Raw genomic sequence first — 50603 nt, 5'->3', positions numbered from 1 at the left:
CTAAGTTGAAGCTTAAATAGTCTCTCAATTGGATCAATTTACTGGAAAGAGCTAAAATCTGGGAAAAAAAAGAACTAGTCAGGAAGATATCATAATCCACCCAGCAAAGATCTCTTCAAACGACTGGCGAATGATAGGCATCGTCAAGCATCAACTTTCTAGGTTATAATTAGTAAGTTCATTAATTGCTTTTGAAGCATGTTGGTTTCCATGAAAGGATGAACGTGTCAGAAATCTTTTCAGCAAACTTTTGACATTTGTGTTGGAGCTTGCTAACTGGTCTGTTGATCAATCTATTTCCTTTCCATTGAAGGGCCAAACAATCCCTAATCCAGAACATGCCTCCAACAACCCATACAAACTTCTCCAGATGCACTGTAGAAAGCATACTGCCAGGTTGCATCACAGCTTGGTTTGGGATCGACTCTGTCCATGACTGCAAGAACCTGCAGAGAGTTCTGGATATAGCCCTGTCCATCACACGGACCAGACTGCTCTATCTGCATCTCTTTTTTATTTTTTTAAATTTTGAACAATAGGTGCAGTAGTAGGCCATTCGGCCCTTCGTATCAACACCAACATTCAGTGTGATCATGGCTCATGATTGTGATCATCCACAATCAGTACCCCGTTCCTGCCTTCTCCCCATATCCCTTGATTCCGTTAGCCCTAAGAGCTCTATCTAACTCTTGTTGAATGCAACCATTAAAATCACCTCCACTGCCTTCTGAGGCAGAGAATTCCATAAATTCACAACTCCATGTGAAAAAGTTTTTCCTCATCTCAGTTCTAAATGGCCCACCCCTTATTCTTAAACTGTGGCCCCTGGTTCTGGACTCCCCCACCATCGGGAACATGTTTAGTGCATCTAGCGTGTCCAATCCCTTAATAATTTTATATGTTTCTATAAGAACCCCTCTCATCCTAAATTCCAGTGAACACAAGCCCAGCCGCTCCATTCTTTCATCATATGACAGTCCCGCCATCCCGGGAATTAACCTCGTGAACCTACGCTGCACTCCCGCAATAGCAAGAATGTCCTTCCTCAAATTAGGGGAGCAAAACGGCACATCTTGGGAAAGCATACAAGGACTTTTCCTTCTCATGTCATATTTCTCTACCTGCTCCCATCGAGCAGAAGATACAGAAGCTCGAAAACGCGCACCACCAGACTCTTCCCCCCTGTTATCAGATGGTCCTGCTATAAACTGTCCCAATTTTCCAACCTATCTCATTGGGAACATTGAACTTTTTCTCTGAAACTATTACTCTACAGAAACTATATTCTGCACTCTGGTATTTTTCTCTTCACATTACCCGTTGTACCTGAGTTTGGCTTGATTATATTCATGTATAATATTATCTAATTAGATTGGAAAGCATGCAAACCAAAGATTTTCACTGTACCTTGGTAAATGTGACAATATAATAAATCTAAAGCTTTCTTCAATCACTCACATGACAACCCAGTCCATAAGATGTTATATTTAATCTCCATATATTATTAGGAATAACAATTGAAATAATTATGTTATCTTAATATAAAACGCACAAATAGCCAATTAACACATACATACATAGTTGCAGAATCATTTAATACATATTTTAATCAGATCTAGGATCAGTATCAAAGCTTCATTGGACGTGTACATTATGCAACGTTAACATTGAACAGTACAAAAGAGTAACAAGGCAGAGTGGAGATCTCTCCAAGTTATAGGCAGATCGGTTAGAAGTTCCTGAATTGAGTTAGACAGAACATTTTCCTTTATTCTTCTTTCTGGGCAGAATGAGGGGAATTCCCTTTCTTGATATCAACAGCAGCAGGTGAACTACAATCCCCATAATGCACCACGTGTTGGTCCATGTATTGAGTAACCATAGACATTTCTGCAGAGCATTCTCTTGTCACGGTTTGAGGTGCAATTTGGTTATATAAAAACATCAATGCTGCACAAACATTATATATGTATCACCAACATTATTTTAAGGAAAGCACGTTGCAATTTCATTTTTCACATACACAATTCGTGCAAATGTGTACACAAACTTGCCAGGCCTCAACAAAACTTTGTTGAGACATTCAACAAAGTAAGATTGATAATGTCAACTGAGTTCCTCCAGGAAGAATGGACTTAATCTCAGAATTGTCTGGATTAAACTATCGAATCTACTCCATGAAGTGGTATGGGACAGGATTTTGGCAACTTGGAGAATTCAACAATCTCTTTGTTAGTGGTTTTTAAAACAATCTCACCCAGTTGACAAATTAAGTTAGAACTAACATACAGCAGGAATTTGTTAAAAAGTACAAAATAGTTGCATTTATAAAAAGATAATATCCTTGGAAGATACTTGTACATACAGGAAATTTGGTTTCCCTCTGAATCAGACACTCTTAATTCTTTTTCCAAGTAATTAAATTAATTATTCCTTGGTAATTGCTCAGCCAGAGATTTATTTTCTAATTTTACTGCGCTAGAAGTCAAATGCCTTTGTGTGTTACTTCAAAGGAATTATTAACCTGTTTATTTTAAATGGGTTAATGACTGCATTAAAATAGTATGCAGAACAATTTAACATGAGAGGTTATTAACCTGTGCAACGTCAAGGAAAATGAAAGTCCTTGGGCATTTCATGAAACACTGAAAATAATACTGCATTACTAATACCTTATGTGATGCCAGCCTTGATTATAAAGCAAAATGCTTATCTTACACTCTTTGGTCACTTCTTCATCTCTAGTTTTTTTACACCCATAATCCCAGTTTAAGAACAGCTTCTTCCCAATAACCAGCAGATTCTTGAACACTGCAAACGACTAACTAAACTTTGAACGATGAACTGTTTTGGTTGCATTAAGGACTTTATAGCGGCGCCTGCTAGCGCACGCAGATATCGAACCCGGCGCTCGGAAGCGGCGGTCACGTGACTCGGGAGGAGCTGTTGTTTTCGCGCGTTTTTTCCCTTGCGCGCGTTAGTTCAGCGCTGACCACCGTTGTGGTCAGACGTGTCTGAAAAGCCTGTATGCTGGATAGCGAACCTTTGAATAAAGATCTGTTGGAAACTCCAGTAGTCGTTTCTCAGACCACTAAAACTTCACCCATTTTGCTCTGAAATTGAGGTTTTTAAATTATTTAATTTTTTGTTTTTGTTTATTATGATATCTATGAGTATTGTGTTTACAGGCCCATTATGCTGTTGCAAGTAAGAATTTAATTGTTCATTTCGGACATACGTTACAGGTCCACCACCAATTTTCCAGCAACTGGTGGTTCCGGCACATTTAATCTGAACAAAATGACAAGAGCACCCTTCAAATCCACCCCTTCAAATCCACCCCTTCAAATCCACCCCTTCAAATGTGAGTCTAGGCCAGGTGAGGCGACCGATCTCCACCTCATCGGGACTTCCGCAGCCGATCGGTGGATTGAATTTGCCCCCCGGGGCTCTGGAACTTCGGCCTGGCCAGAGCCGACAGATCCATTCCCATGGCCGACTTCCGAAGCCAGCTTTGCAGGTCGGGATCTGCACCCCCCCCCCCCCCCATCCCGTCTGAGGCCATGACCTCTGTTAGTCTGCCAAAAGGGATAATACGGCAAGACTGGAACCAAGAGTGCCGGAAAATCAGTGGTGAACCTCTAATTAAATACTGTAGGAAGGAACTGCAGATGCTGGTTTAAAGTGAAGATAGACACAAAATGCTGGAGTAACTCAGCGGGACAGGCAGCATCGCTGGATAGAAGGAATGGGTGGCATTTCGAGTCAAGATAATTCTTCAAACCTCTTGACTTGACTCTTGAGGTTATTAGTCTTATTAGGAAGAGGCCTAAAGCTGTGTGTGGTAACTGCTCGGAATGCTTGAAATCTATTTAAAGCCTGTATGGAATCGGACGGTTGCTCCTGAGATGCAGAACCGATGAATGCTATGGGTAATGGGTCTAAAGAAGACTAATTTCATGATCATAGAGAGATAGAGCACGGAAATAGGCCCTCAAGCCTTCTGAGACCACGGGCATCAACTTATGTTAATCCTACATTAACCCCATTTTTATTCTCCCAACATTTGCATCAACTCCCCTCATGTTTTAACTACACACCTGTATACTTGGGGCAATTTACCGTAGCTAATTAAACTACCAATCTGTATGATTTGGGGCCTCTGATGTGGAAGGAAACTGGAGCAGCAGGAAAATACCCAGTGTGCACACACCACGCAGGCAGTGCCCGAGCTCAGCATTGAACCTGGGACTCCAGGGCTGTGGGGCAGTGATTCTGTCAGCTACAATACTGTTTTTCTCCAGTCCTGCAGTTTCCTGAAGCCGGATGTCACATATTTGCCAACCATTCTACCAAAGTAATTCAACTTTATTCTGCACTCTGGATTTTCCCCTTTGCCCTCCTTACTGTACTTGAGTTTGACTTGATTATATTTACGTATAGTGTTATCTGATTTAGTTTAGCTTAAACATACAGCATGGGAGCAGGCCCTTCGGCCCACCATGCCCATGCCAACTAGTGAGCAACCGTTCATACTACCCAATTTTCTCATCCACTTCCTACACATTTGAGGCAGTTTACAGTTAACCTACAAACCCACACGTCATTGAGGTGTGGGAGGAAACCGGAGCACCTGGAAGAAACCCACGTGGTCACAGGGAGAACGTGCAAACTCCACACAGACAGCACCTGAGGTCAGGATTGAACCTGGGTTTCTGGCGCTGTGAGTCAGCAGCTCTTACGACTGCACCATTGCGCTGACCTATTGACTGGATAGCATGCAAAATAAAACTTTTCACTGTACCTCGATACACGCAACAATAATTAACCTAAACCAGATACTTCCATGGGTTTTCAACCATTCAAGTTTCAAGCGAATCCCTCTCATAATGAGCTTCATAATAATACAGACCCTTCTAGGATATATGATCTGCACTTGCACTCTTTTCACCGAAAAATGTCATTTAAGATGTAACTGTATCTAACAGAAGACACAGCCAATAATAAGCCAATGCGGTGCAGCTCTGATAACGAGTGCAGTCACGTTAACACTGATATTTGTACATGTGGAGATGTTTGTGAGCTTAATACTGGCCAAGGAACTGGTACTTTGGTGCTAAGAGGTAGGCGAAGAGTCTTGGACAATCTGGCAGTGACCTTCACTCATCGATTGCATGGCCCAGAGATTGTTGCAACGTCTGGTTATTGTTGCCGTGGTTTGTCCCACAGGTAATGTCCATCACAGGTCACCATCTGACCCCAAGGGATGTCTTCATCTCCAGGACTGCGGGCGGTACAGGTACCTCCAGATGGCGTAGTAATGGATCCCTGCTCCGATCGCCACAAAGAGGTGCCAGATTGCGTGCGCAAATGGAATCCGCCCGTCGCTCTTGAAGAACAACATTCCCAGGCAGTAGAAGAAACCACCCACCAGCAGTTCAAACAGTCCTTCAGTGTTAGGCTGACTCAAGAGAACAAAAAAAAAACCTTTATTTCAATAAACCATTTTGCTAACGGAACAGTATAGCACAGGAACAGGCCCTTCGGCCCACAATGTCCACGCTCAATGTGATGCCAAGTTAAACTAATCCCCTCTGTCTGCACGTGATCCATATTCTTCAAATCGCAACATATCCATGTGCCTATCCAAAAGCCTCTTAAATGCCTCTATCGTATTTGCCTCCACCGTCACCCCTGGCAGTATGTTCCAGGCACCCATCACTCACCCATGTGTAAAAAACTTGCCCCACACATCTCCTTTAAAACGTTGCCCCTGTCACCTTAAAGTTACACCCTCAGGACTTTGCATTTCCACTCTGGGAAATATATTCTAACTGTCTACAAAGATAAACACAAAGTGCTGGAGTAACTCAGCGGGTTAGGCAGTATCTCTGGAGAAAATGGATGGGTGACATTTTGGGTTGGAGCCCTTCTTCAGACATTTGTGCCGAGCATTGTTATAAACCAGCATCTGCAGTTCTTTGTTTCTAACTGTCTACAATATCTATACCTCTCATAATGTTATATACTTCTATCAGGTCTCCCCTCAGCCTCCGACGCACAGAGGGAGAAGAGGAGGGAAGAGACTGCAGCCCTAAGATTTTTGCCTCCATCACAGTGAGGAGGTGCTTGGAGGACTCACTGTGGTGGATGTTAATTTGTGTTTATTGTTGTTTATTATTGTATGTATGACTGCAGGCACGAAATTTCGTTCAGACCGTAAGGTCTGAATGACAATAAAGGAAATTCTAATTCTAATTCTAATTCAGAGATAACAATCAAAGTCTGTCCAACCTCTCCTTATATCTAATACTCACTAATCCAAGCAATTCCTTGTCAATGTTATAATTAAATTGCATGCACCTTTTTAGGAGAAGCAGATGGCCGAACTTGTAATTTATCAATTTGCACCTTGGCAACGGTCCCCTCACCAAACTTCAAAGAACATCAACAGTTTTCATGAACATGCGCAAAACAATTTGCAAAGTAGTTTTAAATTATAATTACTGTTGCAATTTCAAGAAATAATGCATCATTTTGGGCACGGCATGGTCCCATGAGTAGGAATCACTTAATAATTTGATCATTCATTTTAATTCGGAGCTAAATGAGAAATGGATAACATGTTTTAAAGACAAATATATATAGTATCAATAAATTCAATTTCTGACTGGTTCCTCTGGAGGCTTCGACACAACCATTCAATTTTTTTAAATTAAGAAACAATTGTGCCTCAATTAGACAATAGACAATAGACAATAGGTGCAGGAGTAGGCCATTTGGCTCTTCGAGCCAGCACCGCCATTCAATGTGATCATGGCTGATCATCCCCAATCAGTACCCCGTTCCTGCCTTCTCCCCATATCCCCTGACTCCGCTATTTTTAAGAGCCCTATCTAGCTCTCTCTTGAAAGCATCCAGAGAACCGGCCTCCACCGCCATCTGAGGCAGAGAATTCCACAGACTCACCACTCTCTGTGAGAAAAAGTGTTTCCTCACCTCCGTTCTAAATGGCTTACTCCTTATTCTTGAACTGTGGCGCCTGGTTCTGGACTCCCCCAACATCGGGAACATGTTTCCTGCCTCTAGCGTGTCCAAGCCGTCGCCTTTAGGCTTGTGGACTGAAGTCTCAGTTAAGAAGCCTGAGTAAATTGTCACGGTGGACACTCCAACACCATCTCTGCCATTTGGAGTATTCTGTACAATTCCACTACAGGAAGAATGTGGGCGTTTGGAGAGGGTGCAGAAGAGGTTTACCAGAATGCTGCCTGGATTAGTGGGTATAAGCTACAAGGAAAGGTTGAAGAAACTTGGATTATTTTCTCTAGACTGCTGGAGGTTGAAAGGAGATATGATAGATGTTGAGGCATAGATAACATAGAAACATAGAAAATAGGTGCAGGAGGAGGCCATTTGACCCTTCGAGCCAGCACCACCATTCATTGTGATCATGGCTGATCGTCCCCTATCAATAACCCGTGCCTGCCTTCTCCCCATATCGCTTGACTCCACTAGCCCCTAGAGCTCTATCTAACTCTCTCTTAAATCCATCCAGTGACTTGGCCTCCACTGCCCTCTGTGGCAGGGAATTCCATAAATTCACAACTCTCTGTTTTTTCTCACCTCAGTCTTAAATGACCTCCCCTTTATTCTAAGACTGTGGCACCTGGTTCTGGGCACACACAATATTAGGAACATTTTTCCTGCATCTAGCTTGTCTAGTCCTTTTATAATTTTATATGTTTCTATAAGATATCCCCTCGTCCTTCTAAACTCCAGTGAATACAAGCCCAATCTTTTCAATCTTTCCTCATATGACAGTCCCGCCATCCCAGGGATCAATCTCGCGAACCTATGCTGCACTGCCTCAATCACAAGGATGTCCCTCAAATTAGGAGACCAAAACTGTACACAATACTCCAGATGTGGTCTCACCAGAGCCCTATACAACTGCAGAAGAAGGTGGACAGTCAGACAGTCCAAGGGGGGGAAATGTCAAAGAGTAGTGGGCTTAGCTTTACGGTGAGAGGGGGAAAGTTTAATGGAGCCGAGCAGTGCGAGTTTCTTTACACATAGTGAGGAGGGTGTGTGGAACGCGGTGCCAGGGGTGGTGGTGGTGGAGGTGCCATGATAGTGGCATTTAAGAGTCTTTAAGATGGATATGCAAGGAATGGAGAGATATGGATCACGTGCTTGCAGATGAGGTTTGTTTATCTTGACATCATGTTACACATGGACATTGTGGGTCGAAGGACATTGTGGGCTTCACTGCATGAGAAGGATAAATAAATAGACAATGTATTGAAAATTCCGTCACACCGAATGGATCAGTTTTGGAACTTCTTACCATGGAGAGAATGACGAGTGCAGGAAAGATGCCCATCACCATGTAGCAGATCATTTCCACGATTTTGTACCTGCAAAGCGGCCAGAGAGACAGGGATGGGGTGGAGAGAATTTTGAGAATTAATATATTGGGTACATCAAGAGTGAACTTAGGTGCAAGGTAGTTGCTGTAACATCATTTAAACCACTTTTGAACAAGTACATGGATAGGGAAAGTTTAGAGGGATAAGGGCCAAATGTGGGATGGTGGGACTAGCATTATATCTTGGTCGGCATGGGGAAGTTGGGCTGAAGGGCCTGTTTCCATGCTGTATGACTCTATGATTATGATCACCTTCCTGCAACTTTTAATTCAGTATCTTGATTAAACAACATAAACTTTGTAAATGGACCAACTAAAGGAGGAAGAGGTCAAAGGGAAAGTGGGTCATAGTAGATTGAAGTGGACCAGAGAAAAATCAGATGAAGGCCAGAGTACCTCCAATTCAATGGGACTTTAGAACAGGCGATCTTTCTCATTCTCACTCTCCCAGTCAACTAAGGATAGAGCAAGCTCCAGAGATGCTGCCTGTCCCGCTGAGTTACTCTAGCATTGTGAGTCTATCCAAAGGCATTGATTACAGGCAATGCAAAAATCACAAAGCACAACATCCAATAATGAAGAAAATGAATGAACGTGAGAAAACAAGTTGTAATAATATTGGAATATAGGGGTGAAGAAAGTTGAAAGAGGATTTACTGATGGTGGAGTTTTATGTTTTGCTATTCATGAGGAAGCTGATGACGCACTGACATTTAGATGATTTGTTAGGTGGCAAGAGCATGTTTTATATCGAGGAATGTTAAATTCAGGCTGATTGTAACCACGGTCCATTAACCTCGGATGGGCAGCATTAAAATGGCTCCATCAAAATATGAAACAAAATAATTTGCACAAACAAATGGAAAATGTTTTTTTTATAACGTCTTGGAATTCGAATACAAATTGGACTGTGATCGATCGAGATTGTTATTGCTGAAAAGGAGTTAGCCTGAAGATTGTCCTCTCGCACAGTTCAAAGGGAGAGCAAGACCTCCACAATACAAAGGACATGTGCGGGGCAAGGTTTTTTTTGCACACAGTGCCTGGATTGTGCTGCTGGGGGTGGTGGTGGAGGCAGATACGATAGTGGACTTACAAGACTTTTGAGAGGCACATGATATGCAGAGAAAGGAGTGACATGGATTATGTGCAGGTAGATAGAATTGGTCTTGGCATCATGTTCAGCATAGACATTGTGGGCCGAAGGGCCTGTTCCTGTGCTGTACTGTTCTATGTTCTATATCAGTGGTTCCCAACCTTTTTTAGCTCATGGCCCCCTTGGGATCTTTTAATTTTTCTGTGCCCCCCCCCTGACATTATTAGCGGAACAAAAGTACTTCAATATTATAATACCTTCCATAAAAATATCAGTGTCTATTAATTGCACATATATTCTCTTTTATTCTATTCCACAAACATCAAAAATATTTTGTGGGTTCAATAAAACAACCATTTATGATCATACATTAAAAATATATTTCAACTACATAGATTTAAATTTATTAGAAGTGAAATTTAGGAGGCAACAGGGTGGTAGCTCTGGTGCCCCCTTCATTGAGCCGATGGCCCCCTAAATCCCCAAATTTTTCTGTGGCCCACCTGAAATTTGCCATGGTTATGGCCCCAGGTTGGGAATCACTGTTCTATATAATACACAATAGTGTGTGACCATTAATGATTGTGTTTGGTTGTAACTGTGATAGTCCACCTGGTCTTAACATTAGTGTCGCATTATCACAAATTGATAATAAACTAGTGCACCACTGATTGAACACAAACTCAAAATGACGCTCGGGTCGGGTGAGCGGGCGTATGGAAGGGCAGTGGGATATATCTCCCCTTCTTTCACTTCTTCGTTAGTTCTGGGGTTTTTCTTTTTTTTTTTTCGCGGCTTTCTCGAAATTCTTTCTTTTCTTTTTCTTTCCTTCTTTCTTTCCCTTTCTTCCTTTTTTCCGATTTAGTTATTAGTTTATAAAATGTTAAAAGTGAAGCAGTACGAAAATTGTATAATTGTTATGTCGATTACTTTCTCCTTGTACAATTGCTTCTAATAAAATCAATATTTACAAATAAAACGACTGCAGCACAGCCACTAGGTTGTGTGTGGAGAAAATCTATTTACATTTTGCATTCAATAACTTCAAGAGTTAGGAGTCAAGAACGTTTAATTATTATATGTACTGACAACGGAACAAGGAAATTCTTGCTTGCAGCAGCAATAACAGGCCTGGGGTTTCTCCAGTAGCTCCGGTTTCCTCCCACACTCCAACAATGTACAGGTTTGTAGGTTAATTGGCTACCCAGAGAAAACCCACGCAGGTCACGGGGAGAACGTACAAACTCTGTAAAGAAAGCACCCGTAGTCCGGATCAAACCCGGGTTTCTGGTGCTTGTGAGGCACCAACTCTACCGCTGCACCATCCTTTATGTTATTAAATCTAGGACAGTACGATCTACATATTAATGTTTTCTGATCAATGTTGTTTACTTTTTATTCTCCTAGTCATGTCATCACAAATGGAAGTATTTTTGAGGTAGTAGTATTTACCGAAGCTTAAAAAAATAAAATTTCCATCAAAATAATGATGTGAACTGAACATTCTTGGAACATGCAAGAGGTTCCAATTAGGAAGATGTACTGGGCTGTGTTAAATACTGTTCTCAGACTAGCCTCCAGGGGGCAGAGTAGGCTTAACATTCAGTAAAACAGAGTACTGGAGGAACTCAGCGGGTCAGGCAGCATCTGTGGAGGTAATGGATTGAAGGCTTTTCAGATCGGGACCCTTATTCAGACTGATTCTGAAGAGCCGTTAGTCTGTGGAATAGTCTCAACCTGTAACATCACCGGTCCATTCCTTCTGAACCTTCAGTATTTTGTAGTCGGCAGGGCAGTACTCTGCATATCGCCAACTTGGACAATTTTACATTTTATCAAGCCAATTAATCAAGCCAATTAAACTACAAACCTGCACGTCTTTCGAGTGTGGGAGGAAACCGAAGATCTCGTAGAAAACCCACGCAGATCACGCGGGGAACATACAAACTCCATACAGACAGCACCCGTAGTCGGGATCGAACCCAGGTCTCTGGCGCTGCATTTTTGCTGTAAGGCAGCAACTCTACCGCTGTGCCACCGTGACTGATTCCCTCCACAGATCAACGTCATAACATCATAAGATCATAAGTGATAGGAGCCATTCGGCCCATCAAGTCTACTCCGCCATTCAATCATGGCTGATCTATCTCTCCCTCCTAACCCCATTCTCCTGCCTTCTCCCCATAACCCCAGACACCCATACTAATCAAGAATCTATCTATCTCTGATTTAAATATATCCACCGACTTTGTCTCCACAACCTTCTGTGGCAAAGAACTCCACAGATTCACCACCATCAAGAGTCTAAAGAGAGAATCAAGAATTTGCTATTGCCATCTGTGGCAATATAGGAACAGTGAAATTATAACTTGCATCATCAGCATTACAAGCCTGTAAGCACAATACATTTAGGTAACATCTAATAAACAAAAAAGATGAAATTAATAACCTCAGTTCTAATATTCAATCCAACAGCATGAATATTGAATCGACAATAGACAATAGGTGCAGAAGTAGGCCATTCGGCCCTTCGAGCCAGCACTGCCAGGCAATGTGATCATGACTGATCATCCACAATCAGTACCCCTTCCTGCCTTTTCCCCATATCCCTTGAAGAGCCCTATCTAGCTCTCTCTTGAAAGTATCCAGAGAATGGGCCTCGTCCCATTTTTTGTCCCGTCCCCCCCCCCCCCCCCCCCTGCCCCCACCCCACCTCTACTTTCAGTGTGAAGGAGGGTTCTGACGTGAAACATCACCTATTCTTTTTCTCCAGAGATGCTGCCTGACCTGCCCCCCCCCCCCCTTCCATCTAAATCACCTCCTCTGGCTTCACATTTCATGTTGCTTCACCCATGACCTCACAACCTTTTGTCTTTTCATCCCTGGTCTTTGACCACTCGTCTGGCAATCTAATCCCCCCCCTCCCCCTCCCCCCCCCCCTCCCCCCGTCACCTATCACTTGTCTGGCTTTGTCACACCTCCCCCTCTCTTCCAGCTTTTTACCCCCTACTTATATATGACAAGCATCTCTAAGACGTTTGTGAGACTTTGACTTACCAGAAATTGGTAAAACCATTCCCTGCAAACTTCAGAAATACTTTACCCATCCATCTGCCAATGAAACCCACCCTCCGCCACCTCCAGTTTAAATTCTATTTGGAATATTTTGGAGGACCCAGAACCAAGAACCAAGCCCTCTCACCTGTATCCACCTATCACTTACCAGACTTTGTCCCGTTCCCCCCCCCAATCTTTTTTTCCCAGCTTTCTCCCCCCCCCACTACAATCTCTGAAAAAGGATCCTGACCCAAAACATTGCCTATCCATCCATGTCCTCCAGAGATGCTGCCTGACTCACAGAGTTACTCCAGCACTTTGTGTTTTGCTCAAGATTCTGCAGTTTCTTGTGACTCCAGATTTAACAGTCAGTGTGTGCTTCTGGGCGGTTTTTGAAAAACACTCTGTTCCTGGAAGTAGATAAATAATGTGATGTGTGGATAAGCGAGCTGGAGGTGGGGCACAACCCATATCTCGCCCTCTGTTCGCCTAGATTAGTGCCATGAAACTGCTATTGCCAGCTTTAACAAGATCCGTCAACACCATGGTGAGTACATCCCTCGCACTATTTTCTCTGCACCCTCTACTTCACATTCAGTTGGTCGAGTTACTCACCTTTCGTGAAACAGAAATACATAGAGTGTCCCTACACAGGCCATTATCCAAATGATCCAACGCATGTGAGATGCCCATGGACCCAGCTCCCGTAGATTCAGCCTGTTGAACGAAACAGTAGTAGAGTCATACAGCATGGAAACAGGCCGCTCGGCCCAACTAGACCGTGCTGGCCAAGATGCCCCATCTAAGCCAGTCCCATTTCCCTTCATTTAGCCCATATTCCCCCTAAACCTTCCTATCTATGTACCTGTCCAAATGCCTATTAAATGTCAGAAGTTATGGGGAGAAGGCAGGAGAATGGGGTTAGGAGGGAGAGGTAGATCACCCTCTGTGTGAAAAAGTTGCCATTCAGCTTCCTCAGACTTCTTTAGTTTGAAGAAGAAGGGTTCTGACCAGAAACGTCACCTATCCATTTTCTCCAGAGATGCTGCCTGACCCGCTGAGTTACTGCCAGCATTTCATGTCTACCTTCGATGTAAACCAGCATCTGCAACTGCTCCCTACACCTCCAGCTTACCCGTGGGTGTTTGCAAGAACAAGTGAACTAATGTCTCTTCCAAAGACATAATTCTCCCAGGAAAAATGAAGAATATACCCCTTGGTCTTAAAATAACCTGAAGCTGGCACTGAATACAGGTGTCAGAGGTTATGGGGAGAAGGCAGGAGAATGGGGTTAGGAGGGAGAGATGGATCAGCCATGATTGAATGGCAGAGTAGACTTGATGAGCTGAATGGCCTAATTCTATATCTATCCCTTATGACTACGTTGGAGTGAATGTGGTTAATGCACTCTCTGTCCCAATGGCCTTGCTGATGCCATAGTCATATCCCAGGAGGGATAAAGCTAGTTTTTTTCCAATTAGACTTCTTCATTTGTAAACTCATGAGGAGAAATTCATCCCTGAGCAATAAAATAAACCATCAGGCAAACCACAAATTTTCAGCAGCAAGGTATAGAGCAAACTTAAATCCCGCAGCCTGCTAAATTTAGCAATTTAATTCATAACTGCATTACCTAGGAGACCAAGCCTGGTATTAAAGCCGTCAGGGTAATTCATGAAAGTGGAAAAATAAGAAAGGATTATTACTGTAAATTTAAAGCAATTGCCAATGTGGTCTTGAACCCACACATAAATTAGCTGAATAAATAACACAAGATAGACACAAAGTGCTGGAGTAACTCAGCGGGTCAGGCAGCATCTCCGGAGAAAATGGATCGGCGACGTTTCGGGTTGGGATGTCTGAAGAAGGGTCCCAACCCGGAATGTCAACTATCCATTTTCTCCAGAGATGCTACCTGACCCGCTGAATTACTTCAGTACTTTGTGTCGATCTTCTGTATGTACCAGCATCCGCAATTCCTTTTTACACTTAATAACTGTTTTTGGTAGGTAATTCTCTTGGAAACTTATTAAAAGTCACATTTTGAGGATAAATGTTCCTTCTGAATAAATCACGCAAAAGTGAGAGAAAAAAAAAAAAGAAGACTCTCGACATAAAGCTGTATGCAAAGTAAGAAGGGTCTCGACCCAAAACGTCGCCTATTCCTTCTCTCCATAGATGCTGCCTCACCCGCTGAGTTTCTCCAGCATTTTTTGTAAACCAATTGTTCTCATCCGTTTTCACTGAGGAGAAGATCACGGAAGCTAAGGAATTAGATTGTGATGTCTGAGATCAGATATGAGTTACTGAAGAGAAGCAATTGAAGGATTTAATGTGTATCAAAATAGATAAATCCCCATGGCCTGAACAAGTACTTCCTGTGTGAAGTAACTGCTGTATTGTTCCAGGACCTTATGGTCTTCTGACGAGATGGAACTAATTGGGGGCGGCACACTGGTGCAGCAGGTGAAACAGCTGCCTCACAGCACCAGAGACCCAGGTTCGATTCTGACCTCGGGTGCTGTCTGTGGGGAGTTTGCACGTTCTCCCTGTGACTGCGTGGGTTTTCCTCGGGTGCAGACACACAATGCTGGAGTAACTCAGCGGGTGAGGCCACATCTCTGGAGAGGAGGAATGGGTGACGTTTCGGGTCGAGACCCTTCTTCAGACTGATGTCGGGACAAAGATAGATTGTAGGCGGAGACAGTAAGTGGTGGGAGAACTGGGAAGGGGGAGGGGGTGGAGAGAGAGGGAAAGCAAGTTAGAGAAGCCAATGTTCATACCGCTGGGGTGTAAACTACCCAAGCGAAATATGAGGTGCTGTTCCTCCAATTTGCGCTGGGCCTCACTCTGACAATGGAGGAGGCCCAGGACAGAAAGACCAGATTGGGAATGTGAAATTCCTCGGGTGTTCCATTTTCTCCCACATCCCCCAAAATGTGCGGGTTTGTAGATCAATAGACTTCTGTACATTTCCCCTCAGTGTGTAAGGAGCGAGTGGAGAATATTGGTTACCAGAACTAGTGTGAACGGGTGATTTGCTCAAGATTCTAGCATCCGTACTTTCATCCGCCTCTACGTTGATGCCATCTGTTTGTCTAATTATCGCCCTTATAGTCACAACCTTTAGTTCTTTGTTCACTCACCAGGGGGCATATGAGGCGGCGATGAAGAAATAGATCACCATTCTGTCGAACATGTGGAAGCAGTGCTCCGTTGTTCTGGAGAAAGAAAGAAGATAATTGTGCAGAATTCCTCTGTGTGTGCCGTCCACAAACAAAGTTTAGATAAGCATTGTTTTGCTTCACAAAAAATAAGTAGGACATCGTCCCTCTAAATGTAATCCTAGCTCAGCACAGAGGCGTTCCAATGCTTCCAATTAAAACGGGTGTAATCAGAACTGTCCCTACCGCTGAAAACCCCCTAAATGGGTCAGACTCTTTTGTATAATAATTACGCTGTCTTCTAAATTCAGCACACACACACACACAAAATGACAAGGCTAGATAGGGCTCTTAAAAATAGTGGAGTCAGGGGATATGGGGAGAAGGCAGGAACTGATTGGGGATGATCAGCCATGATCACATTGAATGGCAGTGCTGTCTCGAAGGGCCGAATGGCCTACTCCTGCACCTATTGTCTATTGTCTATTGACTATTGTCTAAAATGCTGGAGAAACTCAACAGGTCAGGCAGCGTCTCTGGAGAACATGGATAGGTGACGTTTCGGGTTTCCGATTCGAAATGCCGCCTATCCATGTTCTCCAGGGATGCTGCCTGAGCCGCTGAGTTACTCCAGCATTTTGTGCCTGTCTTTGGTATAAACCAGCGCCTGCAGTTCCTCGTTATTATACACCCACACAATGATGTTGCCAGGACTTGAGGGCCAGAGTGATAGAGAGAGGTTGAGCAGTCTAGGACTTTATTCCTTGGAGCACAGGAGGCTGAGGGGTGATCTTATCGAGGTGTATAAAATCATGAAGGGATTAGATAGGTAGGGTGACTGTACAGGGTCTTTTACCCAGAGTTGGGGAATCAAGAACCAGAGGTCTTCGGTTTAAGGTAAGAGGGGAAAGGTTTCATAGGGACCTGGGTTGGATCCTTTTCCACAGAGGGTGGAGGTTATTGGGACCAGCTGCCAGCGGAGGTAGTTGAGGCAGGTACTATAACGTTTAAGAGACATTTGGACAGGTACATGAATAGGAAAAATTCACAGGGTGGTGAATCTGTGGAATTCTTTGCCACAGAAGGCTGTGGAGGACAAGCCAGTGGAAATACTTAAGGCAGAGATAGATAGATTCTTGATTAGTACGGGTGTCAGAAGTTATGAGGAGAAAGCAGGAGAATAGGGTTAGGAGGGAGAGACAGATGAGCCATGATTGAATGGCAGAGTGGACTTGATGGGCCGAATGGCCCAATTCTACTCCTATCACTTATGATCTTATGAAAAGCTTGGAGAGACTTGGGCTAAACACGGGGCAGGTAGGACTGGTGCAGAGGGGCATGTTGGTCGGCGTGGGGAAGTCGGGCCAAAGGGCCTGTTTCCGTGCTGTATCACACTATTACACGCACATCCACACACAAACATGCATATGCATAAATTAACACACACACACCAGCGTACGCACACGCACACACACACACTCATCTCCACACACCCAAAACATACGTGCATACACAAACACACACACAAACCCTCACCACACACATCTAACACGTTCATGCACACACACACAAACATACACACACATACAAATATACACACAAACCAATTAGGTTGTCGAAAGAATGGTGAAAAAGAAAAATATTTGAATTACCCTTTTTTTAAAAGACACAATATAATGACATTACTGCCTGGTCCACTGCCAACTCAGTATTCACATGGAGGATATTACTCGTCCTATTTACATAAAGCCAGCCGTTGCCTAGCAACATTATTCTGGTCTATTTAGACGTTGTTGATGGTTTATGCTTCATATTTAATTAATCAACTGACAGGTGGCAGAATATCAACAAATTGAAAACCCAGTGTCTGGCACCGGCCAAAGAAACAATGTTCACTAATGTGTTAATGTCATTGTTAATGTGACCAAGATTCTGGCCCCTCTCTCCCACCACGATGCTCGGGACATGCTGGGTCTGGGAATGTGGAAGGAAGGAATTCCCCACTCTCCCCACTCTTCTGGATAACCCCAGAGGAACGTCCTCCCTTAATAACGTTCCATCGAGATAAATCTGAAGAACGGCCCCGACCCAAAACGTCACCCGTCCTTTTCCTGCAGATTCTCTCTGACCCACTGAGTTACTCCAGCACTTTGTGTCCATCTGAGACTCCAAGCCTATTCAACAGTGAACTGGAGGTAGCATTGTGAAGGACTGACTGGGGTGAATCCAGATTGGAAAAGAATGGAGCGATGAGAAGAGATTAGTTTATTTTGGCATCAGGTTTGGCACAGACATTGTGGGCCGAAGGATCTGTTCCTGTGTTGTACTGTTCTATGTCTTACGAAAGTATGATGTCCCTGTATACTAGGTCCATAGTTCCTCTGAAAGCGAAAAAGACACAAAGTGCTGGAGTAACTCAGTGGGTCAGGCAACATCTCTGGAGAACATGGATCGGAGAGGTTTCAGGGTCCGGACCCTTCCGAAATGGTGCCTAACCTTGTTCTTCAAAGATGCTGCCTGACCTGCTGAGTTACTCCAGCATTCTGTGACTTCTTGCCTCACTTCATGTCAGATGTTCACTGCAGGAAGGACAACAACTCCACGCCAGCCCACCCACCCGACTGACAAGATTGCAGACTTCTTCATACTGAAGAAACCAAGTGCAGATCACTTCACAGAACACTTCGATTCTAATGCCCCTGTCCCGCTTAGGAAACCTGAACGGAAACCTCTGGAGACTTTGCGCCGAACCCAAGGTTTCCGTGCGGTTCCCGGAGGTTGCAGGTGGTTCCCGGAGGTTGCAGGTGGTTCCCGGAGTTTGCAGGTAGTGGGAGCAGGTAGGGAACTGCACGGAAACCTTGGGTGGGGCGCAAAGTCTCCAGAGGTTTCCGTTCAGGTTTCCTAAGTGGGACAGGGGCATAAGTAACTCTTTAGCGCCACACCCATAGCACTCTGCTCTGTTTGTCCTTGGCCTCCTCGATGGTCGCATATAAAGCCCATGTAACTGCTTTTGATCTTATGACCTGCCACACGACCGTCCTCAAGATTAACGTTTAATTTCAACAATTTTAGATAACCAACCCGATGAGGGTGGCGGGAGCCTGGAACGCATTGGCAGAAGTGCTGGTTTAGTTTTAGTTTAGTTTAGAGATACAGCACGGAAACAGGCCCTTCGGCCCACCGTGTCCGCGCCGACCAGCGACCCCCCGCACACAAACACCTACTGGGGACAATTGTTTTACATTTATACCAAGCCAATTAACCTACAAACCTGCGCGTCTTTGGAGTGCGGGAGGAAACCGAAGATCTCGGAGAAAACCCACGCAGGTCACGGGGAGAATGTACAAACTCCGTACAGACAGCACCCGCAGTCAGGATCGAACCCGGGTCTCCGGCGCTGCATTCGCTGTAAGGCAGCAACTCTACCGCTGCGCCACCGTGACTGCCCTAAGTGGAGGCAGATACGATAGTGACGTCTAAGAGGCTTTTGGATGGACCCATGGATATGCGGGGAATGGAGGAATATGGATCACGTGCACGCGGATACGAGTTTGTCATGGCAACGCGCTTGGCACAATCATTGTGGGCCGAAGGGCCTGTTCCTGTGCTGTACCGTGCTATGTTCTGACTTGAAACTCTGTATCTGTCTCCACAGTTGTTGCCTGACCTGCTGAACACTTCCTATCTCTATGGCAGATTACCAGTACATTCAGAGCTTTGTGTGTTTCCGATAAGCACGTGATATCTCTATCATTGGTTATCTTTCTCCTGTTTAATCCTCCACGCTCCTCATCCAACTCCATCTGTTTAAATTCCCCAGGAAGGTTGCCCCACCTTGACCCCACCCGCCCCACGCACCCCCACTCACCACCCCCCTCCAATGTGCTGGTGTAGCTCAGAGGGTCAGGCAGCATCTCTGGAGAACATGGATAGGTAACGTTCAACCCAGACACAAAATGTCATCTATCCATACTTGGCTTTGTCCTGCCCCACCTCTCTTCCAGCTTTCACCTCTCCACTACAATAAGTCTGAAGAAGGATCCCGACCCGAAACGTCACCTATCCATTTTCTCCTGAGATGCTGCTGCCTGACCTGCTGACTTTGGGGTTTTTGTGCAAGATTCCAACATCTGCAGTTCTTGTAGCTATGCTGATACTGTGCCCGATTCTGCTGTCTGGTTGTAGATTGATCCTGTACCTTGGTTCCAACCTCCACTAATTATACACGCCCTCCTCGCACACTCCAAGCACTGGAACCCGGATCAAACCTACTGTGCGTCACTTACCGCAAATGGCTTTTCTTCCAGGAGATGGTGTGAAAGACAGTGGAGACGATAAAAAGACCACTCAGTCCCAACCCATAGATCCATGCTGTGATCGCCTCCCACTGATCATCGGAAAGGCCGTAGAGGATGGAACTGCCGAGTATACTGGGGATGATCCACAACTGAAAACAAAAAGCATGTGGACTTAGGACACCGCATTCTTGCCATAGAGAGAGTACAGAGAAGGTTCACCAGACTGATTCCTGGGATGTCAGGACTTTCATATGAAGAAAGACTGGATAGACTCGGTTTGTACTCGCTAGAATTTAGAAGATTGAGGGGGGATCTTATAGAAACTTACAAAATTCTTTAGGGGTTGGACAGGCTAGATGCAGGAAGATTGTTCCCGATGTTGGGGAAGTCCAGAACAAGGGGTCACAGTTTAAGGATAAGGGGGAAATCTTTTAGGACCGAGATGAGGAAAACTTTTTTCACACAGAGAGCGGTGAATCTCTGGAATTCTCAGCCGCAGAAGGTAGTTGAGGCCAGTTCATTGGCTGTATTTAAGAGGGAGTTAGATGTGGCCCTTGTGGCTAAAGGGATCAGGGGGTATGGAGAGAAGGCAGGTACAGGATACTGAGTTGGATGATCAGCCATGATCATATTGAATGGCGGTGCAGGCTCGAAGGGCCGAATGGCCTACTCCTGCACCTATTTTCTATGTTTCTATTGATAAATAACGCATGGCAACGATGGCCAAGGTGTTGTGTCGACTGCTGCCCGAGTCGACTGCCTGCCCCTCTTCCGGGCCATATCCGTGCCTGCATGTCCCTGGAGAGGGACTCTGGAGGCCTTCCGTGAACGCTGGTCACCACAGGTAGCTGAGTGCATTGTAGATACAGTTGGCAATATTTTAATCTGACAACTGCCAATGGCAGTCTTGATTTTGTTACTACAGGTACTCTGTATTTGTGTTTAGTTTAGTTTAGAGATACAGCGTGGAAACAGGCCCTTCGGCCCACCGGGTCCGCGCCGACCAGCGATCCCCGCACATTAACACCATCCGACACCCACCAGGGACAATTTTTACATTTACCAAGACAATTAACCTACAAACCTGTACGTTTTTGGGGTGCGGGAGGAAACCGAAGATCTCGGAGAAAACCCACGCAGGTCACGGGGAGAACGTACAAACACCGTACAGACAGCACCCACGGTCGGGATCGAACCCGGGACTCCGGCGCTGCATTCGCTGTACGGCAGCAACTCTACCGCTGCGCCACCGTGACCGCTTGTTTGAATAAAAGCTCTTTGTATTAAAATAACGGTGCTGTCAATATCATGTGTGTGTAGCCCTTAGTGCCAGCTTCACACCACATGAGGTGCTACTACCTATCGCACTACCGCTTGTCTTTTCACCTCCGTCTATTGTCTAACCATCTGCAATCAACCCCCCTCCCCCTCCCCCATCCCCCCTCCCCCTCCACACCTGTATCCACCTGTATCCACACCTGTATCCACCTATCACTTGCCAGGATAAACACAAAGTGCTGGAGTAACTCAGCGGGTCAGGCAGCATCTCTGGAGAAAAGGAATAGGTGACATTTCGGGTCGAGACCAGGCTTTGGCCTGCCCCCACCTCATTTGCAACCTTCCTCTCCCCATCCCGTGACCACAGTCTGAAGCAGCCTCCCGACCCACAGCGTCACCTCTCCATGTTCTCCGGGCGTGCTGCCTGACCCGCTGCGTTACTCAATAACCTGGTGCCCATTTTTTGTAAACCAGCATGTGCGATTCCTTGTTTGTACCGAAGATAGACACAAAAACCTGGAGTAACTCAGTGGGACAGGCAGCATCTCTGGAGAGAAGGAATGGGTGACGTTTCGAGTCGAGACCCTTCTTCACACCCGCTCCACTGTTGCCCGGCTGAGTGGAACTGTTCTTGACTGGTGCTTACTGAAACTGAAGCCTGAAAATCAGCAGCAGTTGATTCCCATTTCGGTACCTCTACCACCATCTGCATTGACTCAGTCTGTCCTTGCCCCCCCCCCCCCCCCCCCCCCCCACCCCCCCAGCCAGCTGATCCAAGCCAAAGCAACACCATGTGAAAAAATGTTCATGTACTGATGAAACCCAACCAGCAGCCACTTCTCTTGATTTCTCCAGAAAGCTCAAATTGTCAAACTGCTTGTTTTACATCCAGTAGTGGATGAGTAGCAATTTCATTTCTTCTGCAGAGATGACTGAAGCCATAATCATAATCATTGTTCCCCAGTTACTGACTCTGGCAACCGATACCTACTTACCTGATCTGCTTATATCCTTGGTGTCCTATTTATCTTGAAGACAAATTGTCAATCATATTTCCATGCTATTGATAATGCAATCTATTTCTCTCATCATAACTTCACGCTCGATGCAGGAAACATGTTCCCGATGTTGGGTGGAGTCCAGAACCAGGGGCCACAGTTTAAGAATAAGGGGTAAGCCATTTAGAACGGAGATGAGGAAACACTTTTTCACTCAGAGAGTTGTGAGTCTGTGGAATTCGCTGCCTCAGAGGGCGGTGGAGGTAGGTTCTCTGGATACTTTCAAGAGAGAGCTAGATAGGGCTCTTAAAGATAGCGGAGTCAGGGGATATGGGGAGAAGGCAGGAACGGGGTACAGATTGGGGATGATCAGCCATGATCACATTGAATGGCGGTGCTGGCTCGAAGGGCTGAACGGCCTACTCCTACATCTATTATCTATTAAGATGTACAAGATCATGAAGGGCATGGATAAAGTGAACAGTCACAGTCTTTTTCCCCTTTGATAGAGGAATCTAAAACAAAAGGACAGAGGCTTAAGGTTTAGTTTAGTTTATGGTTAGTTTGGTTCAGTTACATAGCGTGGAAACAGGTACTTCGGCCCACAGAGTCCGTGCTGAACAATGATCACCCTTCCACTAACACTGTCCTACACTCCAGGTACAATTTACAGAAGCCAATCACCCTACAAATCTGTACGTCTTTGGAGTGTGGGAGAAAACCGGAGCACCCGGAGAAAACCCACGCAGGTCACAGGGAGAATGTACAAACTCCGTACAGACAGCACCCGAGGTCAGGATCGAACCTGAGATCTCTGGCGCTTTAAGGCAGCAGCTCTGCCGCTGTGCCACCGTGCTATGAGAGAAGAAAGATTGAAATGGGACATAGAAACATAGAAACATAGAAAATAGGTGCAGGAGTAGGCCATTCGGCCCTTCGAGCCTGCACCGCCATTCAATATGATCATGGCTGATCATCCAACTCAGTATCCTGTACCTGCCTTCTCTCCATACCCCCTGATCCCTTTAGCCACAAGGGCCACATCTAACTCCCTCTTAAATATAGCCAATGAACTGGCCTCAACTACCTTCTGCGGGAGAGAATTCCAGAGATTCACCACTCTCTGTGTGAAAAAAGTTTTCCTCATCTCGGTCCGAAAAGATTTCCCCCTTATCCTTAAACTGTGACCCCTTGTTCTGGACTTCCCCAACATCGGGAACAATCTTCCTGCATCTAGCCTGTCCAACCCCTTAAGAATGTTGTACGTTTCTATAAGATCCCCCCTCAATCTTCTAAATTCTAGCGAGTACAAACCGAGTCTATCCAGTCTTTCTTCATATGAAAGTCCTGACATCCCAGGAATCAGTCTGGTGAACCTTCCCTGTACTCCCTCTATGGCAAGAATGTCTTTCCTCAGATTAGGAGACCAAAACTGTACGCAATATTCCAGGTGTGGTCTCACCAAGACCCTGTACAACTGCAGTAGAACCTCCCTGCTCCTATACTCAAATCCTTTTGCTATGAATGCTAACATACCATTCGCCTTCTTCACTGCCTGCTGCACCTGCATGCCTACTTTTAATGACTGGTGTACCATGACACCCAGGTCTCGTTGCATCTCCCCCTTTCCTAATCAGCCACCATTCAGATAATAATCTACTTTCCTGTTTTTGCCACCAAAGTGGATAACCTCACATTTATCCACATTATACTGCATCTGCCATGCATTTGCCCACTCACCCAGCCTATCCAAGTCACCTTGCAGCCTCCTAGCATCCTCCTCACAGCTAACACTGCCCCCCAGCTTCGTGTCATCCGCAAACTTGGACATGTTGCATTCAATTCCCTCATCCAAATCATTAATATATATCGTAAATAGCTGGGGTCCCAGAACTGAGCCTTGCGGTACCCCACTACTCACTGCCTGCCATTGTGAAAAGGACCCGTTTACTCCTACTCTTTGCTTCCTGTCTGCCAGCCAGTTCTCTATCCACATCAATACTGAACCCCCAATACCGTGTGCTTTAAGTTTGTATACTAATCTCTTATGTGGGACCTTGTCGAAAGCCTTCTGAAAGTCCAGATATAACACATCCACTGGTTCTCCCTTATCCACTCTACTAGTTACATCCTCGAAAAATTCTATAAGATTCGTCAGACATGATTCACCCTTCATAAATCCATGCTGACTTTGTCCAATGATTTCACCACTTTCCAAATGTGCTGCTATCCCATCTTTAATAACTGATTCTAGCAGTTTCCCCACTACCGACGTTAGACTAACTGGTCTGTAATTCCCCGTTTTCTCTCTCCCTCCCTTTTTAAAAAGTGGTGTTACATTAGCTACCCTCCAATCCTCAGGAACTACTCCAGAATCTAAAGAGTTTTGAAAAATTATCACTAATGCATCCACTATTTCTGGGGCTACTTCCTTAAGTACTCTGGGATGCAGCCTATCTGGCCCTGGGGATTTATCGGCCTTTAATCCATTCAATTTACCCAACACCACTTCCCGGCTAACCTGGATTTCACTCAGTTCCTCCATCTCATTTGACCCCCGGTCCCCTGCTATTTCCGGCAGATTATTTATGTCTTCCTTAGTGAAGACAGAACCAAAGTAGTTATTCAATTGGTCTGCCATGTCCTTGTTCCCCATGATCAATTCACACGTTTCTAACTGCAAGGGACCTACATTTGTTTTAACTAATCTTTTTCTCTTCACATATCTATAAAAGCTTTTGCAGTCAGTTTTCACTCAGATTGTAGTCCATATCTGGAATGAGTTGACAGAGGAAACTTTCGAAGTGTATGCACAGACAATTTTTGGATAGATGTATGGAGTGGAAAGGTTTAGAAGGCTATGGGTCAAATGCAGGCAAATGGGACAAGTCTAATACGCCAACTTGGTCGGAATGGACCAGGTGGGCCAAAGGGCCTGTTCCAGTGTTGTATAACTGCGACTTTATGACAGGTTATTTACTTGTGATCATTTTATAGTTTCTTTTTTTTGGGTGGATCAGGATTAAGATTTTCAATGAAAGTTTATTTTAACTGGGTCAGAAGATAACCCCACAATACGTCAGTTATACTACACCTCTCTGCAATAAGAGATGGGTTCTCAGGTACCAGTCACCAGGGATTCCAACTGTTGAGACACACCTGGTATTGACTATTCTATCTGGTCCACATGAGTATATTTTGAGGAAGGACATTCTTGCTATTGAGGGAGTGCAGCGTAGGTTTACAAGGTTAATTCCAGGGATGGCGGGAATGTCATATGCTGAGAGAATGAAACAGCTGGGCTTGTACACTCTGGAGTTTAGAAGGATGAGAGGAGATCTCATTGTAACATATAAGATTGTTAAGGGTTTGGACACGCTAGAGGCAGTAAACATGTTCCCGATGTTGGGGGAGTCCAGAACCAGGGGCCATAGTTTAAGAATAAGGAGTAATCCATTTAGAACGGAGACGAGGAAACACTTTTTCTCACAGAGAGTGGTGAGTGTGTGGAATTCTCTGCATCAGAGGGCGGTGGAGGCGGGTTCTCTGGATGCTTTCAAGAGAGAGCTAGATAGGGCTCTTAAAAATAGTGGAGTCAGGGGATATGGGGAGAAGGCAGGAACGGGGTACTGATTGGGGATGATCAGCCATGATCACATTGAATGGCGGTGCTGGCTCGAAGGGCCGAATGGCGTTGCTGACTCAAGGCCAAGTCTGAGATGCTTTCCTCAAGGACATTTGGACTGTTAGTTAATCTTTGCTTGTTATCACGATAAACAACAGGCAAAACGAGCTGAGAAGCGCTGGGAGGGTCATGCTCATTGTGTTTCTCTAGTTCCTGTGGTCCTGGCTCTTGTGAGTTACTGAAGCCTGCTGTAATGGCCCCATTAACAAAACCGTGTGGACAATCCATGCAATAAACCAGTGAAGAAGGGTTCCGACCCAAAGCGTCACCTAGTCTTTACCTCCAGGGATGCTGCTTGAGCCGCTGAGATACTCCAGCATTTTGTGTCTATCTACGGTATAAACCAGCATCTGCAGTTCCTTCCCACAAATGCAATAAACTGTAGCTTGAGTTGTTTTCCCTGAGTATCTATCAATTCCTCAGTCTTCATTAGTCTTCGTCATCAATTGAAAGCTCCAGTTTCAATGACATCCAGGTCGACCCCCGCCTCTACCTCTCCTGGTCTTTCCACGTCTCTATGGAGATGCTTGTCCAAAATCTAGCGATCAGAAATGTCCTCGGTCTATGTATAATCTCAGTCCATGTGCATTTTGAACTTGAAGGGGACACGATGGTGCAGGAAATGTGATGATTCTTGTGCGCTGCCTTGGTATAATCCAGAGTAATGGGCCTGTCCCACTTAGGCAACTCTTTAAGGGCCTGTCCAACTTGCCGATTTTTTTCGGCGACTACCGGCATCATTGACTGACGTATCAGGTTACAGAAAAATTTGTGGCGTGATGACGTTTGAGGCGCGGTGTTTTTTCAAGGGTCGCAACATATTTCTGGCAACGCTGGATGTTGAAATTTTCAAAATCTTTTGGCGACACGGATATGACGCCGGCAGTCGCCGAAAAAAATCGCCAAGTTGGACAGGCCCTTCAGGCAACTGCCAGGGACTAGTTTTAATGGAATTCACCTACAACACCTGGCGACGACCTACGACAGCAAAAATTGTCGCCACTTTCGCCGAAAAATTTTCAACATGTTGGAAGTTTTGCGCCAGTCGCCTGTAGTCGCCCAAAAAAATCGCCTAAGTGGGACAGGCCCATAACTGAGTCATGCAGCATGGAGACAGGCCCTTTGGCCCAAATTGTCCATGCTGACCAAGAGACCAAAGAACTTGTCAGTGTTGTAAATGAGGAAGTGTGAATGGGGTAAGTGATCCTCAGCTTTGAGATGCTGGGAAGTTTTGACCTAAAAGAGAAAATTAACGAAAGGACACGTGGTAATGTTCTATTTTAATTTATTTGATTACCTGGTGAAAAATAAAATTAGATACCAAGACAGAAAGGAGGCACAACCTTCTGTTTGTCAACTGACGTGAACCAAACCAACATTTGGAACAGTTTAGTTTAGACAATAGACAATAGGTGCAGGAGTAGGCCATTCGGCCTTTTGAGGGAGCACTGCCATTCAATGTGATCATGACTGATCATCCCCAATCAATACCCCGTTTAGAGATACAACGTGAAAATAGGCCCTTCGATCCACCGAGACCACGCCGACCATCGATCACCCATTCACACCAGGTCTATGTTATCCCTTTTTCTCATCCACTCCCTACACACTGAGGGTCATTTACAGCGGGCCAATTAACCTACAAACCCGCACGGCTTTGGAATGTGGGAGGAAACCGGAGCACCCGGAGGAAATCCACGCGGTCACACAGGGAGAACGTGCAAGCTCTACGCATACAGCAGCGGAGGTCAGGATCGAACCTCGATCACTGCGTCTGGTGCTGTGAGGCAGAAGTTTTACCGCTGCGGCACTGTGCCGCCCACAGTTGCAAGTTTCCTTTGACCATTACCATTGCACACCCTCAATTCCACAGCAAGACATTGGCTACGATCTAATTACAAACACTACTAGAATGGTGATAGACAGCAGACTAGGCAACATTATAATCCCTATACTGTTAATGGCCTGCTGCTTATTCTCTTAAACTCTATCTTGTATCAACTCGCTAAAGATAATCCACCTGATTAATATTAAATCAGCTGATTTACTTGTGATTTTAAATAGAGCAGCACTCTTCCAGAGGATAATAAATTATTCAGCTGGAATATTGTTCAGAATTCTGATGTGCAAACAGCTGTCAGATGGGAAACAGTGTCATTCTAATGTGCAATGTATGCATTATTATTCGGTCATACACAGAATCAGTCTAGGATATGTCACTGAATGAGATTTTATAGCTTAGAGATACCACGCAGATTCAGGCCCTTCGGCTCACTGAGTCCGCACCAACCAGCGATCCCTCCCCCACCCAAGTCACACCAGCATCTCCCTTTCCCCTGACTATTCTGAAGAAGGACCTCGAACCGAAACGTCACCCATTCCTTCTCTCCAGAGATGCTGTCTGTCCCGCTGAGTTACTCCAGCATTTAGTGTCTATCTTCGTCTTAAACAAAACCACTTCCCCATTGCTGACGTTGGACTTTGTCTCTGAAACTATTGCAATGTAACGTCGAGAACAATATTCAGCACTCTAAGTAAACTGCAAATGTCAGCCCCCGCCTCTCATGCAAGGTTTTGTGGTTATATATTGACATTAACTTGTAATGAATCAAAACACTGCTGATTTATATTGTTTAGTCTGGTGTAGTTTAGTTTAGATACATCATGGAAACAGCCCCTTCAGCCCACCGAGTCCACGCTGACCACAAGTTTACACTAGTTCGATGTTATTCCACTTTCTCATTCACCTCCTACAGACTAGGGGCAATTTACAGAGGCCGATTTTCCTACAAACCCGCACGTCCTTGGGATTTGGGAGGAAACCGGAGCATCCGGAGGAAACCCATGTGCTCACATGGAGAACGTGCAAACTCCACACTAACAGTACCCGAGGCCAGGATTGAACCTGGGTCTCTGGCACTTCGAGGCAGTGGTTCTACAGCTGCGTCACTGTGCCGCCCTGTAAGGGCTCAGAGAGAAGTGATATTTTAACATATTACTGATTTAATCTTTTAGAAGACATTCGTAGAATCATAGGGTGATACAGTGTGGAAACAGGCCATTCGGCCCAACTTGCCCACATCTGCCAACATGTCCCAACTAAACGAGTCCCAACTGCCTGGGTTTGGTCCATATCCCTCCAAACCTGTCCTATCCATGTACCTATCTAACTGTTTCTTAAACGTTGGGATAGTCCCAGCCTCAACTACCTCCTCTGGCAGCTTGTTCCATACACCCGCCACCCTTTGTGTGAAAAAGTTACCCTTCAGATTCCTATTCAATCTTTTCCCCTTCACCTTAAACCTATGTCATCTGGTCCTCGATTCACCTACTCTGGACAAGAGACTCTGTGCATCTACCCAATCCATTCCTCTCACGATTTTATACACTTCAATAAGATCATCAAAGATTACAATTCAGTGAACTGATCTGAAGAAAGATCCCTACCCAAAACGTCACCCATCCTTTTTCTCCAGAGATGCTGCCTGACCTGCTGAGTTACTCCTAGCACTCTGTGTCTATCTTCAGTGAATGTAATATGTCCCGATACTCACTGCATGTGTGACACAATTGGCCGCATGTTCATACTCCGTAGGTTCATATCTCCGATGGGCGGGGACTCTGTTATTCATAAACCTGTAAAGAAAAAATTATATCTTGATCTGTGAATTGTCTCATATCCGTGCCCTTTCCCCATCCCTTGTCGCCAATGGGCTGTTATCCTTGCAATGGGCACCAAGACACGTATTCTCTCCATCTAGTACAGGGAAACAGAGCAGTGGCAAAGCTGTACCATAATCAGATGTTTCCAGAGCTCACCCAGTCTGTTATTGCAACAAACGGCACGGTGGCAGAGCTGGTAGAACTGCTGCCTTACAGCACCAGAGACCCAGAGATTAGAACAGCTGTCAGGGGTTATAGGGAGAAGGCAGGAAAATGGGATTAGGGGCAGGGATCAACCATGATTGAATGGCGAAGTGGACTCGATGGACTGAATGGCTTAATTCTACTCCCATAACTTGTGAACCCCAGTTTGATCCCCACCCCGAGAGCTGTCTGTGTGGAGTTTGCACGTTCTCCCTCTGACCACATTGGTTTGTTCCCAGTGCTCCAGTTTCCTCCTACATCCCAAAAACGTGGGTTAATTGGCCCTGGTATGTAGGTGAGTCGATGACAAAGTGGGAGAACATAGAACTAGCGTGTTTAAGAAGGAACTGCAGATGCTGGAAAATCGAAGGTAGACAAAGGTGCTGGAGAAACTCAGCGGGTGTGGCAGCATCTATGGAGCGAAGGAAATAGGCAACGTTTCGGGCCGAAACCCTTCGGTTTCGGCCCGAAACATTGCCTATTTCCTTCGCTCCATAGATGCTGCCGCACCCGCTGAGTTTCTCCAGCACTTTTGTCCAAAGATCCTACTTTGCTTTTGTCTACCTTAGAACCAGTGTGACTGGGTGATCGATAGTCAGCATGGACTCGCTGGGCCGAAAGGCCCGTTTCCATGCTGTATCTTTAAACAAACGAAAGGTAGTATTATTTTTGTTAGTAATACTATCAAAAAGTATCACTAACAAAAAAATCTGTTAGCAATTATTTTTGACTAACAATTAATTAGTATAACTACTAATAATACTATATTAGTATTATGTATGATAAAATATAGTTGTATACTTATTGTATATATATATTAACAATTCATTAGTATAATTACTATTATCACAATATTAGTACTGTATGGTATAAAATATAGTTATATACTTTAAAATCAGATTTGTAAACAATGACTTTGTTGAGTGGTGTGGGCTGAATCACCTGCAGTTCAACACCGGTGAGACGAAGGAGTTAGTGGTGGACTTTAGGAGGAGAAAAATACCCCTGTCCCCTGTCTCCATCAATGGTGTGGATGTGCAGTTTACCAGGGAGTACAAGTACCTTGGAGTGTACCTGGACAGTAAACTGGACTGGTCCAGGAACGCTGAGGCCTTGTACAAGAAGGGACAGAGCCAGCTGTACTTTTTTGAGAAGGTAAAGGCTCCTTCAATGTTTGCAGTAAGATGCTGCAGATGTTCTACCAATCAGTGGTAGCCAGTGTCATCTTCTTCACTGCCGTGTGCTGGGGTAGCAGGGTGAAGGCCGCGGGCGCCAACAGGATTACCAAACTCATCAGGAAGACCGGCTCCGTCCTGGGGGCAGAGTTGGATTCATTGGAGGTTGGTCTTGGAGGAGAGGATGCTCCTCAAACTGCGGAGCATCTTGGACAATACAGCTCACCCCCTCCGTGACACACTGGTCAACCTGAGGAGCAACTTCAGCAACAGACTGGTTCCACCAAGATGCAGCACAGAACGCCACAGGAGATCCTTCTTCCCTGTAGCTATCAAATTGTACAACTCCTCCCCCTTCTGTCGTGGGGTAGACTGAGACTGACACCCTTCTCCCCCACCCCCACCCCCCCACCCCCCCCCCCCCCCCTCCCCAATCTGTGGACATCCCCAATCCTTTCCACTCGTGACTTTAATTTCATGTTTCATGGATTTTTGTGTTTTTTATGACTGTTAGCAGATTATTTTCCCTCCTGGGATAAAAAAAGTTCTATCGTATCGTAGATAAATCACACAACCGATTACATAAAATCAGATTTTAAAAAATGTTCAATTTTTATACTATTAAATAACACCTATTAAAAATTAACCTGTTCATTGCCAATCTTTTCCCCACTATTGGCCATGACCTGGGTATAAGCGGGGATTGGCACTGAACAGGTTAAACATTTTATTAAAAATCTGATATTTAACTTTGTAGACTGTGTACTGTCACAAATAAACAGCACCGGCTGTAATGTACATAAGGTGTTGTCCTGCCCTGGTCTTTAGCGCGTATTCTTGGCTGCTGATCTCTCCCCCCCTCTGCCTCCCTCCCCCCGCCCCTTGTTTAATCTTGGCAGGCAGCGACCCAGCTTGTCTGAAGTAAGGCAGCACAAACGAGGGCGCGCTGGCTGCTAAACTCTGCCTGGCACCCATCGGAGTGGTGCAGAGAGTAAAATGTCAATACTGTGACGTACTCTCAACCACGAGGCTGAGTGACTCCTACAGCTCATGTGGTGGGTCTGGAGCTGTGAATGGGGTGAACAGGGGGATAACCCTTGCCTTTGGTCTTAGCTGTTGAGGGTCACAGCGCGGAAACAGGCCCTTCGGCCCACTGCGTCCGTGCCGACCAGCATTCACCCCATTAACTAGTTCCATCCTACAGCTTAGGGGCAAGTTAACCTACAAACTCACACGTCTTTCGAGTGTGGATCCTGGGCTAAATGTCCTGAATGTTCACCCAATCAACGTGTCCACCCTGAATATCGATCACCCCTTCACACTAATTCTATGTTATCCCACTTTCTCATTCACTCCCTGCACACCAGGGACAATCTGTGGAGAAAAAGGATGGGTTATCCCGAAATGTCACCCATCCTATTTTCCCCTCGAGATGCTGCCTGACCTGTTGAGCTACCCCAGCACTTTGTGTCAATCTTTGGTATAAACCAGCAATTGCAGTTCTTTGTTTCTACATCTGACCTACAAACCTGCACTTCTTTGAGATGTGGGAGGCAACCGGAGCACCCGGAGAAAGCCCACGCGTTCACCGGGAAAACAAGCAAACTCCACATAGACAGCAGACAAGGTCAGGAGTGAACCCAGGTCTCTGGGGCTGTGGGGCAGCAGCTCTACCCGCTGCGCCGACCTTCACTATGCGATAATGTGGGATGCAGAGAAGATCATCCAGAATTGCAGGCCACACTTGTACAGCGGTGGTTCGCTCTGTCACCCTCATCAATGGCGTGAGGCCATTCATGAGGGTAATTCCCGGGATGGCGGGACTGCCATATGCTGAGAGAATGGAGCAGCTGGGCTTGTACACTCTGGAGTTTAGAAGGATGAGAGTGGATCTCATTGAAACATATAAGATTGTTAAGGGCTTGGACGCGCTCGAGGCAGGAAACATGTTCCCGATGTTGGGGGAGTCCAGAACTAGGGGCCACAGTTTAAGAATAAGGAGTAAGCCATTTAGAACGGAGACGAGGAAACACTTTTTCTCACAGAGAGTGGTGAGTCTGTGGAATTCTCTGCCTCAGAGGGTGGTGGAGGCCGGTTCTCTGGATGCTTTCAAAAGAGAGCTAGATAGGGCTCTTAAAAATAGCGGAGTCGGGGAGAGTATATGGAGATGGCAGGAACGGGGTACTGATTGGGGATGATCAGCCATGATCACATTGAATGGCAGTGCTGGCTCGAAGGGCCAACTGGCCTACTCCTGCACCTATTGTCTATTGTATATTGAGGCGTGGTGAGAACGGCCTTATCCCACCCCACTCCCCCTGCACTGAGGCAACTTAAACTGAAAATCTGCAGAAGGAATGTCCAGGAATAGTGAGAGCAAAGTGAAAGGCAGCCAAAAATAACGAATTGAGAAATAAGAGATGATAGATAGGCTCTGCAGTCGGGACTTCCGAGGGGGAAGATCAGGTAAACAGGTTAAAGTCCCAACGAATATTAACACAATTATTACATCATTTCCCATTTTGCCAAAACACAAGTTGTGTTTAAATGACCAATGTGCCATTGCAGGTTCATAGTAAGTTCACAACCTCCAGAAGTGAAGTGACCAGACGCCACAACTGCAGGCAGCCCACTATGCAACCGATCTACATTCTGATCACATTGCACTTCCCCGATGTATTCAATACAAAGGATGTAAAACAGTTGTATCCCAGCCCCTCAATCTGCTCCACCGTTGCCTGGCAACCACCTTAAAACCGTGCTTCAGTTTCATTCGAGATCCAAGTTATTTTGTTCCATCGTTTCACTCAAGTGTGTAAAATCCGGAATTACCACGATTGTTGCCATAGGAACCAGCATAAGGTGATTTTGTTTTTTCACCTTTTTTTTTGTATACAGCTTTTGTGTGTAGCTGGATTCTACGGGTGCTGAGTGATTTGCAGCTCGGGTTAAACTGATTTTTGTGAGATGATACAATTCAATAAATCGTCTGTTTGATATCTGTCTGAAATGGTAAGACCGCATGTCCTGGGCATCCCTCTTCTCTCTCTGAGACACTCCTTAATGCTTGCTTCTTTGACCTCTCCTAATACCTCCCAAGAGTGACACTGTCAAATTTTGTTTGATTACTTCCGGTGATGTGGTATGGGGTGCTTTACAATGTAGAAACCAATAACAAGTGCAGGCTATCATCGCTGATTTCACATGATGTATCTCAAGAAGAATAAAAAGAGGCATTATACTGCGGACAGCCACTATGGACATGTTTAACCTCATCCTAAACAGATGCGGTTTTATCTGAAGAAGGGTCTCGACCCGAAAAACGTCACCCATTCCTTCTCTCCAGAGATGCAGCCTGTCCCGCTGAGTTACTCCAGCATTTTGTGTCTGCCTGCTTTATTTATCCTAGTTAATACTCCCTCCTCATCCATTTAGAATTGCTTTAAATTCTGAGCCAGCTGCTTTAGATTATTAAAGGAATGATGTTTCTAGATGCCTCTTACTCTAAAAATCGTGATGGCAAGGAGTATGTGAAATGACCAGTCATTAAACCTCACCTACAGTCATACAGTTCCGTAACAGGCCCTTCCGCCCAACTCGTCCATGCTGACAAAGATGCCCCATCTAAGCTAGTCCCATTTGCCCGTTTCTGGTCCATATCTCGACTACCACCTTCAGCAGCTCATTCCATAAACCCAACGCCCTTGGTTGTGCTAACTCCAGAAATGAAACATAGAGCAGAACAGCACAGGAACAGGCCTTTGGCCCACAATGTCCGTGCCGAACACTATGCCAAGTTCAACTAATCTCCTCCTGCACATATCCATATCCCTCCATTCCTTGCATATCCACATGCCTGTTCAAAAGTCTCTTAAACCCCACTATCGTAGTTACCAGTGCGTTCCAAGTATTCACCATTCTCTGTGTAAAAAAAAAAACTTGCCCTGCACATCTCCTTTAAACTTTGCCCCTGATGTTTGACAGGAGAATGTGGGGAATGAAAGATGAATTACAAGGATACGAGTCCACACAGATCATCCATCAACCGTTCACACTAGTTCTATGTTGTCCCACTTTCTCATCCACTCCCTGCACATTAGGGGGCGATTAACGGAGGCCAATTAACCTACAAATCCACACATCTTGGGGATGTGGGAGGAAACAGGAGCACCCGGAGAAAATCCACGCGGTCACAGGGAGAACGTGCAACCTCCACACAGACAGCAGCCGCGGGCAAGATCAAACCCAGATCTGTGGTGTTGTGAGACGGCAGATCTACCAGCTGCCCGACACCACCCTGGCCACGCTCTCATTTCGGTACTATCATGGGGAAGAAGGTACAGGAGCCTGAAAACCGTGACCTCCAGGTTCAAGAACAGGTGCTTCCAGGCAACTATCAGCCTCTTGAACATGACCCCACACAACCATGCCAACCTTGATCTTCTATGGACTGCATCTTCAGTTGCACTATGGACTTCGATGTTTGTGTTACTATGGTTACCGAGTATTACCGGTATTAATTTATTGTTTTTTTTAATTGTTATACATTATCTGTGTATTATTGCGTATGCGGCGGGCTTGTTAAGCTCCAGCAAGTAAGAATTTTATTGTCCCACTCTCGGTAATTATGACAATTAAACACTCCAAACTCTTGGCTTACAATTGCCGAAAATGCAGACACTAGGTAGTAAATAGGGCAACACAGACGATATTATGAGCTATTCCGGCCTAACTCTGATCTCTCTCAGATGGCTATCCTAATCCAGTTACTAATGCCAGCAAATTAAGTTGTCATAAGGATTTTTTTTAAAGGCTTTCTGATCAGTACAGGCGCTGATGTATTTTTCTCTTATAAGATCTTGTTGCTTCTAAATCCTTATTACCACAATGTAATGGATGAAACATCTGTGATTTGTAAACCAGACTGTCATAACAATTTATCTGAATCTCCTTTCAGGGTTTGAATTATTAAGCAAGGAAGCAAACATACATCATGGAACGCAGGCCCAGTGACCTGCTATTCACCAGAATAACATTACTCAGCTGGATAGCGTAACAATCACCCTACAACAGGAAGACATATTTCTCCAAAACACTCCCTGATGTGTTATTTGTGACTTCTGGCCGCGGGCGCGGCACTGACTTTAACATCGCGGAGCAAGGCGATCCCTTGCCGGGGGTCGCCGGTGGTGGAGCTCCATCCAGCAGGGCCTGTGGTCTCCGAAGCCGCGGTCTCCGGTAAGAAGCGGCCGATTCGGAAAGTCCAAGCCGCAGAGTGTGTTCCACCGTCCCGGCGTCGGAGCTCCGATCATCCCGGCGTGAACAAAGAGGAAATTACCACGGGTGAACAAAGAGGAAATGACCACGGGTGAACAAAGAGGAAATGACTGAACTTTAGTGCCTTCCATCACAGTGGGAAACATTGATTCCACTGTGGTGAATGTTTTCATTAAACTCTATTGTATATCGTGTTATTTTTATTCGTATGGCTGTATGGCAACTCAAATTTCACTGTACCAGTTGGTGCTTGTGACAATAAATGTGAACATGGACTTGACTCCTGCCGTATTCTGAAGCTCTGGACTCAGCATCAAAGATGTTCCACCATCTTCTCTTCTCCGCTATTCCGACGAGCCTCTCTCCCCTGCCAATGTGCATGATGCAGTTCTAGAAGGCTTTGTGTGTAGGAAGGAACTGCAGATGCTGGTTTACACCGAAGATAGACACCAAATGCTGGAGTAACCCAGCAGGTCGGGCAGCATCGGTGGCCTTATTACAGGAAGGATGTGGAGACTTTCGAGATGGGTCAGTGTGTACCTCTGGCTGTGTCACTGCTGTGACAGAAAACCATCTACTGCCTTTCAGAACGGCAGGTAGTGACTAGTGGGGTGCCGCAAGGCTCGGTGCTGGGGCCACAGCTATTTAACATTATGTAACATGAGAAAATTTGCAGACGACACAAAGCTGGGTGAACTGTGAAGTGTGAACTGTGAAGAGGATGCTATGAGGATGCAGGGTGACTTGGACAGGTTGGGTGAGTGGGCAGATGCAGTATAATGTGGATAAATGTGAGGTTATCCACGTTGGTGGCAAGAACAAGGATTATCTGAATGTTGGCAGATTAGGAAATGGGGAAGTGCAACGAGACCTGGGTGTTCTTGTACATCAGTCACTGAAAGCAAGCAGTTCAAGAAGGAACTGCAGATGCTAGAAAATCGAAGGTACACAAAAATGCTGGAGAAACTCAGCAGGTGCAGCAGCATCTATGGAGCGCATCTCTGAAGAAGGGTTTCGGCTCGAAACGTTACCTATCTCCTTCGCTCCATAGATGCTGCTGCACCCGCTGAGTTTCTCCAGCATTTTTGTGTACCTACTGAAAGTAAGCATGCAGGTACAGCAGGCAGTGAAGAAAGCTAATAGCATGTTGGCCTGCATAACCAGAGGATTTGAGTAGGAGCAAAGAGGTCCTTCTGCAGTTGTACAGTGCACTGGTGAGACCACACCTGAAGTATTGTGTGCAGTTTTGGTCTCCTCATTTGAGGAAGGACATTCTTGCTTTTGAGGGAATGCAGCGTAGGTTCATGAGGTTAATTTCCGGGATGGCGGGAGTGCCAAATGATGAAAGAATGGAGCGACTGGGCTTGTATTCACTGGAATTTAGAAGGATGAGAGGGTATCTTATAGAAACATATAAAATTATTAATGGGGGGACTTGATAGAGGTCTTTAAAATGATGAGAGGGATAGACAGAGTTGATGTGATCAAGCTTTTCCCTTTGAGAATAGGGAAGATTCAAACAAGAGGACATGACTTCAGAATTAAGGGACAGAAGTTTAGGGGTAACATGAGGGGGTACTTCTTTACTCAGAGAGTGGTAGTGGTGTGGAATGAGCTTCCAGTGGAAGTGGTGGCGGCAGGTTCGTTGGTATCATTTAAGAATAAATTGGATAGGCATATGGATGAGAAGGGAATGGAGGGTTATGGTATGAGTGCAGGCAGGTGGGACTAAGGGAAAAAAAATTGTTCGGCGCGGACTTGTAGGGCCGAGATGGCCTGTTTCCGTGCTGTAATTGTTATATGGTTATATGGTTATATGATTGGACATGCCAGATGCAGGAAACATGTTCCCAATGTTGGGGGAGTCCAGAACCAGGGGCCACAGTTTAAGAATAAGGGCTATGCCATTTAGAACTGAGATGAGGAAAAACCTTTTCACCCAGAGAGTTGTGAATTTGTGGAATTCTCTGCCTCAGAAGGCAGTGGAGGCCGATTCACTAGATGCATTCAAAAGAGAGTTAGATAGTGCTCTGTTTGAGGAAGAACTGCAGATGTTGGTAAAATCAAACGTAGACACAAAATGCTGGGGAAACTAAGCGGGTAAGGCAGCATCTATGGAGAGAAGGAATTGCCGACGTTTCGGATCGAGACCCTTCTTCAGGTCTTAGGGTTAGTGGAATCAAAGGATATGGGGGAGAAGGTAGGAACGGGGTACAGATTGTGAAAGATCAGCCACGATCACATTGAATGGCGGTGCTGGCTCGAAGGGCAAAATGGCCTAATCCTGCACCTATTTTCTATGTATCTATGCCTATAGACCAGAAACTTTAAGTTCAATGTTCTCAAGAGCATGTCTCGTTAAGAGCCCATATCTGCCTGCACATAATCCATATCCCTCCATTCCCTGCATATCCATGTGGCTGTCTAAAAGGGCCTGTCCCACGAGCATGCGACTGCATGCGGCAAGCGCGACCTAACGTGATCGCTTGAGCCGTATGGCCTCGCGGGGCCGGTCCCACTTCGATCGCCGGAGCCGTATGGAGTTGTGCGGAGCTGGTCCCGACATCGCGCGGGGCTCCGAAAAACCGTGGACTTTGCTCGAACTTCACGTCACTCACTTGACCTCCGCGCGACCCCCGCTTCCGGTTTGGTCGTGCTCGCCGCATGCAGTCGCATGCTGGTGGGACCAGCCCTGTACGGGGATAACTCGACCTCCGCGCGACCCCGCTTCCGGTTTGGTCGCGCTTGCCACATGCAGTCGCATGCTCGTGGGACAGGCCCTTTAAACACCACTATTGTATCTGCACCCATCACCACCCCCGGCAACACATTACAGGCACTCACCACCTTCTGTGCAAAGAAAACCTGTCCTGCACATCTCCTTTAAACTTTGCCCCTTTCACCTTAAAGCCAGGACTTCTAGTATTTGCTATTTCCATCCTGGGGTTAAATGTTCTGAATGTCTACCCTATCAATGCCTCTCATAGTTTTATATAATTCTAACAGGTCTCTCCTCAACCTCTGGTGTCCCAGGGAAAACAATCTAAATCTGTCCAACCTCTCCCTGTAGCAATGTCCCATCTATCCAGGCATCATTCTGAATTAAGACTGACCTGAAACGCCCCCTATTCCTTTTCTCCAGAGATGCTGCCTGAATGGCTGAGTTACTCCAGCGTTTTGTGTCCATCAGTCTGGTAAACCTCTCCAAAGCCTCAGCACCCTTCCTAATGTGTTTTTTTGCTGGAGATTCCCGAATCTCCACTGCAAAATCTCCTAGCGATCTGCACGCTTCTCCTTCGGTCCGAAGAAGGGTCCTGACCCAAAACGTCATCTGCCCATTTCCCTCCAGTTATGCTGAGTTTCTCTAGCAGTTTTCCTGCTCAACATTCCAGCATTTTACCTCTATTTCAAGCAAGTTTATAGCACAGGTTTGGCGTCATTGTACATCAGAAAGAGTTCACATTGAAGCGATCTCTTCTCCATTCCAATGACTTGCCTTTAACTGCTGATGAAATGGAGCCACATTGAAACGAGGTTGGCTGCAAATCAAATGGCGATCTTATGACTGAGCCTGTAAAGTTTGTGGACAGTCTGCCTGCCCTTAATGATATTCCTAGCTTTCTCCATAATTAGCTGCAAGTCCATTTACATCTACTTACAAACCGAAATAAACCACTTCCTTCTTCATGAAGGCAACTTTGTGTTTTTATTGAGCTTTGCATTTATGTTGACTGTCTTTGAACACCTTCAACTGTCCAAAGGATTCCCTCTCCCTGTTGCTACATTTAGGAATATCATCGAGACTGCACAAACAATGCTGTACTTCCTGAATCATCTGACTTGCAGTTGCGTTATCATAAGACATAAGTAATAGGAGCAGAATTAGGCCATTCGGCCCATCAAGTCCATTCAATCACGGCTGATCGATCTCTCCCCTTTAACTCCATTCTCCCGCCTTCTCTCCGTAACCTCTGATGCCCGTACTAATCAAGAATTGTTGGATTGTTTAAGAAAGAACTGCCAATGCTGCAAAAATCGAAGGGAGACAAAAATGCTGGAGAAACTCAGTGGGTGAGGCAGCATCTATGGAGCGAAGGAATAGGTGACGTTTCAGGTCAAGACCCTTCTTCAGACTGATGTGGGGGTGGGGGGGGGGAGGGGAAATAAAGGAAGAGGCGGGGACAGTGGACTGTGGGAGTGCTCATCTCCCATCCCTGGGCTCCTCAATTCCTTTCATTCTCCCTCTTTTCCCTCCTCCCTTCCCCACCTCCCCCCCCCCCCCCCCGCCACCTTTACATTTCACTCCCCCTCTTCTCTCCTGATCTGACATCCTTTTGTCTCCTTTTCACCTCCAGCCTTTGTCACTTACATCACCCATCTACCAATTAACCCCCCCCCCCCCCATCTGTATTCACCTATCACTTTGCCAGGCTTTGACTCCCCCCCCCCCTTCACAATCCCTAATTTCCAGCCTCCGCACCCCCCACCCATCCACTCCAATCAATAGACAATAGACAATAGGTGCAGGAGTAGGCCATTTGGCCCTTCGAGCCAGCACCGCCATTCAATGTGATCATGGCTGATCATCCCCAATCAGTACCCCGTTCCTGCCTTCTCCCCATATCCCCTGACTCCGCTATCTTTAAGAGCCCTATCTAGCTCTCTCTTGAAAGCATCCAGAGAACCCGCCTCCACTGCCCTCTGTGGTAGAGAATTCCACAGACTCACCACTCTCTGTGAGAAAAAGTGTTTCCTCATCTCCGTTCTAAATGGCTTACTCCTTATTCTTAAACTGTGGCCCCTGGTTCTGGACTCCCCCAACATCGGGAACATGTTTCCTGCCTCTAGCGTGTCCAAACCCTTAACAATCTTAAGATGGCAGCACAGTGATGCAGCTGGTAGAGCCGCTGCCTCACCCACTGCACCAGAGACCCAGGTTCGATCCTGATCTCGGGTGCCGTCTGAGTGGAGTTTGCACGTTCTCCATGTGACCGCGTGGGTTTCCTCCGGGGTGCTTGAGTTTCCTCCCACATCCCAAAGACGTGTGGGTTTTTTTGGTCTCTGCAAATTGTCCCGGGTGGATGAGAAAGTGGGATAACTTAGAACCAGTGTGAGCGGGTGACCGATGATCGGCGTGGGCTCGGAGGACTGAAGAGCCTGTTTCCACGCAGTATCTCTAAACTAAACTGAACTGCATGTCGCTCATTATTAGTCAGGTTATGCAAGAACATCACTGTCTGTTCTATTTATAATTGTTATAGAGAGTAATGGCCAGAAACAGCTCACATAATCTACACAATGCAAGAGGTGGGTGTGAAATCTGTTATTGACTTGCATTGATCAGTTGAACGGGGCAGATTGGAACAAAATACAGGGTTGGCGCATAAGATGCTTAGATCTACTTTTAAGGTGCAGGTGGGGAAATAGCTCGTAGACTTAACCTCTGAGTTACAAGTAGTTGCAAATGTTTCTTTTTTTTCTCTTCCCCAGTTATGTACTATGTTTACATATTCACATATTGTGTTGTGCTGCAGCAAGTAAGAATTTCATCCGGGACATATGACAATAAAACACTCTTGACTCTTGAGATGTGGTATTTCAATGGCCGCATATGCAACTGCACAGCGACATTCTTTTTGCATATTTACACATGCGGGCACCGCCATGTTTTTGGCGCCAAGTCTAACGTCTGGCCCGCCTGTACGATCGGAGTACCGGAGCCGTTCTCCAATCCCTACCTACCTCCATCACCTTCGACCAGCTCAGCCCACGAACCGAAGTCCCTCTCCTCACCCGGCATTCTTTGTGTCCCGGGGGGGGCCTCCTGCCCCCCCCCCCCCCCTTTATACACAGGGACAGTTGCTCACCACATACAGGTGGGCATCTGGCCTTTGATGCATTTCATCACTGACCTCTACACCTAATAGCTCTTTGATCTGCTCAACTGCCGTACAAGTTAGTTGCCCAAGTCAGTGTTTTCCTCTTTATTTTCTTCCCTGCTAAAATTCAAACAGCATTTGTGGCATTTCTGCACTTAATTAACTATTCTGATCTATGTACTAAACACAAAGTGCTGGAGGAACTCAGCGGGCCAGAGGGGATCTCATTGAAACATATAAGATTGTTAAGGGTTCGACCCAAAACATCACCCATTCCTTCTCTCCAGAGATGCTGCCTCACCTGCACAGTTACTCTGGCATTTTGTGCCTACCTGTGTATTTGTGAGCATGTGTATATTTACACACACACTGAACTTTTTTGTTCTCTCTAGTTTATTATATTGTTTACAGTGTAGTATGTTTACATATTCTGTTGTGCTGCTGCAAGTAAGAATTTAATTGTTCTATCTGGGACATGTGACAATAAAACACTCTTGACTCTCGACTCGACAAGATCTGGAGTGTTCTGCCAGAGGAGGCGGGGTTGGTGGCAGAAACAGTGACATATAAAAAATCCCATCTGGATCAGTATTTGAATGAGTAAAGGAATCGAGGGATACGAATTGGTATAGATGGGAAAGATGGTCAGCATGGACGCAGTGGGCCGAATGGCCCGTTTCTCTGCTGTGCAACACTATAACTATATAAATTGTTTTTTTTTGTTAAAATAGCTAAAATAGCGCAGAAAAAAAATCCTACATTAAATAAGGATTAGGGAATGGTGCAAAACACCTTTAAAGTTGCCAACATGCAAATTGTCAAAAAAAAAGTCACAATTTAAATCGGATCTACACAAAACACACGTCCATTTCTTTAAATTCACAAATTAAATCTTACCTTGTAAAATTGGTTTTGCGAATTGTTTTCACCATTTTTTCTGGAGGTGGGGAGTTTTTGTTCCACGCGAGCAGCATCGGTGGTCTGTGCGAGCTATCCCTTGTCCAACATACCTGATCAGAGAGGCGAGAGCTAGAGGCAGGCGCTGTCTGATCCCACCGCACCCAGGTTCGAGAGTTCGATGCCGGCTCCTGCCTTCAGACACCGCCGTTACTCCCCAGCTCCAGCTCACCCGCTCTCCGGCATCTCACCCGCAACACCTCGCCCCGGCAAATGTTAACAGTTTAAGAAATTCTGTCGGAGCGACAAGAACAGCCATCTCCTTATCTTTGATTCGGACAACTGGCCCAGATTGCCGGCGCTTCGAAGCATCGCCTTTGTGTCAACGGCTGGGAAACACAAAAGTAACCAAATGACTACTAGCGGTAACAACATTAGCAAGGCTGTCCAGAAAAACGCTGCATTACTTTAAAATGAATATCTATTGCGAGTCTCCCAGAATTTCTGTGCACTTACCATCTACAACTGAGAGTGAAAAACGGTAACAAATATGCAACAGTTTCCTGGGAAATGTTGCGAGCAAATCTGGTGACAGACACAATGGGATTCAGTCGCGTTGTTGTGTTTGGTTACATCTTCCAATGGAACCTACTTGTTGTTTGTTTCAAGGAAGAAAACCAGCACATGTCGATGTTAATCCGGAAGTCTTGTGTGTATCTCGTGCCTGCGGGGACATCATTTCTTCCTGCGAATTTACAACAAATGGGTCTATTTAAATAACAGTTCCTCAAACAGCGGCGGCGGCACAGAATAGGTCAGGAATAATCCACCAGGATGCCTGGCGGTGGGACAGATCAATCGCGTCAGACTTTTTGTCTTGCTTTTGTTGGGATACTTACTCTTCGTTTCCTTCCTCTTAAATGAATAACAATGGGCAGATGACATGAAATGTGTTTAAAGACCAAAACTACACCTCGTTCTATGGCATTCCCATTCAAATGCAGCACTGCTGAGGAGCCTAGTCCTTTAAATGAAAACACTTGGATTGTTCCCACCTCTTCAGTTTCGGTAATAATTGCGAATTGTTTGGTTGGATTTAACACAAACCAAGAATCGCAAACATCCATTAAATGGTAATCAAATGTGTTGCCTGTTGGTATTGTATCATATGCCTGATATACATATATGATATATGTATCAATGGCGCACTCTTGTACAAGATTTGAGCTGAACTGATTTAAAGATGTTACGATTCTGCATTAATCACGGAGTTTTCAAAGTCTTGGCTTTTGAACGCACTTTATTACCCAATCCAGTGAGGGTTGTACTATAAGAAACTAGTTTGGGTCAGGTACAGTCCTCGAAAACATTAATTCATATATTGTATCTATATTTCATTAAGTTGATTTAGAAAACAAATCCTCGCTTTTCCCCACCTCCAACGTCCATGCCACACACGGCGGAGGTTTGACTCTAACATTAGTTGTGGTTTACTCTGGATGCTTAGGGACCTGCTCCAAGCTGTTCTCAACTGCCTCCTAGTGGCTCATCACAAAACTGCAGGAGGACACTTTGCAGACAGTTGGCCAAAGAGCAAAAGGACACAAAGTGCTGGAGTAACTCAGTGGCTCAGGCAGCATGTCTGGAGAACAATAGACAATAGACAATAGGTGCAGGAGTAGACCATTTGGTCCTTTGAGCCAGCACCGCCATTCACTGTGATCATGGCTGATCATCCACATTCAGTACCCCGTTCCTGCCTTCTCCCCATATCCCCCGACTCTGCTATCTTTAAGAGCTCTATCTAACTCTCTCCTGAAAGCATCCAGATAATTGGTCTCCACTGCCTTCTGAGGCAGAGTATTCCACAGATTCACAACTCTCTGGGTAAAAAGGTTTTCCCTCATCTCCGTTCAAAATGGCCTACCCCTCATTCTTAAACTGTGGCCCCTGGTTCTGGACTCCCCCAACAACGGGAACATGTTTCCTGTCTCTAGCGTATCCATTCCCTTAATAATCTTGCATGTTTCAATAAGATCCCCTCTCAACCTTCTAAATTCCAGAGTATACAAGCCCAGGCACTCCATTCTATTAACATACGACAGTCACGCCATCCCTGGAATTAACCTCGTAAACCTACGCTGCACTCCCTCTATAGCAAGAATGTCCTTCCTAAAATTTGGAGACCAAAACTACACACAATACTCCAGGTGTGGTCTCACTAGGGCCCCGTACAACTGCAGAAGGACCTCTTTGCTCCTATACTCAACTCCTCTTATTATGAAGGCCAACATGCCATTAACTTTCTTCACTGCCTGCTGTACCTGCATGCTTACTTTCAGTGAGTGATGAACAAGGACCCCCAGATCCTGTTGTACGTCCCATTTTCCCAACTATACACCATTCAGATAATAATCTGCCTTCCTGTTTTTGCCACCAAAGTGGATGACCTCACATTTATCCACATTAAACTGCATCTACCGTGTATCCGCCCACTCACCCAATCTGTCCAATTCACCCTGCATTCTCACAGCATCCTCCTCACAGTTCACACTGCCACCCAGCTTTGTGTTATCTGCAAATTTGCTGATGTTACTTTGAATCCCTTCATCTAAATCATTGATGTATATTGTAAATAGCTGTGGTCCTAGCACCGAGCCTTGTGGTACATCACTAGTCACTGCCTGCCATTCTGAAAGGAACCCGTTAATCCCTAATCTTTGTTTCCTGTTTGCCAATCAATGTTCTATCCATGAAAATTGGTTGGCAGACAGGAAACAAAGAGTAGGGATAGGTGATGTTTCGTGTCGGGACCCAACTCTAGCCTTTAGCCTCCATTTGTTCTGGTATTTTATTTTGTTCACATGTTTAAACTATAATGTTTTATTCTTAATGTTTTAATGTTTTATTCTTAATAGTTTACTGTATGCCGTGTTGTTACTTGCGAGCAGAGCACCAAGGCAAATTCCTTGTATGTGTACATACTTGGCCAATAAACTTATTCATTCATTCAATCTTCAGTCACCGGGATTGTTGGAAATGGGAGAAGGGGTCAGCACTGGGAAGAGAGGATTCCTTTCCACGGAAAAAGGCCCGGATGCAGAGATGACGGAAGAGGAGCACTGCGCCATTGTGGGACCAGAACTCGTTGGAGTGTGGCCTGGAGTTGGTCTGAAGATGGATCCTGACCTGAAACGTCACCTTATCCACGTTCTCCAGAGATGCTGCCTGACCCGCTGAGTTACTCCAGCACTTTGTGCCCTTTTTTGTAGACCAGAACCTGCAGTTTTTTGTTTCTGCATAGTGGGAACCTGCGAAAGAGAGAGTAACCATGACTACCAGAAGAATGATTGGCTACTCGCTGGAGTGTCCACGCCAAACAAGATGCCAAATTAAACTCCGCCCGCATGTGAGCAATATCCCGCTCTTCCCTTGCACATCCTTCAGCCCAACTCATCTATGCCGACCAAGTTGTCCCATCTACACTAGTCCCATTTGTCCACGTTTGATCCATATCCCACTAAACCATTTTATTCATGTACCTGTCCAAATGTCCTTTAAATGATATAGTTTCTGCCTCAACTACCTCTTCTGGCAGCTCGTTCCATACGCCCAGCACTCTGTATGAAAAAGTTGCCCCTCAGTTTCCAATTGAATCTTTCCCCCTTCATCTTAAACCAATGTCCTCTTGCCCTTGACACTCTTACATGCCACAATCGTATCTGCCTCCACCACCGCTCCTGGCTGTGTGTTCCAGGCACTCACCCGCAACTTCCTTAAGTCACCGTCTAACCTTAAAGCTATACCTCTAGTCTTTGACATTTCCACCCTGGGAAAATGGTACTGACTGTCTACCCTATCTATGCCTCTCAACATTTTATACACTTCTATCAGGTGGTTGTTGATTGTGTCATCTAGAGATGTACAAATTGGCTGCTGTTTTTAATATCAATTACCATATTCCATTGACCAAAGAATGTTTGTCTTTATTAAGCCTCGAGGTTGAGGAAAGTATTTACGACTGCAAATCACGTTCAGTTTTCTATTCTAGCTTTCTGTCTATTCCATTAAATGTGAATGTTAAACTCATCCAAAGCTATGAAGAGATTCTCTCTCCACAACATCATTTCAGAATGTTCTCAAAGGGGAAGAGATAAGTAGAATCGTGATTAATACGGGTGTCAGGGGTTATGGGAAGAAGGCAGGAGAATGGAGTTCGGAGAGAGAGATAGATCAGCCATGGTTGAATGGCAGAGTAGACGATGGGCCGAATGGCCTAATTCTGCTCCTATCACTTATGACCTTATGACCTAATAATAGGAACCTGAGCACCAACTTTTTCACAAAGGGTGGTGGGTATATGGAGCGAGCTTCTGGAGGAGGTAGTTGATGCGGGAACTATCACAACATTTAGAAGTCATTTAGACAGGTACATGAATAGAAAATGTTTAACAGGATATAGGCTAAATGCGAGCAGGTGGGACTAGTGTAGATGGGGGCTGTTGGTCGGTGCGGGGAAGTTGGGCCAAAGGGCCTTTTTCCATGCTGTAAGACTCTATGACCCTAAATGATTACCAGATTGAGCAATAAAATGTATAGGCAGGAACTGCAGATTCTGGTTTATATCAAAGATGGACACAATATAGTGGAGTAACTCAGCGGGTCAGGCAGCTTCTCTGGAGAAAAGGAATAGGCGACATTACGGGTTGAGACCCATTAATTGTTGGCCATTGAGGAACAAATGATGAGCAGCGTACCAGGGAGAACTGCCCTGCATTTTGTTGAAATAATGTCACATTATCTTTGACATTCGGCAGAGGATGCACCTGAGAGTTCTGTATGCTTGATAGACGATACAACTAAAATCCCTTAGTACTGCACAAAATGACACCTTAAACTTAGCGCTCCAATTGCCTCTGCCTTGCGTATCAAATCCCTATCCACCTATCACTTGCCAGACTTTGTCCCGCCACTCACCTCTCTTTTCTAGCTTTCTCCCCAGTCTGAAGAAGAGTCTTGATCCGAAACATTGATGGTCCATTCCCTCCACAGATGCTGCCTGACCCACTGATGGGCCTGTCCCACTTGCCGATTTTTTAGGCAACTGCCGGTGACCGTCATAGTCCTAGCAGGCGGCCGACAAAACGGCGTCAATCTACGTCATCCTGGTGACAACCTACGACAGAACCTTCGTCAGGAGAAGTCAATTCAACATGTTTGCGCGACGGAGGAGACTGCTCCCGGCAACCACCAGCGAACATGTGGCGACAAACTAGTCGCCTGTAGTTGCCTAAAACATCGCCTAAGTGGGACAGGTCCATGGGTTCCTCCAGCACTGTGTTTTTTGTGTATATCTGGTCAAAGACTTAGCCTACTCCACCAATTACAAACCATACATAGGAGCTTGCTCTCAGCATGTTTGATAGCTGTCTTTTTCAGGTGAATACTATTTTGATCTCTGTGGGTGGATGACCATTAAGTATACATTAAAAGCTTTGTTTTTTTTGGGGAGGGATAACTTCAAAGAAATTTGGAGTATTAACTTCATAAGATCATGTGATAGGAGCAGAATTTGGCCATTCGGCCCATCAAGTCTACTCCGCCATTAAATTGTGGCTGATCTATCTCTCCCTCCTAACCCCATTGTCCTGCCTTCTCTCCATAACCCCTGACACCCGCACTAATCAAGAATCTATCTATCTCTGTTTAAAAATATCCATTGAATTGGCATCCACAGCCTTCTGTGTCAATGAATAAACAAAAGGTGCAGGAGTAGGCCATTCAGCCCTTCGAACCAGCACTGCCATTCAATGTGATCATGGCTGATCATCCACAATCAATACCCCGTTCCTGCCTTCTCCCTATATCTCCTGACTCCGCTATCTTTAAGAGCCCTATCTATCTCTCTCTTGAAAGTATCTAGAGAACCGGCCTCCACTGTCCTCTGAGGCAGGGAATTCCACAGACTCACCACTCTCTGTGTGTAAAAGTTTTTCCTCATATACAATACAATACAATAATACAATACAATTTATTTGTCATTTGGACCCCTTGAGGTCCAAACGAAATGTCGTTTCTGCAGCCATACATTACAAACAAATAGACCCAATACACAACATAATTTACATAAACATCCATCACATTGCTGTGATGGAAGGCCAAAAAAACTTATCTCTCCACTGCACTCCCCCCCCCCCGATGTCAGAATCAAAGTCAAAGCCCCCGGCTGGCGATGGCGAATTGTCCCGCGGCCATTAAAGCCACGCCGGGTGATGCAAGGTCGCACACCGGGTTCTTGATGTTAGAGCCCCCGGCGTGACCTCGCAGTCCCGCGGCCATTCCAAGTCGCGCGGGGTGGTGCTGTAAGGCCCCGCTCCAGGAGCTCTTCAACCCCGCAACTCGGGCGGGAGAAGTCGCCGTTGCGGGAGCCCTGAAAAGCGGTCTCCCTCCAGGGACCCGCAGGCTCCCGGTGCCGCCGTCCGCCAGACCCGCAGTTGCAGCCTCCGAAGCTCTGTTCGAAATGGCTTTCCCATTATTCTTAAACTGTGGCCCCGGGTTCTGGACTCCCCAACATCGGGAACATGTTTCCTGCCTCTAGCTTGTCCAAACCCCTAATAATCTTATATGATTCAATAAGATGCCCTCTCATCCTTGTAAATTTCAGAGTATCCAAGCCCAGCCACTCCATTCTCTCAGCATATGACAGTCCCGCCATCCCAGGAATTAACCTCATGAACCTACGCTGCACTCCCTCAATAGCAAGAATGTCCTTCCTCAAATTTGGAGACCAAAACTGCACACAATACTCCAGGTGTGGTCGGACATCGGCAGGAGGACATCTTTGCTCCTATACTCAACTCCTCTTGTTATGAAGGCCAACATGCCATTCGCTTTCTTCACTGCCTGCTGTACCTGCATGTTTTCAGTGAATGATGAACAAGAACCCTCAGATCCCATTGTACGCCCCCTTCTCCCAACTTGATGCCATTTAGATAATAATCTGCCTTCCTGTTTTTGCTACCAAAGTGGATAACCTCACATTTATCCACATTAAACTACATCTGCCATGCATCTGCACACTCACCCAACCTGTTCTAGTCACCATGCAATCTCATAGCGACGTCACACAGATTCACCACCCTCTGACTAAAGAAGGTGCATCTTGCATGCATTGCGTCTAATATTATGATAGGATATTGAACCTTGTCCAAGTGTTCAATTAGTTTGGAACTTAGGATACTATTTACACATTTTACTATCTTTTCCCATGCTTTGCACTTCTATTTTAGTTTTTTCTTCAGTTATTTCCCTTTTTCTCTTGTAGCTCAGGCCGGTAATATTTAATAGCTGGAGCAGTTTGATTTGATTTTTCAGTATAGTAGTTCTCTCTTCTGCCACTTGATGGTGTTGGTTAGTTCCATTTGACATAAGAACATAGTTTAGTTTGGTTTAGAGATACAGCGCGGAAACAGGCCCTTCGACCCACTGAGTCCGCACCGACCTG

General features: G+C 45.5%; 1 protein-coding gene across 2 annotated transcripts; it reads right to left on the bottom strand.

Annotated features, from left to right (window-relative positions):
• Positions 1 to 4707: 4707 nt before the first annotated feature.
• Positions 4708 to 44413, bottom strand: mmd2 (monocyte to macrophage differentiation associated 2). Of its 2 annotated transcripts, XM_033041124.1 has the most exons (9): positions 43999 to 44413; positions 43616 to 43844; positions 43100 to 43488; positions 29559 to 29640; positions 20032 to 20192; positions 15728 to 15802; positions 13197 to 13298; positions 8348 to 8417; positions 4708 to 5461 (listed from the first exon to the last, which is right to left on the bottom strand). In XM_033041124.1, exons 3-9 carry the CDS (start codon positions 43174 to 43176, stop codon positions 5273 to 5275), a joined length of 756 nt encoding a protein of 251 aa, XP_032897015.1. In that variant the 5' UTR covers positions 43177 to 43488; positions 43616 to 43844; positions 43999 to 44413; the 3' UTR covers positions 4708 to 5272. The 2 variants fall into 2 exon arrangements, with proteins under 2 accessions (XP_032897015.1, XP_032897013.1); XM_033041122.1 differs by lacking the exon at positions 43999 to 44413 and having other exon boundaries at positions 43616 to 43952.
• Positions 44414 to 50603: the final 6190 nt, after the last annotated feature.

This window comes from Amblyraja radiata, chromosome 22, assembly GCF_010909765.2.
Source record: "Amblyraja radiata isolate CabotCenter1 chromosome 22, sAmbRad1.1.pri, whole genome shotgun sequence".
NCBI classification, from domain to species: Eukaryota; Metazoa; Chordata; class Chondrichthyes; order Rajiformes; family Rajidae; genus Amblyraja; species Amblyraja radiata.
This window is presented reverse-complemented; position numbering and strand designations above follow the sequence as displayed.

Coding starts and splice junctions, on each gene's coding strand:
- mmd2 (XM_033041124.1), bottom strand. CDS start 43,176: ATGCTGCTCGCGTGGAACAAAAACTCCCCACCTCCAGAAAAAATGGTG. Junction 20,193..29,558: donor CCAATTGTGTCACACATGCA/GTGAGTATCGGG, acceptor TTTTGTTTTCAG/TTGTGGATCATCCCCAGTAT. Junction 13,299..15,727: donor GCCGCCTCATATGCCCCCTG/GTGAGTGAACAA, acceptor TTCGTTCAACAG/GCTGAATCTACGGGAGCTGG.